Source organism: Chelon labrosus, assembly GCF_963514085.1.
Source record: "Chelon labrosus genome assembly, chromosome: 8".
Classification (NCBI taxonomy): Eukaryota; Metazoa; Chordata; class Actinopteri; order Mugiliformes; family Mugilidae; genus Chelon; species Chelon labrosus.
The window spans coordinates 20,342,936-20,412,567 of NC_140358.1; the positions used below are offsets into that span (position 1 = coordinate 20,342,936).

The 69,632-nt window shown below is 43.4% G+C and overlaps 7 protein-coding genes across 12 annotated transcripts; 2 read left to right on the plus strand and 5 right to left on the minus strand.

The window, feature by feature from the left end:
- Positions 1 to 8,112: 8,112 nt before the first annotated feature.
- Positions 8,113 to 16,567, plus strand: LOC311492012 (integral membrane protein 2A-like). The gene is made up of 6 exons (XM_084550132.1): positions 8,113 to 8,853; positions 9,255 to 9,392; positions 11,757 to 11,936; positions 12,038 to 12,148; positions 13,223 to 13,367; positions 15,162 to 16,567. The coding sequence occupies exons 1-6, from the start codon at positions 8,782 to 8,784 to the stop codon at positions 15,254 to 15,256; spliced, it is 741 nt and encodes a 246-aa protein (XP_084406258.1). The 5' UTR covers positions 8,113 to 8,781; the 3' UTR covers positions 15,257 to 16,567.
- Positions 16,568 to 16,865: 298 nt separating this feature from the next.
- On the minus strand, positions 16,866 to 23,339 carry gpr174 (G protein-coupled receptor 174). 3 transcript variants are annotated; one of them, XM_084550197.1, is made up of 4 exons: positions 22,660 to 23,339; positions 22,203 to 22,390; positions 18,999 to 19,457; positions 16,866 to 17,713 (listed from the first exon to the last, which is right to left on the minus strand). In XM_084550197.1, exons 3-4 carry the CDS (start codon positions 19,191 to 19,193, stop codon positions 16,931 to 16,933), a joined length of 978 nt encoding a protein of 325 aa, XP_084406323.1. In that variant the 5' UTR covers positions 19,194 to 19,457; positions 22,203 to 22,390; positions 22,660 to 23,339; the 3' UTR covers positions 16,866 to 16,930. The 3 variants fall into 3 exon arrangements, with proteins under 3 accessions (XP_084406323.1, XP_084406322.1, XP_084406324.1); XM_084550196.1 differs by having other exon boundaries at positions 18,999 to 19,460; XM_084550198.1 differs by lacking the exon at positions 22,660 to 23,339 and having other exon boundaries at positions 18,999 to 19,460; positions 22,203 to 22,509.
- A 247-nt stretch (positions 23,340 to 23,586) lies between these two features.
- On the minus strand, positions 23,587 to 28,775 carry p2ry10 (P2Y receptor family member 10). 3 transcript variants are annotated; one of them, XM_084550194.1, is made up of 5 exons: positions 27,806 to 28,775; positions 27,316 to 27,489; positions 25,256 to 25,525; positions 24,987 to 25,167; positions 23,587 to 24,740 (listed from the first exon to the last, which is right to left on the minus strand). In XM_084550194.1, exons 3-5 carry the CDS (start codon positions 25,441 to 25,443, stop codon positions 23,874 to 23,876), a joined length of 1,236 nt encoding a protein of 411 aa, XP_084406320.1. In that variant the 5' UTR covers positions 25,444 to 25,525; positions 27,316 to 27,489; positions 27,806 to 28,775; the 3' UTR covers positions 23,587 to 23,873. The 3 variants fall into 3 exon arrangements, with proteins under 3 accessions (XP_084406320.1, XP_084406319.1, XP_084406321.1); XM_084550193.1 differs by having other exon boundaries at positions 27,316 to 28,775; XM_084550195.1 differs by lacking the exons at positions 27,316 to 27,489; positions 27,806 to 28,775 and having other exon boundaries at positions 25,256 to 26,923.
- Positions 28,776 to 30,251: 1,476 nt separating this feature from the next.
- lpar4 (lysophosphatidic acid receptor 4) lies at positions 30,252 to 35,575 on the minus strand. The gene is made up of 3 exons (XM_084550374.1): positions 35,470 to 35,575; positions 31,456 to 32,244; positions 30,252 to 31,321 (listed from the first exon to the last, which is right to left on the minus strand). The coding sequence occupies exons 2-3, from the start codon at positions 32,029 to 32,031 to the stop codon at positions 30,833 to 30,835; spliced, it is 1,065 nt and encodes a 354-aa protein (XP_084406500.1). The 5' UTR covers positions 32,032 to 32,244; positions 35,470 to 35,575; the 3' UTR covers positions 30,252 to 30,832.
- Positions 35,576 to 37,017: 1,442 nt separating this feature from the next.
- On the minus strand, positions 37,018 to 40,851 carry LOC311491843 (C-C chemokine receptor type 8-like; the record flags this gene model as incomplete). The annotated part of the gene is made up of 4 exons (XM_084549882.1): positions 37,018 to 38,416; positions 38,632 to 38,804; positions 38,877 to 39,022; positions 40,811 to 40,851. 4 exons carry the CDS (start codon positions 40,849 to 40,851, stop codon positions 37,721 to 37,723), a joined length of 1,056 nt encoding a protein of 351 aa, XP_084406008.1. The 3' UTR covers positions 37,018 to 37,720.
- Positions 40,852 to 47,546: 6,695 nt separating this feature from the next.
- Positions 47,547 to 52,087, minus strand: LOC311492230 (uncharacterized protein). Its single transcript, XM_084550450.1, has 3 exons — positions 51,636 to 52,087; positions 50,072 to 50,771; positions 47,547 to 47,632 (listed from the first exon to the last, which is right to left on the minus strand). The coding sequence occupies exons 1-3, from the start codon at positions 51,668 to 51,670 to the stop codon at positions 47,621 to 47,623; spliced, it is 747 nt and encodes a 248-aa protein (XP_084406576.1). The 5' UTR covers positions 51,671 to 52,087; the 3' UTR covers positions 47,547 to 47,620.
- A 6,785-nt stretch (positions 52,088 to 58,872) lies between these two features.
- On the plus strand, positions 58,873 to 63,005 carry cysltr1 (cysteinyl leukotriene receptor 1). Of its 2 annotated transcripts, XM_084549664.1 has the most exons (3): positions 58,873 to 59,503; positions 60,120 to 60,183; positions 60,315 to 63,005. In XM_084549664.1, the coding sequence occupies exon 3, from the start codon at positions 60,336 to 60,338 to the stop codon at positions 61,356 to 61,358; it is 1,023 nt and encodes a 340-aa protein (XP_084405790.1). In that variant the 5' UTR covers positions 58,873 to 59,503; positions 60,120 to 60,183; positions 60,315 to 60,335; the 3' UTR covers positions 61,359 to 63,005. The 2 variants fall into 2 exon arrangements, with proteins under 2 accessions (XP_084405790.1, XP_084405789.1); XM_084549663.1 differs by lacking the exon at positions 60,120 to 60,183.
- The last annotated feature ends 6,627 nt before the right edge of the window (positions 63,006 to 69,632 follow it).

Consider the following 69,632-nt stretch of genomic DNA (forward strand, 5'->3'; position numbering starts at 1 on the left):
GCCTGAACCAAATCTTATCTTCCTGAATATTATGGTATTCAGCATTTGTTTCAAATAACCGAGGGAACTGTTTATCCAACTTTGTTTTCATTTTGGAGGTTGGGGTTTGTAGGACCATTGTATTGTAGTGTGTTGTACTGAAACATGTTTTTATTATTTTGACAACCCCATCTTAGTCAGTGGGCGAGGCTAAATAACAGAAAGACTTTAATTCAGTCCAGGTTGACAGCACCGCAACCTACATCCTCCAGAAAGATCGCACAGTTGAATTACCACCTCCAAACTGAACATTAGAACAATCGTGAAGGGAGATTCAGTGCAGGACTGTTGTGTTTGTTGTGTTCTACGGCACAGAGGACCAAAATCTATCAGACTATGGGCACATCGTCAGTACTTGTCAGGATTATTTTGGTCTTTTCATGGGCTTTGCTCATTTCATTCTACTTTGTGGTGCTACAATGACCCATAGTGTTACTGTGCTATATTTGTTTTGTGCTTTAAATAAGCTACAAACACAACATGGGCTACATTCACATGGATACCAGTATTATTATGCTACTAATCTGGCCTAGCCAGAATAAAGAGGCCTCATGTAATCAGCTCAATCAGAACCGAGTGGCCTGATCTGACCCACTCAAAGGAATCTTTCTGCTGGATTGGGAGGGTTGATGTAAACCCCTGTTAATCGGTTCAGTAGGAAAATATTAATACCTTCATATCATCGTTTCTCTCTGGTTGGATTTAAATCCATTTTTTTTTCTGTAGATGTTTACCCACATGTGGTATAGCATCAAGTGCAGGTGTTTGAAAATATGAACTAAGCTGGAGTCCATGTGAATGAATTCAGTGTTGCCGGTGAAGTTGGGGATAAACTTCTTCTGGTATACACTGATCAGCCACAACGTTAAAACCACTGACAGGAGAAGTAAATAACATTGACCATCTTGTGACAATACAATGTTCTGCTGGGAAACTTTTGGATCTGGCATTCATTGGCCGACATGTACCACCCACCTAGACCAGACCAGACACTCCCACCCCATAGCAATGACACTTGTTGATGGCAGCCAGGCACACACACAAAAAAACAAAAAAAAAACCATGAAGGTGCTGACCTGGCCTCCAAATTCACTAGATCCCAAACTGATCAAGTATCTGTGGGATGATCCACAGAGGCCCCTCCCCTCATAGGACCCAAAAGCTTCCAATAACAACATTCTGTTGCCAGACACCACAGGACACCCTCAGAAAGTCCATGTCCATTCTCTGATGAACAACTGTTTTGGAGGCACAAGGGAGACGTACACAATATTAGGCAGGTGGTCATAATGAAGAAAGAACCACATGACAAAAAGTTAAATTCTGGTGAATATTTTTGAGCACATAAACACATGCTTATCTTATTAGATTGTTTTATTTTGTGTTAACAGTTAAGTCGGATTCTCTTATCAGAATCATCCTGTGGATAAATTGTCTAATTACAGTAATTACAACCAATGACCTATCTCATTTTAAGCCAACATGGCACATTGGTTTGAATCCCAAGTTTGAAACTGCCAAGGCACATTAACTTATCAACAAGTGAGACGTAAACCTGTTGGAGACTAAGCTAGGCCCCTTGTAATTCCACTGAGTGCCTTCACCAGTGATACTGTGTGACACAACACCTGCGGGCATGAAAAGTCACGTACAAGGTTTTGACACCGATGTGTGGAAGCTGGAGAGACTAATTAATCCTGTTGCTGCAGCACTGAAGCCAAAACTCACTAGAAAATCCCTTCAGTCATATCCAGAATGTCCTCACATTTATAGAAAACCTTTTTTTTTTTTTTTCTTTTCTGACTTTATTCCCACCCCAGGAGACTTTCTGCGGGCCTGTAGAGAAACTATAATTTAAGCTCTGCCAAAAGGGGGAACTCAAAAGACAACATGCTATTTCAATCAAAAGCCCAGTTCTTGCCCCATCATCCCTCCTGCCAAAGCACAGTGTACTGTAACTCACACACACTCTCACTCTCACTCTCTCACACACACACACACACACACACACACACACACACACACACACACACACACACACACATAAAGAGCCCGCCTGCCAACGTGTGGTTTGCATTCACGATGCCTTAATGCCTTGTGGTTAGGGCTCTATCAGGGCCATGAGAAATGATTTATTAGTGGCTCCCGCCTGTATTTATAGATAATGAGCCTCAGTCAGTGTTAATAAAGAGATCCATTCTCAGCCTGGAAACACAGCACCTCTTTAAGGGATTACTGTCACTGCTAAACAATAGCTCTTCCTCCAAAGATAGCCGTGTCGTGTGTGTGTTGTGTGTGTACACTTTTGTGCTTTATGTTGTGTGAGGGGGTAGAAACAGCGACAGGCTGGGGCAGGACAAACAATCCCTCCATCCTTCTTCACGCGGGCTCATTCATTATAAACACGCATTCGTCTTCACACAGAATTCCTTTCCCATTATTGTTGCAGTCGGAGCTTTTCAATCATGTCTCCAGGCTCGCCACTGATCCGTTTTTTTATAGAAGCCGATTTGCTGCGGCTCAGACGTTGGAGAAGAGCGAGGCAGCCCCAGTAAGTGCTCCCCTTGTAGGCCTGCTTTTGCACTTTCATCTGTCTATGTGTCAGTCACATGTAAGAAGCTGTGTCTGGGTGTGTGTGGTGATGATGAGGATGAAAGGGAGACGTGGAGACACACGAGAGCTCTGGCGGTGAAATGTGTTTGTGTGACATCATTCTGTCTCCCTCTGGTTCCAATCAGCCCATCCTCCACCGTTAATGACACCTGATAGATTAATGACTGATAAAGAGTGTGTGTGTGTGTCTGTGTGTGTGTGTGTGTGTGTTTGGTAGGGGCCCACAGAAAGCCCGCAATCAGACAGCTCTCAAATTAGCGCTCCATAACTACATCCTGACCAGGGCTTAGACTTCTGAAACGCAGGAAAGTCCTTCCAGACAATCAGACACACACACACACACATGGGCTATCAGTTTCATCCACAGTGTATCACATCACATTTGTCTTCTTTCTAGCATGGTGAACTTTGACATGATGAGAAACTGGGGTGGTGCCAGGGAGGTCATCAGCTGTGGCAGCTTACTCTTATATCCCACACACACACACACAGACCAACACACACACACATAAACCCACAAACATATCATCACTACACTCGTACACAATGATGCCTTTAGTTATCATGGGTCATATGAAACCATCCCTCCTGCAGAAGCAGATGCATTCATGATGTTTAAAACTTTAACCCGTAATAACACCAATAGTCACCATCAAATGATAAGTCTTAAGATAAGTGTTTGGCAAAGAGGCAAAACGTAAAAACCTGTAAAATGAAAAGAAGATTTTGAACAACATTTGTATGGAGACTAGGTTACAAACACTGGCAATGTGTGTGTGGTCAATAAATTAGTCATTAAGGCTTTATGGTTTGGTGATTGGCAAAGGGCCTATCCATGAGTTTATTATTCAGTTATTATTCAATTTATTTATATAGCCTCAATAACGGTACACATTATCTCAAGACACTTTACAACATCCGGTCTGAAACCCCCAGAGCAAGCCTGAAGGCGACGGTGGCCAGGAAAAACTCCCTTTTAACAGGAAGAAACCTTGAGCAGAACCCAACTCATATGGAGGGATCAATCTGCCTAAGGCCGGCCGGAGTTTACTGGCTATTTACTGCTATTATTGGAGTTTACTGGCTATTTACTGCTATTATTGGAGTTTACTGGCTATTTACTGCTATTATCGGAGTTTGCCGGCTGGGTGCTTACTCAGCACTTCTGACCGACTCATTGACACTAAGCATACTGACACCTGGGAGCTTCACAGTCCGTCCACCGTTTACTTTCAACCACAAATTGGTCTGTTGAAATGGTCGGTGGTGGCTGGCACACGAGGGAAACCAGTGTCACTCCTCCCTCTACATTTTCCCTGTCATCTTAGGATATAAAGCAACGGCCTTGCAGCGGCCTCTTTCCTAACCTCCGCAGACTACTAAAACCTTATTAGGGGCATTTTAGAGTCCAGCGGGGACTATAGCCTTGTGGCATTCAGCCACAAGAGTTTAAGTCTGTCATTCCTCTGGTGTAACCACAGCGTGATGTGAGGACGGTTTGTCTCCGAGTTCAGTAAAGGCGCTGGAATAAAAAGCCTCGAAACGACCTCTGTGTCATAATTGAAGAAAAAATACAGAGCGGTTTGTTTGCCCTTCGATGGAAAGGTGCTCTAGGTGTGTGTGTGTGTGTATGTGCATGTGTCTTTCTTTCTGCTTCTCCTGTGAACCTGACCAAAGGTGACGTCACAGAATCTGGAAATGATTCGGCCAGGCCATGATGCTATTGGCTACCATTCAGCGAAGGGTGTGTATGTGTGTGTGTGTGTGTGTGTGTGTGTGTGTGCTCTACCAATGAAAAGTCAACATGGCTGAGGTGCTCTGGAGCAGCCTCATGATGAGGTAATTTCCCCAGAGTTTAAGCCCCGGGAACATAACAGACAATCGTTCGTTTCCATCCCTCCATTCTTCTGTCTGATTCTTCCACTTTCCTCTTCTTACCTGTGCCAGTTGTTTACCTTTAGTTGCACGTCTGACCCACATTTTCCTTATCCCTTATCCCATCATCTCGTCATTGTTTTTTCTCTTAGGTGCAGGCAGACAAGATGGATAAATGGGTACAAAACAGCCATTCATCATGCGTATTACCAGCTTCTTGTACATTTCTAGCCATAACTTAAAGAGTACGTGGAAGTTTATCTACCACTAAATTGAAACTGGTTGCACTACACAAATTTCCCACAAAATTGTTATAAATGCTGCCTTCAAATAGAGACATTGAGCTCCTAGCTGCTAGTTACTAAGGCTAACAGTTGGCAAGCTAACAAGTGACTAACTTAATGTAGGAAATGAAGACGTAATGAAAGAAGGAGGCAACTGATAATATCGACATTTCCATCAGACATTTTGTAAAAAAGTGAAGAAAACACCTTAATTTATTAGAAAAATATTAATCTAACATTCACTTCCATCATTTCTGAAAACATCAGTAAACACATCACACCTCGTGAACTCTGACCTCTCTGAAAATCTCCAGTTAAGAGTCTGTGAATACCACAAGAGGGGGCTGTCGATATGGAGTTAACTTGCGAACATGTCAAACGCAACATCATTTGATGGTAGCTTGTGCCTAGTGTAACTGTTATATGGCGAAGCTAACAGAAAAAGCTATCATTAGCTTGCATTAGCTTTTAGGAATAAAGAGGTAGCCTGGTAGACTTGGTTCTTATCAGAACATGAGACAGGTCACATCCCATATGGATTTAGAATAGACAAAAAATACATCTGAATGCAACTGGATAGTCCTACAACCAATCAAGTCCCTTTTTTTTGTCAACAAAACTGACACCAAGGTGCTCAGATGATGTGGAGACTCTTCAGCCCATCGTCACATAAAGCCCACCCAAATAATTTGATTGGCCTGGCAGATCTTTGCCGAAGCATAATCGGCTCCCAACGGTGTAACTCCAGATTCCAGAAAACAACTTTCCTCATGCATGCATATATAAATGAAAACAAATCATAGTCTAAAATGTAATTATGCTAATGCTAGGCTAATGCTACGGGTTGCGACTATAGACCTTATGGTTGTTATTTTATATTTAGCTAGGACACTCCTTAAAAGGTTTAAGCTAACTCTAGCTAGCTAGTAACTAGCTAGGTCTGATTAATGCTGCCTCACACTGGACCTCGTGGAGCTTGTGGTTAGGACGTGGGAAGTCCTGTAGACAAAGCTGTAACTGCTGATGTCTAGAAACCACAGAGGTTAGCAACAGTTAGTTAGAAATTTGTGGTTGTCTAAATTTAGACAAATGCGAAGGCACAATGGCTGTGTGGAAATGAACAGTTCACTCAGATGTTTTCCATAATAGGGAAGAAAACTCAGTTACAGTACAATAAAAATTCCAAACATGTAATGACCTTACTGAAAAGTTCCACTTACAGTATGAGATTGAGAGTATCACAAGAGAATGCTGTTCATATAGGATTAGAGCTACAGACTTTTTGATGGCCACGGTAAATACAACCCCATTTTTAATTCAGCATAAGAATCTAAAAAGTTCACTTATGAATAGCTGGTGCAACCTGATCCTGATCTTTACTGTGATGTTACCCCCCAAAAAAACTAACCCAGCAGACCTCCTTCACCATGAAATCATTACATTTCCCTGAGGTGAGCCAAGCTGAGCGGATGAAGAGCGCAAGACAGGCCGTGCTACGAGAGAGCGAAGGTAGCTTTAGAAGCTGATACTCGCAGGAAAGAATCATTTGTCACCCTTGTCTCGAAGCCATGTGCGATTGCCAGAAGTGTGTGTGTGGCGGGGCAAGGATCACGAGAGTGTGATGCACGCTGATTTTGAGAGGAGGGGGAGGATCTGAAAGGGCCTTTGAAGCATCATCACAGGTCTGCCCAAGAGATCTACTCCTCCGTTCCTCCGTGTCCCTCTGCTCTCGCTCTCTGTTTGACCACTAAATGTTCTCTCACTTGAGGCACATGGTGATTATGGTGGATCCACTTGAAGACATGTCAGTGACGTTATGAAGCACTGAGCAGTGTCTAAATTTTTGGTTCAACGCAACGCTGTGGCCAGCTGTTACCATAGCAGTTTGGAGCTCTCTCTCTCTTTCCCTTTGTGTGTGTGTGTGTGTGTGTGTGTGTGTGCGCGCTATATGTAGGATTTGGGAGCAGCGAAAAGGGACAAAGTCATTTGTCACTTGCGGTTTCACATGTCTGGTATTGAAATTGATGACAAATCTACGAGGTGTGGGCCTGTACGTGTGTTCATATTTGTTGGCCGGGGAGCGGGTGATGTCATGCACAAGAGCTCCTCTTTTCTCACACTTTATGAAGCCAGCTATGCCCCTGCAGACTTTTCACAGTTTGCTGACGCTGCAGGCAACGAGTGCGTGCATGTGCGCACACACGTGCACGAGTGTGTCGCCTGTGTATTTTTATTGCTTTTATTGGACTTTCGCTGCAGACCACAGGAAAACATTGGCATTCAGACGCCGTCATACAGGCCTGCCATTTACCATTACGACGCACCCTGCCTCCGTGTGCCTGCGCGCAGCAAACATGGGTGTCCGTTCGTGTGTGTTTTCGCTCTTTCCAGTCTGAGAGGCACAGAAATCCTAGCAAGCGTGTTAGAAAGTTTGAGATGTAAACTGGATGGACGGCGGGTTTAATCTGCCGTTAATCAGCTCCTCGGAAAACTCACTCAAGCATCAGAAGCTGCAGATTGCTCTGCCTCTCCCAGTAACTCTCTCTCTGTATTGTTCCCAGTCATCACTTCACTCTCTCCCTGAATCACTCTATTTCACCCCCCACCTGCTTCCAAGCGTCTCCCCCCCAATCATCCCTTGTTTCCTCCTGGAACAAGAGTACAGCCGCTCCCTCCCTCGCTCTCTCCTCTGCTTTTTTTCCTGTCTCTCTCTCTGTTGTGTGTGATGCTGAGAAGCCCTCAGGATTAAATCTAAGTCTTTTGTTTATCATCTCAGCTATTACTGCTAATGCTGGCTCGCCCTCTCTCTTGCAGCGTGTGTCCACGCACTCATGTGTGGGCAAGCTTTCAGATCAAACACAGCGTAAGACGAGCCCATAAACAAGCCTTCAGGACCACTTAGGATTTTCAGGCTGAGTCGGTGTTGAGGGGGCACGGGGAGGGGGGGCTAGGTACAGAAATCAGCTGCTCTGTTTATGTACCTTTCAGTGGTGATTACCGGTCCAATCTGTCTGTTTAACAGAGGAAATATCATAGCCCTGCAGAGTGCGTGCGTGCTTAAATGTGTGTGTTTGTGCGAGTGGGAGATGCATATGGTACAGTTGCAGTGCAGAGGGCTGGAGAGATGCCACCGAGCTGCGTGGAATTACAGCGCTGGTGCAGCACTTAAGTGTTTATTTACTCATACGTACAAGTCTAACTGGAGGAGAGTGAAAGCAGAGGAAGCACAAGACCACCACAGGCCAGAGACAGAGAGAGGACTGAGGGTATGTGTCAGACGCACTGTAGAGACTTGGCACTGGCCTCGGTTTCCACATGGTGCAGTGAACGCTGTGCACTGTGTGTCAGTGTGAGTGGGCAGACACACTGGCTGGTAGTAGCCTGCGTCCTGGAGGGTATATATTTACAGAGTCTGTGTACTGAGGGGAATATTCATGGAGATGAATAAGCTACATTATACACTCCAGATATAATTTTCATTACATTACAGTGCAGCATGTGCAGGGTTGAGTCGTTTTATGTTATGTACTGGTATTAAAGTACATCCGGTTATGTCTTGTGGGGTTTGCTTCAGTATAATGAATGGATGCTGATGTTTCCTGGTGGATGTTAGTTCCCACCTGCCGCCACTAGATGGTGCCAACACTGCACAAACTCTCAAGAGAAGAAACTGGAAGCTGTAAAAGATTTCAGTGGTCAGAAACCGGTACTAGCAGCCGTCTAAATTAGGACAGGCGTCTGCTGTCTGTTTATAGTACATAACCTGAGTTTCAGTTTAGATTTTCGAGCTTCTCCTTTGGTCGTCATCTTAATCCCCGCCGGCCACCGGAAGCGCTAGATAAAAGCCGAGGTTGCAAAGTGCGTCACAGAGCTTGAGCTGCGGAGAATAAGCCGAGCCTGCAGTCCGGCGCCGACTCTCTACCATTTTCTGCCTGCACAACAAACCCGGAGCAGACGTTCCCTCTCCAGCATGGTGAAGATCGCTTTTAACTCCGCTCTGGCGCAGAAGGCGCTGGGCAAAGAGGTGCCAGCTGCGGTGAAGGTGAGTTAACGGACTCGAGATGCGCGGTTTTGGTGTCCATCCGGTTTCAGCCTGGTAGCAGGCCTGCACCGGCCGCAAGCGGTCAAACCGACACCCCGGAGCTCTCGGATGTGGAGATTTCTATTCGTTACAGATTATTCTGCGCGTTGCAAATTGATATGTATATGTATGCAGTGATTTTTTGCAAAACGCGTGGATTCATGCTGCACCTCATGCAGGACGCGGCGGGACCGCCCATCTTCTGCACAGCTGTTCTGCAGAGGACATAAACTGAGTGGGATTACAAGGATTGCAGCATCAACAGCTTAATATACGTTGATATTCATAGACAGTGCATGATTAAATATTATTATTAATATTATTATAAGTGCTGACTTTATTGTGTGCGTCTATGTGTTCAGGATCCTGAGCTGGCCTCTGCTCCAGCGGGCTCCGAGGGCTCCACAGGTCGCTGTCTGCTCACGCTGCTCGGCATCGCCTTCATCCTCAGTGGGCTCATCGTGGGGGGAGCATGTCTCTATCGGTATTTCACCCCGAAGGTGCGTGTTTGTGCATACAAGTAATCAAATTGGTATTACATATCATTTCAGAATACTATACCTTTCAGACAATATCAGAATACACAGAGGTCATAGGATACACACATAGATCAGCAAGTCAATTAAACACTGGTTTTGTGGTTGTCATGGTGTCAGTGGGTGGCATATTTTAGGCAGCAAAGGGAACATTTTGTCCTCAAAGTTTTTGTGGGGTGTTCCCTGGTCTGCAGTGGTACACATATCAAAGGTGGTCCAAAGAATGAAAAGCAGCGAACCAGGGTCAGGGTCGCAGCCTAAACATTGTTGCAGACCGAGCACAGCCCCACGGCAACGGCAAGGGCTGCTCCCTGCATCCTGGTGTCATGTGTTCCCCTGATAAGTGATGCACATGCACCCGGCCGGCCGTATGATGCAAAAGAAAACGTGATGCATCGTTGGTCCAGTTCCGATGCTCACATGCCTGCGCTTTTGGCTTTTGGCCGCGGCCAAGGCTCATCGATGCATCTGCAGGCTGAAGGCCGGCCCGTGTGGTCTGATCCGGCAGACGAAACACTGTAGCCGACATTTGCTCTTATAGAAAGGTGTCATATCACCTTTTGTATGGGGCTGCATAGCCACAGACCAGTCATGCTAAGGCCTGAAGCCGCCTAAAGCACAGGCATGTGAGCGTCAGAACTGGACCACGGCCCTGTGGTTGGTGGTTTTAATGTAAAGGCTAATTGAAATTTTAACACCGCGGTACTTGAAAGTAGGTCAAAAAAACTGGGTGCTCTGGTGGTTAAGTTACGCTGCAATAATCAGTGGCCTTTGATACGTGACATCATCTGCGTCTATAGAGTAGTAAACACAGAGACGGATTTACAATCAGTCTGCACCTGACAGCACTTTCATTAAACAGACTATCTTCACCACCAAATATAAAACATATAATAGAAATGTTGAGATGATAAGACAGTTGATTTACAACCAGCAGCAATCATAATATATTCAACTGCAATTTCTAGTCAAATAATAGTTTCAGGTTTGTATCCTTCCAGATAAACCATTTCCTTCCGCGTTTTCCTCCGACACATTTTTCATGACTCAAGTGAAACGAGATAAAATGCCGCCCTTTAATTACTTTAACAAGTAGGAGAGGAGGGGGAGTGCTATTTGAGTTTGGGTAGAATTATGAAGGCTGTTTGCGCCTGCTGATGGCACACTCTCGACTTGGCTGGGAACAATAGTGCTGACTCTTCAGAGAAAGTGCAGACTTCACCTTTTTTTTTTTTTGCATTTTGCTGTGTTGTCAGCGGGACGGTCTCGCGTTCGCCGCACTGTGGGACCCGCTGGGAATGAAGCGAAACCCAAAATGCCTTTTTGAACTGGTGATACAGTGCATAAAACTGCTTCGTTCATCTGAGTTTCAACTTTGAAGAGGAGATTTCATCAGAGGAAGCTGCTGCTTTGAGCAACAGTTAGAGTGAGGACAGTTGTTTACCTTAAAGTGTCTTGTCTCCATTCAACATAGCTTCTTTTATATAATGTCAGTAACAATCAAAATTGACTTTGAAAACTTTACTGAATTCCCACAGCAAGCACTAAGGTGACGTTTTCTTGGAAAAGCTTTATTTTAACAGGAAAAAAATCTTTAGCGGGGCCCAGCTCAGACAGAGAGGACATCTGCTCGAGGCCGGAGAGAGTCTTGGGACGGAAGATAGAGAGAGACAAAGAATTAATGACATGCCATAAAACAATACATACAATGCATACTTTAAAAGATCCACAGAGTACACATTGCTAAGAATTTACATCAAAACACAAAGCAACAAAATTGTATTTGTATTTTGGAAGACGGTTCTCTGCCCTCTGGTTTTTAATACAACGTTAGGATCAATTAATTTTTCCTTTTATAGAGTAATTCTTGCATTTATGTGTCATGACTGAAAATCTGTCCTGTATCCAAGTCCTGAACATGCGCTTTGGCTCCCCCTGGCAGACTCAGGCTCCACAGCTGCTGCAGAGTTTCTTAAACGGGTTGAACATCAGAGCAGATGCAGCTGCAGCATTTCGGTGCCTCTCAACTTACACAAATGGGCACCTGCGTTTTTTTTTTTTTTGCCCACGCATACAGAGAAACCCCTGGCTGTATCTCTCGAAGCACACGTGTGCTGAGAGACACGTGTCTTTTCTTGATTTTGCTCATGTGTGTGACCAAATGTTGCAGTATGACTCCTCTTGCAGTTGAAAGCAGATGTGAAAAAAGTGGCAAACCACCATGCAATTGTCATAACTAGCTCCAAGATATTTTTATTTTTTTTTGTCAACTGACCCAACGTCTTGAAAAGTCGCTCATTTGCTCTCTCTTGTGTGATCCCTCACCAGAGGCTGTACCACGGCGCCATGCAGTTCAGCGACGTGTCCGCCGGAGGAGAGAGCCAGCCCTACTACCTGCCTCGGGTGGAGGAGGAGGTGGAGATCTCCGACAACATGGCCGTCATCAGCGTCCCCCCTCCCCGCTTCAGACCCGGAGACCCCGCTTACATCCTCCATGACTTCAGCAGGGTGAGCACGGAGAGCTGTGGATCGCCACGTTCAGACTTGTGTCATGGCTGCTCCTGGTTAACGTGGTTTCAACCGTTTCCCATTGATCTGTCTGTGAGTAGAAGCTAACGGCGTATCTGGACCTGACTCTGAGGACCTGCTTTGTGATTCCTCTGAACACCTCGGTGGTGCTGCCCCCTCAGGACCTCGTTGACCTCTTCTCACAGCTGATGGTGAGTAGCGTCCAGTTAAGTGTCACCAGAGTGCTAAAAGGATCTCATGAGACCCGGCGTGACAGACGGAAAACTACACAGAGCACTCTCGCTTGAGCTCAGGCATGTTACCTGGGGAAATTCAGAGATTTATAATAATCCCAGAGACTCTCTGATCTTTAATCCTGTGCAAATCTGTCATGCCTCTCATTTAAGTAAATAATTCCAGCACCTGGAAATGTTTTCCTTTTCCTGTTTTTACATGTGTGGCATGAAAAGTTATGTTTTCCTCACAGTCTTAAAATAAACAAGACTAAAGCTGTGCTCCAAAGCCACTGGTCCATTTCACACTAACAGGAAACGATACAATGATGGGTTTGAATCAACCTGCAGTGAAGCTGCCGTCATTTAAGATGTCACAAAGAGACACCAGAATGGTTTCCATTGTTTGTGGTTTTCAGTTGTCAGTGGGTCTCCTTTCTCTTTCCTTCATTGCATTGTAGATAATGTGTGCATCGTCAGCACACTCATAAATAGCCAGCGAGTGTTTGTACCGCACACGTCTTTCAGTCTGACTCGCTTCACTAGCAGCTCTGTGCGGCTCACTTGCGCACAGAGCTGCTTTGAATTAAATGGAAATTTGGTTATAAACAGATGACTGTAAACATGGCCACATGCCACAGGTTAGTTCAACGTTAAGGTACTTCTTCCAAGAATTATTTACGAGTGAAAATTAGTTTTTTAATGTATGTAGACAGTTGCACGTAAGCACTGAGGGTTTAGTTAGTTTACAAAACTATTAATTTCTCCTTTTTTATGAAGTTATATACTGTGGTATGTGGTTCAGTATTTCGTGTTGTTGGTGGGAGGTGGTGCAATGAGCAAATTTCATTATCAGCATTATCAGGCGCAAAAGTGTTTTCAAATGCAGAAGTCTGGTAATGATTCATTACCAAACTTCACAAACTCCGTCCCACATTTCCACGCTCAACTGATGTCGTGTCTCCTGAACTGCTTCTCTCTAGAGGGAGAGACTCGGTGTAGTGTAAAAGAAGATGGCTGTGCAATATCCTTCCCTTTTTCTGTTTCCTCCAGTCCGGCTCGTACCGCAGCTACCTGGTGCACGAGGACCTGGTGGTGACGGAGCGCATTGATGACGTCAAGCCTCTGGGCTTCTATATCCGCCGCCTGTGTGATGGGAAGGACACCTACAGAATGCAACGTCGTGCCAGCCTGCCAGGTTTGCATGTGCCAAACGCATAAAAGTTCGTTTAAAGTAGTGGTAGTGTTTGTTTTTTTAAAATAGGCTCTCCAACAGTTTCGGAGTGCAGCTCACTTTTTACCTGCAAATGGTCTGACTTTGGCTTATGATCAGAAACTTGTAAACACAGCCAGACATCAGGACCTACGTCTGTGAGGGTTCTCAGTCACCCATGTCATGGTATATCTAAAGACAAAGCTAAAATAAAGGCAACAGGACCTAACGCAGGACCTAGCAGGACAGCTAAGCCTCTTCCTGCCATCTCTTGTCCAGCTTCTCGCTGGGCTCTTTTCGTTTGTTTCTTTGTTCTGACGTCTTTTGCCTCTGCCATGATTTCTGTACTCAGAGCTCACTTCTTCTCATAGATAGCTGAAGACACAATGTCCGTAAAGCACTATAAACACCTCTCAAACACCTCAAGTTACACACTGCTAGTAGAGGCATGTGCCATTATCCCTATCACAAGTCAGTGTACCACAAAAAATTATTTTGATTGTTATTACAAGGTGAAATAGTTATGTATTGCTGCTCTAAGTTTCATGCATGTCTTAACCGTAGGTCCTCACTGGTGTATGTCACCTTCTAAATAATAATAATAATAATAATAATAATAGTAATAATAGTACTTTTTTAACAAAACTGTTCTCGTGTCTCTTCACTCTTATCAGCTGAAATAATAACTCTACAAATCGGAGAGCGGAAGCTAGTTAGCGTAGCTTGCTAATGTTAGCACAGAGATCAACCGACCATTGAGGAACTTGACGCGCTACAGCTTCAGAAAAAGTGTATAAATAGACAAAACACAAGAAAATGAAGAGAAGCTTCTCATAAATTTGACGACACGTGCGCTGCAAATACAACGGCAAACACGTAAACGCGCTGAAAGTAGCGCAAACAACCGATATGTTTCCAGGGGCCTCCAAAATCTAATGAACACGACTGGGACACACTTGTTGTTCAAAGCTTTATGACTTTTGGTGAAGTTTGCTATTTTCTCGCTTATTAATGTTGGAATTGAGCTGAAATGTAAGTTTTCCATTTTATTTTTTACTGTTATCATTATCAGCCTGTTCCTATTTTATCATCCTGCTCACGTTTCCTGGAAAGAGGAAACAGATTCCTTCCTGTCATCACCGGGAAACATTTCGGATTGTGGTTTGAGCTGCTTTGGTTGTGTCGCGAGTATTTGCAGAGCATGAATTGGCGTGTGTTTTATGACGTTTCAAGTTTCAAGCTTTCTCCGATTCCGTGGCATTTTAGTAAAAAACTGTACAGCCGGCTACGCCACTTTATCAGTCTATCTATCCGAATGCCCGGACTGTTAAGACTCTCACGGCATGGGATAGTCACCCTGTGATATGATTCATACTTCAACTTCCGGAGTTATCAAGTGACGTTCAGACTGTTAAATCACAGGTGTGAGATTAGCTAACGACCAAGAAATAGGAACACAAGTCGAAGAAAACTTCCGTCGTTATAAGTCGTATCCGTGTACTTTTAAATCTGATTTATTCTTATGATATTTTAGGTATTGCTGTTTTAAGTAAATAAAATGTATAATTATTATTTATTATTAGCAAGTTCCAATTTAAATGTGCCCTGTGATAGACTGGCAGCCTGTCCAAGGTGTGCCCCGCCTCTCGCACAATGACAGCTGAGATAGGCAACCCACCAGAGGACAAGCGGTTACAGAATATGGATGAATGAATGAATAATTTAAATGTCACTGTATTGCACATTTAAACGGGACTGCTGTTTCTGTGTCTTCGCCAGGTGGAGGCGTCCAGAAGCGCTCCGTGGATGAATGTTTCACCATCCACCACTTTGAGAACAAGTTTGTGACTGAGACCCGGATCTGCAAGGCCTAATGGAGAGAGAGAGTGATAGAGAGTCTGAGAAAGAGAGAGAGAGAGAGAGTCGGTGGGAGTGGGCGAAGGAGGGAGCAACTTTCAGCAGAAAGTTTCTTTTGTATAAAACTCCAGTTTTTGCCTCCCCCCCCTGCTTTGAATCTAGTGTTGAGTGAATTTGAGTTGCAGCGTTAAAGTCTAACCCCACCCTCCTCCTCCCCCTCATTCGCTGTATTCCCCCTGAACCCGTATTGCTCTCTTGCTCAAGTATTCACTAGCTAGGCTCGTGCTGATAACCCGCTAACTTAAGATCTACTAAGTTTCATTTTGTTTTGTCAGTTACCGTTATGTTGCTGTAGCTTCCTGCAGTCTGATCTTATTGATGTTGCTGTGTTACGACACCCAGTCATCTCTAGGCGAGAGTTGTTAGTCATTCTACTAAATATTCTAGTGGTGCTGAGAAGTCATTCATATCGGACTCGTCTTGTGTCAGCCTGAAGTCACCACTCTTTTACAGGGTTTGTAGAGCCGCTTCAACGAGATATACTATATGTTATAGTGTGATATAGCACAAGTCAGCATGGAAATGTCTGCTACAGGTACAGTGCACATGTAACATGCTTGTCATTGACTCTTACGGACGCTAACAGAGGTGTGCAAGCCATCTCAGACACCACTTTTGTAGATATCTCCCCCAGAGTGGCCTGCCACTCCCCGGGGGAATCTGTTGTCCTGCTGTGTGATGAATTTGTGTAACTGGTGGTAAACAGTCCAGCACCCTATATGACCAGTTTATGTGTTTTGTGTGGAAACCTCGTTCGTGACTCGGAACTTGAAGGATGAGCTAAAGGAGAGAAATAAGCTAAAGGGAATTTTCACCAAATTTGACTTGAAAGCGCTTGATTGTCAGGAGTTTATGAGTTTTAGTCTGGCAACATGAGTTTAGCTTTAGACAGCTGGGATAATGTTACTATAAGTTTAGAAGGAAATTATGTATCTTGATTTGTCACCTTAATTTGTTGGCTCGAAACAGCTGTCCTTGATTTTTAAGTCCCTTCAAATAAAAGTTTAAAATTTGTACAAAAAAGATCGGCCTTATGCCAAATAAAAAAAAAAAACATTTTCATTTTCAGTGGTTTCCCACTTGATGCCTGTACAGAAAGACAATCAACAGGAAGTATGCTTGTAAAAAAAAAAAAGAAAAAAATGGGTTTCTGTCTCAGCTTTTTAACCGAATACTTGCAGATTAGAAAAAAAAACATTGTTGTGTGCAACTACTGAACTGAACTTCACTTTGTCGTTGAATAAAGTTGCGTTTCTTTACCTACCGAACGCTTTGGCCGCTTGGTTGTTCTTGCAGCGAACACAAAGGTAACACTGACTGCTTTTAACCCCCCCTGCAAGCCATTAGCTTATTGTGAAAATGGAAATAGTGGAAGAGTGAGGCGGGTTTAGGGGTTTTCCTGTGTTCTATATTTCCTGGTAATTGCCCGGCGCGTATGACCGTTTCATTCTTTAAAGCAGACACGGCTCACTCTTCAGCGGGAGAATGCAAATTTAGAAAAACAAATTACATGTTTTATTGAATAATAAATAGAAGACAAAAACTATACATTTTATACTTTCCCAGGTTTGTCTGTATTTTGTAGTCGGACTTCGTTTCAGAGTTTAGTGGTTGAGAGTTAAAAGTTTGGTCTAATCATCCTCTAAGTCCGCTCCTCCGCTCATGCAGGACAGGCGCCTGTTAAAAGTCATGCTCTCTGGTATCTCTGGCTTGCTCAGTCGCCTCCAGAATTCATTAGTTGTGAAATAGTACATGAGAGGGTCCAGGCTGCAGTTCAGGCTGGCTAGGCAGAGTGTGACCGGGTGACACTGCAGAATAAGTTTCCTGAAATTGCAGTTTTTCAGGACATTGGCTTTAACCATAAAGTCCAGGGGCATAGTGACATGGTAAGGTACAAAACACAATAAAAAGACAATAGCACAGCTTAGCACCATCCTCAGTGCCCTCCGCTTCTCCCCTCTGTCAGGAATCGCCCCCACTGTCGGCTCCCGGAGGCTCGCGGCTGTCATGCACGCGCTGATCATCACCAAGACGAGAGGGGTGATGAAGCCGAACAGCTCTGCTAAGATGAGGAGGGCCCAGGCTGCCGGGGCGCTCAAAGCCGTCATGGGCAGCTCTGAGAAACAGTTTTGTTGAGGTTCAGAGGGGTTCCTCAGCAGAGGGAACGGCAGGCAACAGAGACAGACCAAAAGCCAGCCGACCCCACATATGAACAAGTCTCCTTTGCGCTTAGGTGAGCTGTAATTCAGCGGACGCACGATGAGTTCACAGCGGCGCACACTGACGCACACCAGGAAGTAGATGGAGGCATACATGTTGACATACTTCAGGTAGAAGCAGATCATGCAGAGAAAATGACCGAAAGGCCAGGTCTCGTTCAGGTAGTAGTAGATCCGCAGGGGCAGAGAGAGAACCTGAAAGAAAGAAAGAGTCAAGGCTGTTAGGATGGTTGTAGGAGATGAACCACGTACAAATAGTAGCAACAACAGCAACACAACACAATTGTTTTTTTTTTTGTTATTTTAAGTTATTTGGTCATAAAAATATTAAATGAATCAGCAACATTAGTTTCGGTTAAATCTGTCTTGATCCAATCTTGTGGTAGATGGTCACCGTGAAGCCTCATTTTGGCTTCAGCTAAATTCATTTTTGTATTTCTGCTTCTACTTGTGATCTGAATTGCGGGTGAACTGTCATCTGCAACACTGACGACAATGAAGTGGCATTTGTTTGGCTAAAAACTCCCTTTTCACTTCCCAGTTGATAGTAAGTGGCAATAGTTCATAACATACCAGAATACCTTTAATCAGGGAACGATGGAAAATATATTAGAGAATATTTTAGATGCATTCATGAAGTACTTAATTTATTGTGTGTATATATATATATATATATATATATATATATATGTCTATATCTATCTATATATATCTATATCTATGTATGTGTATATATATATGAAACCAGCTTATATACCCGTTAAATTCAGGTTCTTGACAGACGAATTCGCACAGTTTAAGCTGATTAAGCGGCAGCTAAATCTTTATCGTGCAACACACCAGGATTCCCTGATGTGGTGGTATTCAGTAGCCACTAGCGGTGTGTTTTAAAACCAACCGTGATTGTTATCGCTTGCTGATAATGTACTAAAGAGGTGAGCAACCTACGGCAACTGGGAGCAAGGTGGATGGGGAAACAAGAGTGCTGGATATAACTCAGGTTCTATGAATTCACCATCTCTGGCGGTCAGGCCAAGAAAAGTTTCAGATTCTCCACAGTTCACTGAAAATCTGTGTCCAAATCATGGATTAGAGTGTAACACAGAGATCAATATCTGTGAAGACACATACAGATGATTCACGCATTGACAGTGTTTGCATAATTGCATAACAGTAACACTAGGTATTTCTCCTTCAACTTCATCAGGACGCACCGAACCGGCATAAACGGAGGTCGACTGTGCCACGTCACCTGTGACTGGACTGAAAAGTTGAAAAGACTTCTGCTAACAGCCGATCAGCACGTCAAAAATGCTTTCCTGTCTCAGCTTTTTTAACCCCTTTCAAATGACAAGTACAGACTACTGCCACCTTCTTATTTCCTCTCAAGCAGGTCTGCTGATAGATTCTCAGTGGGTTAGTGGGCTTTAAGTGTTAAATGCTAAATATAAAACCATATAGATAAAAGATTTTTTTTTACCTGCAGCAGGTCGGCCACAGCCAGGTTCATCATGAACACCACAGCCTTCTTGGTTTCCCTGATATAGATCCTGAACACCCAGATAGCCAGCACATTACACAGCAGGCCAGGTGCTAAGATCACACTGTACACCACTGCGTACATACGGTGTTGGTACTGCTTTATTTGGTCCTCATGGTCACAGCTATCGTTCATCTTAAGCCAAGGGACGTCCGTGTCAGCTGTTAGGACCAACAGTTTCACGCACACAGAAAGCTTGTATTAGGAACGCTGCTGGCAGCCTGGTGACGGGTGGGTTTGAGGATCCATGCTGTCTGTTACGGCGAGAGGGAGCACATGCTGTGGCCTGCTCATCTGCAGACAGAGGAATATTGTCTCCTGGTGAAGTTTAAGTTTGCGTCCAGCTCTTGTAAACTGTCAGTGTTTCGGGGCTGCTGTCAGTCCTGAGGATGTAGTATTCTGCTGGAAGAGAGAAACGCGGTTCAGTTCAAAGACACTCAGTCGGACAAATGGGTCAAGAAAGACGAACGAAAGATGTCTGTTTGACTGCTAGCTGCGCTGTCACCTCCTAGCGAGAAGTCCTCTCTCTGCCTGGACTTCCTCCCATGGTCTAAAGGCATGTCGGTCAAACGAAGAGGAAACTCTAAACTGCTCATGTGACAGATATGTGGTTGTCTGCTGGAGCCTTAATGATGCTGCTGAGATAAACTAGCCAGACTTATCTGCCTCTGTCTCGCTGCAAGCATGATAGAATTACATTCGTGTACCTGTTTTGCATGTTGCACAGAGAGCCACCGGGTTCTGAGAAATAACAACCAAATCAATCAAACAGATATCGCATTGTGCAGTCGGCTCGGTCGCACACACACACACACACACTCACACTCACACATGCAAACACACACACACACACACCTGCGAGCCATGCCCTCGGGTTGTTATACGAGTCGCTTGAACAGTACTTGGTGTAATAAATGTGCACGATCGAAACCTTTTGCAGCGGCCTTTACAGTAAATATGCAAAACCCACTGCTTCACTCTCCCACGTAACGTACACCTTCGCCAGCTTCAGGGGAGCCTGTAATAAGGCAGCGTGAAATGCCTCGGCGCCAAGAATCACTGAAACTGAAGCGGTTAACAAGTCAGACTGCCACAAACCTGCCTTCAGTACCCTTAGAGATGAGAACTTGCTCATCTGGTGTGTTTCTTTCTAACTAAGTTTACCACATTTTCTTTTCTGAAACATGCGGACGAACAAAATGACGGTAGATCACAGCAACATTGGAATGACATCTGACACTGATTTCTAGATGGAAACAAACACTCATCGAGCTGGTGGGTGTAACACCCACCAGTGTACACATTAGTAGGTGGGTTTTTATCAACAGTGTGAGCTGTGGATCATTTTTCATCCAGTCTGGGTCTGTTTCACTGTCAGATTTTCCCGGGACCGAACAGATCCCAGCTAATAATGGAACATAGTTTCACGGATGAGACTTTTAGACGGATGATTTCATTGATTTCGTAGTTTAAACTGGAAAGTCAGGCTTACTGCTCATGACCTGCTGCTTCTTGAGGGCATTTTGGAAATCCTTCCATGCCATTTTATCCTCAGTAGTGGAGATTATACATCAGCCAACATCACCTTTATTACTGTAGCACTTAACTATTAGTGTGAGAACAGCTGTAAAGACAACCATTCACCTCCTGAGGATGTATTCATTCATAATGTACTCAATATGTGACTTCTTTTAGTACTGGGGAAGAAGGACCTCACATCTTGGTGACAGTGATAATTACTTATGCCTTTAGCCTTAATGTTTGCCTACATACCGCCTCAGCTCTCATGGCGGAACTAACAGTCAGATCATTTACTTAACAAATGTCTTGCAGTGTAAGAAATACTTAATCACAGTTCAATTTCTGACGTTTTAGCAGCAAAGTGGGTCAAACTAAAAGTAGGTTTAAACTTACGCGCATATGAGTAAGTTTAATACTACTTTAGCTTCTATAAACTCTAAGTTAAGAAGTCTGTCAACCCCAGGGTTTCCATACAAGGGTTTGCCTCCTCCAAAATGTCACGAGATAAATTTGAGGGGGCTTGAGATGATTAACGGTGTAGAACACCAGAAACGGGAAACCACCAGCTTGACAAGTGGCCCCAGACTAGACACGGTTATTTAAAGGGATTAGGAGCCACAAAAGCCACAGTCTTTTAGCAACACGCCGTTTAGCAATTCTGAAAGCAAAAGTAAGAGCTTCAGAAGAAGTTATGTCAAACAAAATGGAAAGGCTCAAGTAAAGTACTGTGTATCAGGGTTGTACTGAACGGTTTCCCATCACAGATGCGGCGAGTCGGTGGAATTTTGGACGTAAAGAGGGGATTTTGTCGAGCCTGGGCTCCTCCTCATATCTCTGATCTGCCCTTTATCCTCCACAGCACTCACAAGCATCTCCCAGAGGACTCTCAGTCCCCGGGTTTCCTTTTAGCCTCGCTGACCTCTGACCTATGTCTTGATGTTTTAATGTGATTCTCCCCATTGCTCTCACTTTTGCACTTGTTATGTACCTCCTTTAGTAGACGCCATTATGATCCCAGAGGACTCCTTGGTGACGACCAATCAGTCACTCTCATTTCCTCCTTGTGGCTTGATGACAGCTGTACTGTGTATGTACTGGTGTATTATATGTACAGCAATGACCTATCAAAACCAGCCTGTGGCAGAAACACGTCTATATGTACTTGGAGCTAGTTAAGATTTGGAAGTAATAAGTATCTCTTCATGGCTTCGCCCCTTGGCTGTATCACTGATCTTTTAACATCGTACTTGTCCGTATACATATCTTGAGATCCTCAGGCGGTGGTCTACTGTTTGTTCTCGAAAACTAAAGGGGACAGGGCAGTCACAGTCAGGGCCCCACAGCTGTGGAATGATCTGCGTGAGGAAATCAGGTCAGCTGACTCTGTGATCTCCTTTAAATCTCACCTTTCCTGCATTTATTTGAGTTTTTTTTAAAAAAAGGTTTCAATTCTGTTTTATGGTTTGAGGTGGTTTTATTATCTGGTCGTTTTAAATCTACACATTATCACGTTTTGACTAAGCACTTTGTTGATTTCAAGAAAGATAGCTGAGTAGTTCATGCTAGGGTTAGGGTTACGGTTACGGTTAGGGTTGTGTAAAAATTAATCAGCAGCACTCTTACCTTAGGAACCGGTGGTTTTAGTCCTCCGATCTCACCAGTGGAAACTCATCATTTTGTCTGCCGTGATGAATCTCTCTGTGGGCCGGCGGCACGCTACAGCTTTTCCATTCAGACGTGACACCTGGCCTCATGTTTGAGCAACCAAAACGCTGGCTGTGAGCGCCGGGGGTCCCGCCACCATGTGTGAGCTGTTCCAACGCACAAAACATGTCGTGAGCCCCGTAAAGTCCATGTAGACGTAAAGAAACACACAGACACCCTGACACTCGCTTACACACACACACACACACACACACACACACACACACACACAGCCTCAACATAACAGACATTCCTCACACTGGAGAAACATACGAGATCTCCCCCTGAGAGGCATGACTCCACACTGAAGGCATCCAGCTGTTACAGAATCACACACAAAGGCTTACTCTTATTAACGTTGATGGTTCCTTCTTACCTCTGTCTTCAAAGCGGACACTGCCTCGGCATCAAAAAGCAGAAGGATGAAGCATCAGCCAACACACTTCTTTCTCCCTCTTCTGCCCCCTCCAACAGTCCACTTCGTCTGTCCCGCCTCTCTTGCTCTCTTTTGCCTCACTAGTACTGGTTCCCTCTGACACTTTTTTCCCCTCTGCTGTTATTTCCTGTTTTGATATCGCAACGTTTTTTTCTCTCTCCCCCCTCAAATATATCTGTTGCCTGTCTCTCTCTCTCACTGTCTCTCTGCTGTTCTGAGGATTTTAATGCACACGGGGCTTCCTGTGAATGTAGGGGTGTGGTTTACAAGAATTTTTGACACCATGACTTCTGCTATTTTACTAACGGCCACTTTCTTTCCGCGTGTATGATGGGTGGCCACTACACGTGTCCTTTCGATGACATAAGAATTAATTCGATATGAGAATCCATACTAGTAGTAACCAAACTCGATTGGCTTCAGATACGTCACTCGCACGTACGTGAAATTTTCAGGACCTGCAAATAAAAGCAGAAATTTGTACGGTTAAGTTTAGCGGCAGAAAGATACACTTTGGCGGATGAAGCTGACACTAGGAAGTTTTCTTTAGGTGGGCTGTGTTTATTGGGTGAGGGGGCGGCGGGTGCAGTTGCGCAGTTGGGTTTCGCACATGCACGACGGGGTGGAAAGGAGGTGGGGGCTGAATTTCAGTGTCAAAGCCAACCTCAGAGTCTGGCAGTTACAGGTTTTCAGAACTGCTGCAACTGCTGCCAACTGTCTTCACCGCTTTGCATCGGGAGAGGAAGTACTGCACAAAATGAGATGGCACCTGTTTTCATTCGCAGCCCCAGTTAACCTCATCTGGAAGGAACCTTAGATACACACACACACACAAAAAACAACAAAAAAACAAAACAGAAACACACCCAAAGAGAGCATAGCTTTTATTTACAGAGAAGAAACTAGCATTCGCACACAGCTTTATCATGTAGCTTATTTAAAGTTGTCACGTGTCATTGAGAGTTACAAGTTAAACACAACTTCCAGCTTTAGGCAACCTGTTATAATAATGCATGCACAAAAGGGAACATGACTTTTTGAGGTCAAATCCTTTTGGCTCAGGGTATAATCAAACAGATGTAACATGAACTAATACTTGAACCATATCAGTTTCAAGTTCAACACAGTCCATGATGTCTGTTTGTCATGTTTAATTAGAGAGAAAACTCCCTGTCCGAGCAGCTACTCTCCATGCTCATCAGTCTGCTCTCTTTAGGGCAGTGGGTCGGGGAGGTGACCGGGGAGGAGAGGAGCGAGGAGGAGAAGGAGGAGGTGCGCCTTTTGAGGTGCATTCTGAATTCAGCCGTCAGAAAGTAGTAAAGGAGAGGATTGAGGCAGCAGCTCAGGCTCGCCATGCACAGAGACACCGGGTGGAACTGTTTCACGACCAGCCTGGTCGGGCAGTGGGTCACGATGTCCTGCGATACCATGAGGTAGAACAGAAAGTTGATGTGGTACGGGGCAAAGCAGAACAAAAAGAGGGCGCAGCAGGCCAGCACCATCTGCAGAGCGCGGCGCTTATCGCCGTGAGTCTGCTTTTCTTGGTATTTATCCGACCCGCAGTTGGAGGTGACTGACTGGAGCCGGCTGCGCGCTGAGGAGTTGAGCGAGTTCTGCTGATCCTGGGTCTGTTTCTGGGTGAGGGACCGAGCGATGCGGATGGAGCTGTAGCAGATGCAGACTATAGGAATCAAGAAGCCAAACAGCTCAGCGAGAACCATCATGGTGACTGACAGAGAGAGAGGCAGATGACGCATGGGCAAGTCTTTGAAACAGGCCGTTGCGTTAGAAGATGAATGGACGTCTGATTTCACTTTGCTGACACTCGTATTGGACATGTTTTTGGCCGCCTGTACATCGCTGTCGCTGCCGCTGCTGCTCCGCATCAGAATGAAAGGGGAGCAGGCCAGACCTACCACCACCCACACTATAAAACTGATCAGCAGGTCATAGCGACGCCTCCACCGACGGGCAGAGAACGGGTCCAGCAGGAAGACACACCTCTGCACGCTGATACACACCTGAAAAAACAGTGACAGGAACATTATCTGCTATTCTGAGGCACAGGATGTAAAACTTTTTTTTCAGGGTTCGACTCAAAGGAACTTCCTGTTATGCCAAACGTGACTTTTCAGAAAAGTAATGCAGTGGCATTTAATATTAAATAGTGGGGAAACTGGCAAGTTCTCGTTCGTATGTCCCTGTTTCTAATTGTGCGCATTGCTCGGACAAGACAGGATTTTATTTTTATTTTTTTTCCCACTTACCAGGAACACTATAGCAGCGTACATGTTGAGGTATTTCAGGTAGAAGCAGAACAAGCACAAGCTTCTTCCAAAAGGCCAGGTGTGAGTGAAGTAATAATAAATCCTGAGAGGCAGAGAGAGGATATGGGCCAGGTCTGCTAAAGCCAGATTTATCATGAAGATCACCGCCTTAGTCTTCTTACTGTTCATGACAACAAAAAGATGAGTTAGCCAGGACAAGAAGGTATTTGATGGTCTTTATGTGTCGGGCTTTGTGTGTGTGTGTGTACCTGATGTGTCTGCAGAGGACCCAGAGAGCAATGGTGTTGAGCAGCAGCCCAGGGATGAAGAGCAGCAGGTAGAAGCCGGTGTACATCTTGTCCATAGTCTCTTGCCAGCTGGTAAGATTGTCATCACATACTGACTTGGCCAGAAAGCCATTTGACAATTCAGACGTATTCACGGTCACGTTGGTCATGTTTTTTTGTTTTGTTTTTTCCACCCTCACACTTTCACTAACGATGATCACATCATATTTTTACTCATACACCTGTTTACACCTGAAAGTGAAAAGACAGAGAGGAACTGGTGAAGCAGTCAGTGTTTGTGATAGATTATCTTCAACAAAGGCGCTGCTTTTCATAAAGAAATCTGGCAGTTTGATGGCTTAGCAATACGTTGCGTTGTTATGCTTTATCTTCATAAGCACACAACGTCTGGCTGCTTTAGACTCTTCCTCTACAAGTGACGACAGCTCACTCGCGACTGAGCTGTTTACATTTTTGCGCACTTCTCTTCTCTTTAGGGAATTAAACTTGATAATAAAACTGAAAGTTCACGTATAAAATCAGAATCGGACGCCGGCATAGCAGAAGGGTGAACTTTCAGTCCCATCGCTGGCAGGTGTTTTTCCACCTAGTTTGATGCACAACAGGTGTCACAATAAAGAGTTATCTCGGGGCATGTCGATCAAAAAGCAGACAGCACTGACTGTTTGTGAGAACCCTTTAAGCCTGCACTTTCAGATGTTAGAGCGTAGCAGATCTGTGGTCATGAGTCTTACTATCTAATACGCCGATCGATTTCACAATTAAAGTGTAAGTGCTGCAGACTCTGTGCGTCATGAGTATTATTTTTGCTCTACAACAAAGTACAGCAGTTAAATCATTAAAGGCTCATTCCATCAACTTTACACCTCAGTTAATTCATCCCTTCTCAGCGTTTGGAAATAGTAGTAGCTGTTTCTCTGGAGGACACTATAAGTTTGAGAATAAACTTAACGGCATTAGAGCTTAGCTTCTACTACAAGAAGAGATAAATGCACCACTCTGCTGGAAGATAAGTGGTCCGCTGATAACGGCTGGCTGTTTGTGGAAGGTAAACGGCAGCCGATAAAAATGTTCTCACTGATGAATGATTAATAAAGACATTAGTTTCGCTGCCTCATTAGGAATGTGTTATTAGTACCTCTTTTCTAAACATTACATTAGGCACATAAAAGAACAGCTAAAACAAACTTTTTTGAAAGGATAAAAATGTGTTCTTGCATGTGCAAGGTCTGAGGCAGGGGCCAAAATAAACAGGGAGTTGGAAAAAAAAAAACTAATAGAAAGTAATAAATCAGGTGCTGCTAAAGATTACAGCAGGAAACGTGTGGATGAAGGCCAAAGTGTTAACTCTGCTTATCGCTGAGGCATCACCCTTCCTTCTCCCATCAAGAAAAAGCCCACACCCTTCCAGTGCCGGAGTCGCAAGGGGGAAGAAAGAAACGGTGACAGCGGCGACGGTTATTTGCAGCGTCAGTAGAAGTATGAACCGCTTCGGGACAACTGAGTCTCTCGGCCCATCACAGACAGGTTACATGTGCAGACACAAGAATAGCACAAGTCTGCTCTCAGGCTTGAAGTTGAGGAAGTTGTACACGGGGTTGAGATTAGAAGATACACGGCAGAGTTTTGTTTTACGTGTCACTATCAAACAGATGTCTTAAAATCTAATCACTGAGTCAAAGCAATTATTTCAAAGCAGCTGAATCAAATTTTACTACAATTCGTACAGTGACAAGTGACAAACGCCCTCATGTCAACAGAAACAAATAATAATGATGATAATAATATAAAAAGCTATTTTTTTCCCCGAGCCATATTCGACTTTATTAAATCCTAGCATAAATGTGTGGACTTTGTGGATTTTCTGATAAACGTCTAATACAAAATTGTCATCATCAGCAAAATACATAGTCACACAAATAGAAGTATGACCCTGACCGCAGCATAACACAGCATAGCACAGCACAGCAGCGTGATAGACTTGCAGACATTACTACCATAGAGAGAAAGTTTGCCATTACCTTGTCTTTCTGCGTCCTGTCCCTAATCGTTCAGCACGAACACAGGGGGGACATCGAAGCCACGGGTGACCACCAGCGACCGCATGCTTCGGCAACTTTCACACTGCTCTACAAACACACACCCTCTTCCTTGGGCTCTAGAGCGGCAAACAAGGTCACCACCAACTCTTCTTCCTGACGTGCACAGAGAGAACAACAAAAAAAAAAAAAAAAACACTCAAGTGCGTACATGTGAAGTCAGCATTAACCCGCCCGTGAAGTGGTTTGCATTGGTAATTATGAGAGGTGGTAACATCTAGAGACATGACTGGCTCTCAGGTTGTGAGGTTTGACAGAAAGGGGAAGCTGCTGTCACGCGTGCGAGCGTTCTGTCGCTTACTACGTCACTAAGACCATCACTAAACCAAAATAACACCACTGATTGTAAATGTCTTTTGTAAAAAACAAATAAATAAAAACAAAAACAGAAGCAGACGTTAGTTCTCCTTACCTGAAACTTTGATGGTTTCCGAAGCAGGTGAACTGGACACAGTGGACGCAGCAGGCCTGGAGGAAATCCGGTTGCTGGCTTTGCCCGCGTGTTTTATGCACACATGTACCTTGCTGCACCGCCAAACACTGTAAACGTTTTCTCAATTTCTGTCCTGCAATGCTCTTGTCTGCTTCCCCTATCAGATTCTGCACTTCCTTTTTCTAAATGTGGTGTTCAGGAAAGCATTCATTTTGCAAGGTGTAGCTGTAAGGCTTTGACTTAAAAAGGCTGAACTGTATTTCGTTTGAGTTGGTTTACAGTGGATGCTAACAATGAGCTGAACCTCCCCGCCCACACACACACTTAAAAAAAAAAAAAGATGCACGTGCATATCAAACATGTAAGACCACAGTTTAGCATAATGAAAGAGGTTGTGCCCATCCTGTTGGTTTCACACATGTAAATGCAAGGTCACACTCAGAGAAAATGACTGACTGCAGGTTCCCATGCTGCGCCAGGCACCTGTGTGGTGTATTTATGTTGCACAGACTTCCTATTCTGCACCAGACTGGTTTCACCTCAAATCATTTGGGACAATGAAGAGTGGGGAACAGGCAACCATCATGTAATATATGCTGAGGTTTTACATCTGATAGTGAAAGGTCAGTTGTGTTTCGCCTGGTGTTTTAAAAAAAACAAAACAAACAAAAAAAAAACATAAAGCTCTTTGTTTCAACGTGTGACCACTAGATGTCAGAACAGGCCTACCGTTAGAGTCTCATGTTGCTTCTTTAATACATTTACAAGAGCAGACTGCTCCTTGACATTTCATTTGTCAGACACTGAGTGCATTCTGTTGCAAAACTGAAGCCACATTCTTGACCTAAAACCACTGAAAGGGGTAAAGGCACACTCTTGCATACTTCTGTACTCCCACTCTTCTTATTTCCTGCCCTTCTTCCATCCACACCAGATGTTGGTCATCCTCCTCTTGCTTCCCTTGACCCCAAATCCCTGTCTCTTTTGCTAAATGCACACGGTCGCTACATGTTCTTTCTCCCTTCTTCATTCTCTAGTACATACCGCTGCAGCAGGTATAGGGGTCTGGTACTTTCCCAACTAAGGACAAGAATCTCCAAGAAACTCTGCGTTGCTTCAACGAAAGAATGAATAAACAACTTGCACTAACATTGTGTAAAATGACCCAGACAGAAATCCTTTCCCTTACCCCGGCAGAAGCCCATAGTATGCATACAGAAGCACAGATGACGGATGTACTGTTTCTGGTCTATACAGCTACTGTTGGACGCTACTGTCTGTTCATGTTAGGAGTTTGATGACATGGATACTATTCACTTGAAGCGAACAACTAACATGCTAGCCAGGCAGGAATAGGGTAGAGTTAGTCACAATAGCTCTCTAAGCTTCTTTCAGCTTTCTTTGTACTGCACAGTTTACTCCACCATGGACTGTTAATCATTCCATTCAGGAAAGTCTTGAAAAGGGAACAGAAGCCCTCTGAGCTAGCAGGGCTACAAACTCACTTATCCAGATTGTTAGCATGGTTGCTAACAGGAAAGTTTGATGTATTCAAGACCTATATCGGAGCTGTTGAAGGTGCAAGAATGAGCGCAGACCACATGTTTTGTAGAGCAGTTAAATGGTAGTGGATAGTCCTCCATGTCTAGCTAAAGTTACACAAAAGATTCACAACAAAACCTGCTGCAAAACTGATTTATTTTGCCATATCAGGTATATTCTGTGGTGTTACATCCCCCTGGGACTGCATGTTGGCACCCTGAGGGCGAACTTGGATAAGTAAGTATAAGTATTCACACACCAGTGCCATGCAATGGGAGCAGCTGGGGGTTCAGTGTCTTACTCAAGGACACTTCGGCATGTGGCACATTCAGCGATCAAACCACTAACCCTCTGGTTCGTGGACAACCCGCTCTACCTACTGAGCCACAGCCGCCCAATGTCCGACAAATTCCTGCATGCAAATTCAGCTGCACTCAAACTCCTGGATCTGCTGACTCATGACTGTTTTGTGCTCCATGCAGTATAAGACGATGTTTTTGGGGATTCAGCAGCGTTCATCTGTACTTTGGATTGTGCTGCGCGTAAGAGACTTTGAGCAGATCTGCAGTCTAAGGCCAGATTAAGACAGAGAGACCTCATTCAGAAGCGAACAATGGCCCATTGCTCCAGTCATAATAAGCATTTGGCCTGTGACACAGCACACAGGCCAAGGTCCCCGACTAAATCAGAGCTGCCCTCCGCTCCGACAACAAGCTCACACAGGCTGCGTGGTGAAAACGAACAGTGGGGGCAGAAAAACGCCTCTGTGAGGTCGAATTTACAGTCGTGATGACAAAGGACGGTTCAGAGAAGGTTTGACTGAGGGAACAAGCACGAGACTGTGGAATAGAAATAATAAATGCCGCCACAAAAGCAGTTCAAAACAGACTTTTAGTGGTCTCAGACTTTAACATAAGACAATTAACTCAGCAGGTCAACAAACTGCTGGTATACAGTGGTAACAATAGTTCTCACACACCTTTGACTCAACATCGATATCTAACCTGATATTATGCACGTTGAACTTTATAGCAATTAAACAGAATGATTCATTGTCTTAGAAAGGTATTTAACAGCATGTTTCGACATTGCGGATGGAAATCTCTACCGTATCCACAATCCAGTGCATTTTAAAGTGTGTTCGTGTGTAAGCTGTAGTGATGATGCGTTGGAGTCTCTTCTATAAGCTTTGCATGTCTCTGGACTATCACAGTAGTCCCGATGTGTCTCTGGTTCCTGTTATGTCCTCTCATAACAAACACAGATACATTCCTCTGCTCTCCAGTGGTGGATTAATCCATAAAGCCCAGGCCATACCTCAGGACTTACCTCAGGACTAAACTAATCTGGTGAGTTATGCGTTTGCCGATTCCCGGACCAAAAAGCTGATAGCTTTATTTTTCAAGTTCAGGGTTCCTGCCAAGCCCTCCTTGTCCTTCTTTGACTTCTTCCTTCCCCATTGGGTCAGAATTGACTCTCGGACATCTTTGTCTCTTTCCCATTGCTGGCCATAGTGTGCGTGTCTTTGGGGAGAGTGCCTGCTGTGTCCTGGGTCTCAGTGTCGCTGCGGGGGATACTCTCAGGCCGGGAGCCAGACCCTTTCCCTCCCATGGTCAGGCTCTTCTGGAAGCTCTCTGAGGTGAAGTAGTAAACTACGGGATCCAGGCAGCAGTTGAGACAGGCCAGGCACAAAGTGATGGGGTAAAGTGTTCGGGCAAAGCGCTCCACAGCGCAGTTAGCCAGAGCCTGGGTCCGCACCAGGGCATACACGAAAAGGATAGAGTTATAAGGGACAAAACAAATTATGAAGATCGCTAGATGGACCAGAATCATCCGCAGGACGCGTTTCTTGCTGTCACAGCCGTGACCGGCTGTCACCGGGCGACGCAGAGTCCGTAGAACCAGCGAGGAACATACCAAGTTGACGAGGAGAGGGATGAGGAAACCCACAATCTAGGAAAAACAGAATGAGATGCATAACTTAAAAACTACACAACATCGTAAACTTTCACCCTAAAGACATGGCATATGCTATATATCAAAGAAAAATAAGTGCATAAGTGGTGTTGATGATTATCTCTCTTCACCTCGATGAAGATGGTGATTTTGGACAGGTAGGTCTTCCAGGTGCTCTTGGAAAAGCCCTCGAAGCACGTGGTGGCTCTGTTTGTGCTGTTGATGGTGGAGAAGAAAGTCACTGATATTCCTCCACCCACGATAGTCAGCCACACGGCAGCACACACCAGCGCCGCGTTCCTACGCGTGCGGATGGAGCGCGAACGGAAAGGGTAGACTATCGCCAGGAAGCGGTCTACGCTGATGCACGTAAGAAAGAGCATGCTCCCATAGATGTTGGTGATGAAGGCTGTTCCTGATACTTTACACAATCCGTCTCCAAAGGGCCAGTGGCGGTTAACGTTGTAGAAGACCTTGAAGGGCAGCGTGAAAACAAACACTAAATCGGATAACGCTAAGTTAGTCATAAACATTGTGGTCTCGTTGCGCATCTTCATCCGGAAGCAGAACACAAAGAGGGCAGCACAGTTGGTTATGAGCCCCAGGACAAAGACCACACTGTAAACCACAGAGTACAAGTTGTACTTGAAGGAGTCGTCGATCCCACAGTCCTCCATTCCGGTCTCGTTGAGCACCAGGCTTGCCATGGTGACAGCTCAGACAGACAGGCGGTCTCCACAAACAGAAAAAAAAAAGGGTACACAAAAGGTGTCAGGAAAAGGGGAAGTCGGAGCGGATATCTGGGGATCGGAGGTGTCAGCAGGGGACCCACAAGTCAAACCTCCTCCAAGTCATCGTGGACACTCACAGATGGAGGCAGAGACAGTCAGGATGCACGGCTGCAGGGCTGGTCAGTCCTCCTGTGGAGAGAAAAGGAAAAAGCACTCAGTCACTTCCTCACTGTAAAAGTTAAAGACCGAGAAGCAAACCATTCCAGTTCTTCATAAAATGAAAAGATCACTTGTATATATCATCAAACAAAGCACAAATTGAACAAAACTGTAGGATAAGACATGAGATACAAATACAACCTCTGAAAGGTTTTTGTTTAGGTAAACAAGTATTCACTGACTATCCAATGTCCATACATCCGTCTGTAAGAAAAGGTGGTCATTCAACTGTATGATCATTTTGGAGCGTGTGGTTAAACTGGATCGAATTAAACACTAAAGTTCTGTGGGGTTGAATAAACGTGGTTGTCAAGATAATAGAAACATGTGTCGCTACAACGCAACACAACTGAATAGTACTATAAACCACAGGCTCCAAAATGAAAACACAGTTGAATCAACAGCTCTCTCGGTTGTGTGAAACAAAGGCTGAATGAAGCATGCGCCGCATTACCCAGATGTTTGAAAAGTAACTTAAACACACAGATTTTTATTTCTCATACAACTGCAAACACGCACACACACAAACAGATGATAATCTACTGGATTGTCATCAGGACTACAGATTAACTGGGGAGGAATTCAACTTTCCTCAGATTCCGCCTTCATTCATTCATTCATTCATGAACCAGCGCTAAAGAGTTCAGTAATGAAAGAAAATCCACTTCCACCCATAAAAGTAGAGAGAAGAGTTCATGGCTGAGCTCCAGCTGGAGGAAGTAAATAACTCAGCATGCCAGCTTAGTGGAAAAGCTTTGCAGAGCTGCTCCCACAACCACAGAGCCGCAGAAAACACAATAGTTTTGTAAAAGAAAATATTAACAGTTACAGTGATTTGACATTCTTTGTGAAAGACAATGTAATTTCTAGCTGTTTACTTGAAGCAATAATTGAACGCGAGATGTCCGAACAGGAAGCGGACTGGTGGGAATGGGCTAACTATCTTCATCTCTACGCGCTGTGCATTATGAACGCACTTAATATTCCCACATCCGCAAAAAACACAACATTTGTCCGGCGGAAGCGTTGCCCACATCATCATTATTGCTCCCATTATAAAAAAAAAAAATCCATACCATCCGTTGTATAATGACCAATACTTTGTGAGACCACTAATCCACTTACGTTTTGTAAATTTGTTTTCGCAGAGCTGAACTGACTCAGAAGAGAAAGTTCCACTTCCTCAGAGCACAGAGGTGAAGAAAACAAACTGCTGTTGTTAGTTTTCCCAAAAGAAAAACAAAAGCATGTGCCAAACATGAACTTAACATTTGAGGGTTTTTTTCTTTAAAATTCACCACTCTTTCAGGCTCAAAGGGGAAGCTAAGGGAAACTCCACCAATTGACCACATCTTGTCACTTTACTAGTCACAAGGAGAACTAGACAGCAAGTACAAACAGCTCTATAATGTATAGAATCTGAAAAAAACAAAACACGTGATGTCTTTGGGATTTCATCAATTTGCAACCAGAGACATAAACTCCAAAAACTGAAGGATGTGACAGCGTCAAGTTGCATCATAGAGGATTGTGTGATTCAGCATTTTTCTAGCTTGACCTACAACTATTGGCATAAAAACTTGCCTCACAGCCGTATTGATTTTGACCGTTCCCGTATCTTTCTTCACCCCCCACATTTAAGAAGCTAAATCTCGTGTCATACAGCAGAGCTAAACAGCAGCGAGGTGGTCTGCTTTACTGGCGTCGCGTTTAAAAAACCAGAGCGTCTCTGGATAAGATCCACTCTGTCTTTTCAACGCACACCGTAACACACACACACACACATACAGTACATACAAAGACAGGGCTGTGAGAGCATGCAGTCCATCAGCCCTGTCCTGTGCCAGCTGCAGTGTGACATCTTTACTGCGTTTTCACACGCCTCCTTAAACGCCTCCATCAGCCCTTACAATACCCTCACTGTACCAATCTCCACCGAACGCACACTTACATATGCAAAAGCCTCCGCACGTGAATACACAAGCAGGCAAACACTTACATGTGCCAGGCCTCACTCACACACAACACTTTAAGGTTCTGTGTACTGTGGCTCAGGCCCAGGACCCCCTGACAGTGCCGGCTTCATATTCATGTTGTTTCTGCAGGGAGCCAAGCCTATAGAACATTGTATTTGGCTGCTGCACGGTTTACATTTGAAAAGTAAGAAGAACCTACGCCTCTACTTCAAGATCAAGAGCCAAGGCACTTTCGAGCATGTTGTGGATTACTAGGAGTCTTGCCGAGGGATTCGTGTCCTCTCACTTTGTGTGTGTATGTATGTGTGTGTATGGATTTCATGTACAGGTCGCGGACAGCTGCACACTTCCAGGGTTTTTCCCCCCGCCGCCGGCCACAGCGGCGACAGAAACAGGCCTCTGGGACCCGCTGATACAGACAGATCGAGTTCAGGCTCAGCTCACATCCAGCTGTTCCTTTCTCTCACGTGCTTGGAGGAAGAAGAAGAAGAAGAAGAAAAAAAGGCAGGGAGGACTTGAAGGTGGAGGAAGAGCAGGGGGACGGTGTCGTGCGTAGAGGGACATCTTCATGTACTTTTTAAATGAATCCTCCATCTGAGCAGCCGATTAAGCAAATATAGGGATAGTTTTACTCTTCTGTGGTAATAACTGGAGCATTGCCCAAACAAAACAAGGAATTTAAAGATGATTTGAGAAAACATGAAAGAAATTTGTTACTGTTTCATGAGAATTTATAAACCGTTGAAACAGTCAACCAAGAAAACAAGTATATAGCCTTAATTTACACAAAGAAAACTTTAAATTAGGAGAAAACTGAGATGTTGACTCAATGTGCTCTCTGTTCTTGCTGCAGCCCTGTAATTTGTGGCGATGATGTGAATTTCCTCAGGGCTTTTACACCTCTAATGTCCTTCAATTAGATGCCTTGTACATCTATAATACCCCAAGTTGCTACCTAGTGAGGCTTACAACGCCCAGTTGTTATTAACAAACAGACTATTCACTATGTTAAAGCTCTATATAGTTTTGCAATGAAAGGTTGGAGACACAACTCTTAAGTGTTTTCTTAAACGACAGCTGCTTACAGCCGGTGTGGATATTGTGCTGTCAAAAGTTGTGGCTAACCCAGCTTTAAGCCTCATATACGTAAAACATTTTTTGTTGTTATTGATGTAAAGAAAACTGTTATTCGTGTAAAGCCAAGGCAGAGCAAACTTACTGGCAGCTTGAATGGATGGTGACAGCTCACCTCCTGCTCGCTGATGTTTGTCAGTCTGGCAGCGGAGCAGCGGCGCAGCTGTCAAAAGAAAAAGAAGTAGAAGAAAAGAAGAAACTTTGTCACTGTTCTGCTGCAGGGAACAAACTCAGCTCACTGGGAAAGTTTCTCGAATCAAAACGAGGCTGGACGCGTGAATGAGCGCCTGTGAAGTTGGTTTTCAAATCCCTTCCAGTTTATTCTGACGACTCGCTCCGTCCGCGCGACAGAAATGAGACCACATCGCAGCCCACCGCGCGACTCACCCCGGGCTGGTCGTGCTCGTGCATGCGTTTGTATATGAGTGTGTGTGTGGAGAGAGCTGCGTGCGCGGTCACAGGAAACGAGACAATAGCACCTCGGCTGGGGAGAGGGGAGAGGGGAGGGAGAGAGGGAGGAGAGGGGGGGGGGGGGGGGGGGGGGGAGTGTGAAAACAGGACTGTGGGGAAGGAGGGAAGGGTCAGGGAGAAAGGGGGACACGCCACATAGAAGTGTAATCTATCTATCTCTATCTATCTACCAGAAATGCTTGCGCACAGTTTTCCAAGATACTCGTCTCTTTATGTAATTCCTGACTGATGTCCACACCTCCTGCTGCAGGACTCCTTGTTCTTATTCTCACTGCAGATAGTACCTAACCTTAAAATAAATTAAGCCGATCAGGAGAAGTAAATAACATTGACCATCTTGGGAGAATTCAATGTTCTGCTGGAAAACTTTTGGACCTGACATTCAAGTGGATGCTATTTAGACATGTACCACCCACCTAGACCAGACCAGGCACCCCCACCCCATAGCAATGACAGCCATCCCCAGCAGGATGCAGTCTGACACAGGCACGCACACAAAAACACTTTAGGAACAACTCAAAAAAACATGAAGAACAGCACAAGGTGTTGACCTGGCCTCCAGATTCACTAGATCCCAAACTGATCAAGTATCTGTGGGATGCACTGGAACAAGCCTGATCCCCAAAGCTGCTTTTCTAACCAGTAGATCACAGACCACTAACCCCCCTCGACCGGTTGCGTGAAATTGCCGCTTATGCATCGAATAATAAAAGTTATTCAGCAACAAATTATATAAGTACATTTGGTGATTATGTCTTTTTAGTCCAATGGGCGTGTTAAAGCCCAACACCTCAAAATAAAAGTTGGTTTTATCTGTCTCTAACACAAAAAAAATACACAAAAAAGTTACATAAAACACTGTAAAGTGCGGAAATAAAAGATTTGTATTATTATTATTATTTTATTAAAGAAATACTAATAATAAAGAAATAAACCAACTCCTAGCTGTTTACTGACTAACTTTCATATCTTGAATGAAGTTACTGAGTAAAACGTACTAAAGAAAAATGATATAGACTAAAAAGGTTATGGGTTTACGCCTATTAGCGGTTTAATTTTAATTTATAGCATGAAAGCAGAGACAAACTGAACAATTAAAACTATACATTTTACAGTAATATGCTCACACATTATTACTCGTGTTGTTTAACTGTCACATTAAATATTGTACAAGAAGATAAAACATAGCTAAAAATAGTCTGGAAAAGGTATTGTGTTGAGCAGTGGCTATGGATATGAATAATAAGGTGATAGGAAATGGAGACAATCAAAGTTCCAGTGGCAGTGACATCTTCTGACTGTCAGCCAGTTTCACGCATGGGTTGCATGTGTACACCGTTAACTGTGATATCTCAGAATAACAGCATAGCGCTATTTTGGCTGATCAAAGTCGTGCCACACCATTGTTACAACACAATCCTAATGTCTGAGGAGTTATTTTTAACCAGGTGACAGGGCGGGTTCCCATTGTATTCAGGCTGGCATGGGGCTGTGTGTGTGTATCTATATGTGTGTGTGTGTGTGTGTGTGTGTGACAGAGAAAGAGAGAGGCACTTGACAGAAGGGAAGTGCTCTTTGGGGGTAGCGTCTGGCAGGCTGACCCCACCACAATAGCAGCAGGGAGGACAGGACATCCTGCTTACTGCATAAGCTGAACTCAGACACGCATATGCACACAAGACACACACACCAGGACACTTTAAAGATCAAGTTTTATTAGTTTTTGTTCTATTATTACTTCACTTTGCAAAAACAATGCCATTTTCCAAGAGTCAGAAATATAGTTTGAATAAATGTTTCATACATTTGTTTTATTCCTCTGAGTAACATTATTCACCTCTCAAAAGCATGAACGACACACGTGTTCACCCGCTGTCTCTGCACAGGTGACACATTTTTAATCTGTCTCTGCTATCTCTGCTGTGACAACTCCAGGGGAAGTATCTGGACAACACATCACCCACCGACCTTCTAAACTTCTCCCCAACAAATGCGTAGATGACCGGGTTTGCGCAGCAGTGAGACAGCGCAATGATCTCGGCAAAGCCCATGGCAGAGCTGATGGCCCTCGAGGCGTTACAGGTGTTCAGGATCTCAAGCAGCTCAAGCGTCTGGAGGAAAACCGTGACATTGTAAGGCACCCAGCACACCACAAACACACACACTATGGTGAAAATCAGCTTGACAGCTTTGTCCTTTTTATAGTTCCTGCACTTGTACAACACAGCGAGGATTTTGACATAGCAGAAAATCATGATGGGGAGACACAGAAAAAGGCCCACAGTGTTCTCGCTGAAGTTTCGCAGGATCTTCCAAAACAGCTGCCTGTCCTCTGGATAGAGGGGCTGGCACTGGGAGCTGTTGTCATCTGCATCCACCTCCAAGGTGGCAAATATGACCTGCGGGACTGCCATGATGACAGATATCACCCAGATAGTGATGCTGGCCGTGATTCCATAGCGAATTGTCCGGGCCTGCATGGCTGCCACCGTGTGGACGATGGCCAGGTAGCGGTCCACGCTCATCAGGGTCACAAACAAAGTCCCACTGTAGAAACCTAACTGCTCCGAGCCGCAGAGGTGGAAAAAGAAAACAGGACGTGACATGACAAGAGGTGATTTGTTAGGCTTTAAGTTCTTACACAGCATCTGTTTCACACATCAGCTGTTGTTACAATAGAAAACATATCTTTGTGATTTTACTTTCTCGATCATAAGCAGACGAACTCATGTATCAGAACCAAATGTCAGAACATGAGTGATTTGCAGGGCCCCACCTGATAGACTCCTGTTATCAGTTTGCATAATACAACGTTCTGGGAACTGTGGGCCCAGAAGGGCAGCGACACGACCAGTAAAAGGTCAGACAGCGCCAGGTTGAGAAGACAGACATCCGGTATGGTTTTCAACTTTATGTACGAAAGGAGAACCCATAGAACTGTGCTGTTACCTGTGAAATGAAATGGTAAAATTATCTATAGATGTTATGATTCTTGCTTATTAATGTCCTTTTTGAACATACCTGCTAGACCTAGACAAAACAGCACGTAGTAAAAAACCTCCAAAACCATGGACGCGTCAGGAAACTCCTGGCCGGTTTCCTGATAACAGGTCGAACTTTTATCATAGTCGTACATCAATGTCGAGCCCTCTGATATGTGCGTTCGGCTGCGTAAGATAGAACAGAGCATTTAGTCAGTGGAGCAATGCAACGGTCGCATAAAATAACAAGAGCGACACCGTGACGTATAGAATCGACACAATCGACTAAATTGTGAGCTTTGATGTAAAGAAAGAAGATAGGCAGCGTGCACAACATAATATCTACAAAAGATGTTACAATCCCTTGAGCCAAGATTCAATTCAGTTCAATTCAATTTTATTTATATGGCGTCAATAACAATACAAATTGTCTCAAGACGCTTTACAAAACCCGGCCTGAAACCCCCCAGAGTAAGCCTGAAGGAGACAGTGCCAAAGGGGAGGAGGAGGGGAAGGGATGAGGAGGGGAGGGGGGAGAGGGACACACAGCAGTTAACACAGTATACAGTAATAGCACAGAATCGCATGACTAGCAGTAGATAAGAAGTCAGAGGACAAGAGCTCGGTGCCAGAGAAAAGAAAAAGGAGGATGCGAGAGAGAAGAGAGAGCAGGACATGTGCTTAGTGTATCGTCCCCCAGCTGCCTAGGCCTATTGCAGCATAACTAGGGGACGGTTCAGTCCAGCCCTAATTATAAGCTTGATCAAAAGGGAAAGTCTTAAGCCTGACCTTAAAAGTAGAGAAAGTGTCTGCCTCCCGAACCCAAACTGGGAGCTGGATCCACAGGAGAGGAGCCCGATAGCTGAAAGCTTTACTTCCCATTCTACTTTTTGCAATTCTAGGAACCACAAGTAGGCCTGCACTTTGAGATTGAAGTGATCTGTTGAGATAATCTGGTACAACGAGGTTTTTCAGATACGATGGAGCTAGGCCTTTAAGGGCCTTGTATGCAAGGAGGAGGATTTTAAATTCTATTCTAGATTTTAAAGGGAGCCAATGAAGAGAAGCTAAACCTGGAGTAATATGATCTCTCTGGTTAATTCCTGTCAATACTCTTGCTGCGATATTTTGAATCAAGTGAAGGCTTTTTAAAGAGCTATTTGGACAGCCAGAGAGTAATTAATTACAGTAATACAGCCTGGACGACACAAATGCATGAACTCTGAGACAGGATATTGCGCAGGTGAAAGAAGGCAGTCCTGGTTGCTTTATGTGCGATTTAAAAGACATATCCTCATTGAGGTGATTAGATAATGAATCTCTGAGATGTTTAGGGGCCGAATACAATGACTTCTGTTTGGTCTGAGTTTAAGAGTAAAAAATTACAGGTCATCCAAGACTTTATGTCTTTAAGGCATGCTTGGATTTTAACCAGCTGATTTGTTTCATCTGGTTTCATGGATAAATATAGCTGGGTGTCATCTGGGTGTCAAGATCCCAGGCGAAACACATTTAGAGGCACAGTTAAAAAAATAAATAAATAAAAACGACCAGCAGGGCAGCAGCCAGCTGGCCAGCTACCAACCAACGGCAGTATGCAGCGTGTCACTGGAGCTTTCAAGTGGGCACAACCCCATTTATCCCCACCCAGCAAAAGAATTACCTGAATTATTCTTAGTGAAAATTTGACATGCTTCAATTTGACCTTTTTTAATTGTTGTGGCGTTCTTTGACAACTTATTCCAATTCACCGAATATCTACACGAACAAGTTATTTATTTAATGACAGTCACATACAGTACACTCCATAAAGTGCTAGTATCCTGGCTGTGTCTGAACAAATATAATAGGGTGTGCTAGTCTTTTCTTCCACCTCAGTGGAATAGATGTGTGTGCAGAAATTCTGTTGTCATGTCTTTGTTCCACATAAAGTCACATGCGTGTAAAAACAAAAAAGAAAAGAAAACAACTTACCTTCCATTGCTGCCAGTGAGATAGTTTACAGAGGTATTCATTATAGATGGCCAATTGTTGTGTGAAAGCAAGCAGTGGGAAATGTTTTTTGGAAAATACTCTAAACCTCAGACCAGGGTCTTGCTTTTATTTGAGTGATTTGGTTAGTCACTTCCTGACAATGCACTGGCAAGCAAAGGTGAAGCTCTCTGCGGATACGCAACCCCAACCCACATATGCAAGCTTTGAAACATGCGAGGTGGCTCGGACCAGAGCTGGAGGTGCACGCAGGTGGGTGCTTGCAGAGAACTGCGTGACGGATCTAAAAATAGTGACGCAGTCATCACAGCAGTCTGCGCTTCAGGCCATGCTTCAATCTGACCTTAGGAAAATTCGTCTTTAGCTCAAACAGAGATGTGACTATTGCATTTGACAGTTCCTAATATTTTTTATGTGTATTCTTGATTCAGTCGGTAGATGAGCTGCGGTCCCAGATGGTCAAACGTTGATCAGTCAGTCTGGTGAGGTGTTGGCATGTGACACAGAGACTCTGCTTTTCACACGTCTCGACTAATAATAAGCCTACCAGAACGACAGCGGTTTGTCAGCACAAAGGCTGTATGCACCACTTTATGCATCTTTCACCTTTCGCCAACACAACAGCTGCCACACAAAAAAACATACGCACTAACTATACACACCAAAAGATGCCTCTTAGTATTCGGTGCAACAGGATTTATATGTTTTCTCCCATTTATTAGTCTTAAATATTGCTTCGTTAGCTGGCACCATCTTCAATAGAAGTAGTTTTCTGTTAATTTTGAAGCTGACCTGTAATTGTTAGTCATCTAATTGGTCTGCTGTACACCAGCCAGAGGACTCCTACGCTTTGTCAAGTCCTGACTTAGACAAAACATTGGAAACCTGTAACAATAGAACTAGCGGCACAGTGGCGAGGTGGTTAGCACTGATGCCTCACAGCAAGAAGGTCCCGGGTTCGAATCCATGGGCCTTTCTGTGTCTGTGTGGGTTCTCTCCAGGTACTCCGGCTTCCTCCCACTGTCCAAAGACATGCTTGTTAGGTTAATTGTGTTTCTGAATTGGCCATAGGCGTGAATGTTAGTGTGAATGGTTGTCTGTCTCTCTGTGTTAGCCCTGCGATAGACTGGCGACCTCTACCCCTCTGCTCGACTGGCGACCTGTACTCCACCTCTCGCCCAATGACAGCTGGGATAGGCTCCAGCCCCCCCCCCCCCCCCGCCCCCCCCGCGACCCTTCACAGGACAAGCGGTTATAGAAGATGAATGAATAAACAATAGAACTAGCATTAGCGACTGAGCTAAGATTGGCAGACACTGGAAAAATGATGAGTCTATTCAACAGTTTTCAGTTCATTTTTTATTTCCTCCAATGTACCCACACTCTGTGCATTTTTAATGGTTTTAAAGAATCTCTGTTACAAGTTTGAACAGTTTCTAAGTGCAGCGTTGTTGTTTTTTAAATAATTTCCTATGGTAATGGACCCTCACGTTGCTATAGTGTGTCTAGAAACATTAACACAGAAAGTCAGGATTTCTCCTAGGCCCAACAGTTTCTGCAGCAATGGGTTCAGATTAACGCTGAATCGTAAAGCTTCAGATGACTCGCATGCTTTCACAGCTGTTTCCTGTAATGTCTCGGGATGTTTCGGTATCGGTCATCTTGTGTGATCAATAGTGAGGCTGTAGTTCAAAGAGATGTTTCAGTAAGCCAGATGAGGAGTATGCTACCATACGGTAACACACTTGCTAACACGTCAATGGGAGTGTTATAAATTTTTCGGGTACAAACTGACAAAAAAATTGCTGTAGACTGTGAAATAGAAATAAGAGGCAATCAGAGTTGTTACTGTTTATCCTAAGAGGATGACGAATGTCGACATCAAGTCTCAATCCGTCTAATCCTTTTCAAGATATTTTAATCTGGATGAAAACCGAGGTCTAATCAACCACGCAACCGACACTGCAATCGCTGCTGCTGGCATATCTAACACATTCTCATGTCTCTTACATATTTTACTTACAATATACAGTAGAATATATAATATTTTACTGCATTTTGTATATGAAAAGTAAATGGAGTTTAAATTTTTTTTAGATGTGCATTTCCTTCTTGAACTAATTATAGTTTGTGAGTTATTGTGCAGCAAAGGTTTTGCTTAGTTACATATTCAAAAACACCATAAAAAACTTGCCTGGCAACATGTCATTTGGATTTTATTATGCGGCATGTTTCAACCGGTAATCTGCACGCTACTGAATAAACACATCAATTCCATGGCGTCCAGATGGCGTGCATGACTGTTACTGGTGTTAATGTTGTTCCTCTTCCGTCCATGATCTTTGCCGCGACATGATCAGTTCTCCAGACCAGCTCTGATGATTTGCAGGTTTTCTGACATTACTGTACAAAAAGCAAATGTTTCATTCAAACTATTATAAATAATGCCAAACACTTAGATTAGAGTAAGTCAAACATTTAGTCTGACATTGTGATTCTACATGATGTCCTGTAAAGATGGTTATCTGTGATGTACTGAAAGAAACTGCCAAGAGACAAATCTAAACAGACTCCTTGGCAGACAATTAAAAACAGCACTGAAATGTTATGATTGAATGAATTGAAAGACGTGTAAGTTTTGACTGGAGTGCAGAAACACCCCCCCCCCCCACGCCTCCCTCCTCTTTCTCTGTGTTTGGTAACTAAGCTGTGCTGGCCAGGCCAAGGCTTTGTGAGTCACACCAACCAGAACAAAGACCCTATTACTGCAACCCCGCTCCTCCTCCTCCCTGCCCCTTCCTCCATCTCCTCGCTCCTCCGACCCTTCTGTCCTGCTCTCCTTTAATGCGATGATGAGTGTATTTCTTTTGCTTTCCTCCCCTTGCCTCCGTCCATCCTCTCATTCATTGGCTCCAGGAGGTTTTCAGGGGCAGCCCCGTCATGCCATACATACCTCTGCCCTGACAACAGAGCTGGACAAAGGCGGCGAGTCAGTACAACACAGGAGTCCTGAGCTTTATCGGCTTTATGGACTGATATTAACATGACTGCAGCGGGGCGTCCCAAGAGTGCATGTGTGTACGCTTGCAGCTGACCTTAGGCCCTGCGTGTGAGACAGCGTTCATCTCCTGACCTGATTAGACACCGGTTCATCCACAGTGGAGCAGAGCCTGGATCAATGCTGCCGAGGCCACAGAGGGAGGCCACAGGCTCCACAGCTACAGCCCGAGATTGAGCAGTGGCTGTTTACCCCACAGCACCGATAGGTGCAGCATGAGCAGCCATGGGTGAGCGCTCATTCTCCAGACAGGGAGGCGAGGCAGACAGGCTGACCAGACTGACCCTGGCCTGTGCAGACAGAGCTGTTTGTCCTTGTGATATAATGAGCTAATGTACCTTGTCTCATGGTACACATACTAAAAAGCTGTCAACTGTCAAAGATTTCATCACTGCTTTTCCAAACATGGTCTTCTTGAGGGGAAAATTGGCGTAAGGGGATAATGGAATTTAGTTCAATTGTAACCTGCTTTATTGGTTGATACAGCAGATAAAGGACTGTACTGGGGCTGTAGCCAAGAGTTTAGAAATACTGAGATCATGAGGTTAAAATCCCCTCAATGTCCCCGAATGACACAAAGAACACAGTCTCTGCTTCTGATTGTTATCATTATGACTCGATTTTTGTATTTATTGACCAGTCAAGTTACATTTTCTTCAAGTTTTTCCAGCAGAACGGCTTTTCAGGCATTCCCCTGGAAATTATCCTAACATCCACTTATAAACTAAACTATGAGCTGATCTAATAAAATAGCTCACACTATTAAGTTACAACCTTTAGCAACATTTTTAAAGTGACTTCCTGGAAAATTATTGGGAAATTAAAGCCCCTAAAATTAAGCCATGTTAATTTATTTTGTAATAAGCCCTATGCTATTTCTAAATGTTCGTGCTGCAAGGATACTATCATTTTATTTATTTGCACATCTCTGTTGGCACGGTGGTGTAGTGGTTCTCCAGAAGGCTCTGGGCTTGGTCTAGCTGTGACCTTTCTGTGAGGAGTTTACATGGTGTCCCTGTGTGGGAGTGGCTGAGTGTGTTTTTTCCGGGTGCTTCGCTTTCCTACCACCCTCCAAATGACATGCTTGTTATGTTAATTTGTGATTCTAAATTGGCCGTAGGTGTGCATGGTTGTTTGTGTCTTTGTGCTAGGTCTGTGACAGACTGGTGACCTGTCCAGGGTGTACCCCGCCTCTCGCCCTATGACAGCTAGGATAGGCTCCGCCCCCTCAACCTTCTAGGACAGGGGCATCAAATTCATTGTAGTTCAGGGGCCAGATACAACGCAATTTGGTCTCAATGGGGCCAGACCAGTAACACAACAGTATATTAACCTATAAATAATGACAACTCCAAACGTTTCGCTTTGTTTTAGTGCAAAGAAGAACAAGTACGTTATAAAATGTTTACATTTAATGAACTGTACTATTACAAAACATGTAATGAGCAACTGCCGGACATTTCTTGAGAATAAGAAGTACAATTTCTGTTTGCGCCCTGCGATGGATTGGCGACCTGTCCAGGGTGTACCCCCGCCTCTCGCCCAATGACAGCTGGGACCCTTAACAGGACTAAATGGGTATAGAAGATGAATGAATGAATGATTGAATTTCTGTTTGCTTCTAGGTCTTAGTGTTGTGTTATGTTCACAACTCTTACTAAAACGGTGTAAACTCTAGAAATAACAGTTACTTTTATTGAAAAATTGCAGTTAATATCTTCAATGTAATTTTTTGCACTTTACAGAATTCATTCTGTGGGCCAGATTGGGCCATTTGGCGAGCCAGTTTTGGCCCCTGGGCCGTATGTTTGACACCTCTGCTCTAGGACAAGCAGTTACAGATTTTTCTTTGCACGTAATGTGAAAAAATGCACAAGCCATAACGTCACTGTCTTAAATGAGGCCCTGTATGTTGCCAATGCATTTGCAAAAACTTGAGTCAAACGTGTTTTGCCATGCCAGTCTATGCAGACTAAAATATGTTACACAGAATCCAAATGACTTTCGCTATAACTCTGACCCTTAAGCTTCCATCTCAAATCAGCACTTCAGTTTGTCCAGTAGTTCAGTTTATGGTCAAGTGTCTGAAAAGCAGATTACGTTCTCATCTGTCTTAGATGTACTTTGTAGTTTCGTGCTGAATACCAAATTATCTAACAGGCTAAGCTGAGAATATGAACACAGCCAACCTTATACCGACTTGAGGTCATTAGATTAAAATAGAACTACAGAGAGTGTGTACACTAAGAGTTACCATCAGCCGAAAGCCATGAGAACACCGCTGATGGTAATTGTTGGCGTGCAGGAGCAACCGAGACCACAACAGCTAGCACGCTGACAACCAGGTAACTCTATGTAGGAAATGCAAAAGTATGACAAAAGAAGACTATTTGGAATATCAACATTTTCTTCAAACATGATTTAAAATTACAAAGAAAACAACATACAACTAAAGGTATTAACTTCCTAAATGCCTCCACCATTTCAGAAAACATCAACAAACATGTCACAACTAGTGAACTCTGACCTGCCATGACTACCACAGGGGGGGGGGCTGGTTATTTATTTTATTTTATTTTTTTAACATAGAAATAAACAAGCCCCCATTAGAAAGCAGCGCTTGTTTATTGTGCTTGTGCTGACATTAGCATTTCTCTTAAAGAACAGTTTTAGATAGCCTGTCTGTAGTTTGGAAGCCAGGTCAAATTTCCTCGCCCACAAAATGTAGGGGTGGAAAGTTTGATCTGGAGGGAACTGATTATGCTCAGGTAGAGATTTGCCAGGTCAATCGGATTGTTTGGGCAGACTTTGCGCTGTGATGGACGCTGGTAATGGTAATCTGAGCCCTGTAGAGTTGAATTTGTTTACAAAGAAAAATTGCTCAGATTGCTGTGCAAAGGCTTTCATATGTTTTCTTTCATATTATGGTGTTATTTATAAAGAAACGAAGTGGGAACATTGACAATTGACATACTGTGTGTTTGTACTGTAGAAAAAAAACACACATGTGTAAATAATTTTAAAGCTGTTTCATTTTCTGGGTCTTTGTATTTTTAATGCCACCTGTTAATGTGGCACCTGTGTTATAAAGGATGGAGTGTGTGTATATGAAACTGACCAGAAGAAAACTCGCGTTAAACCCACAGACTATATAATAGAAGAGGTTTTACCACGACTTTACAGTTAACCTTCAACTGATGTGGATGGTGTTCCCTGACAGTCCAATAGGGGGTGCTGTTGCACCGCACGCTAAAGCAAGGGGACATTTGTGGAACAAAACCTGGATTGTGTTTCATTCAGTGACAATTTTTTTTTTTTTCAATAAAATGTTTTGCTGCCGTCATATATTTTTAATTCATTAGTTTCTGACACATATTTCTAAATTCAAGCCTCTCCTCTTCTTGTATTTTCCAGTCTGCAACGACACATGTGAACCCTGACCTGTTGAAGAGCACAAACAGGGCTTGTTGTTATTTATAAAAGTTTGACCTCCTCCCGTATTGTTTGCCTCTGAGTGACAGTCGAGGTGCTTGAGTACGAGGGCCAACTGTGCCAAATGGAGAGAATCATGGGAAGGAAGCGACCACCAAGTGTTACCTCACCCCTCTTCAGTCTGTTGTTCTCCGCTTTTCAGCTTTAACTGATTAGTTCCAGGAACACTTGAAGTTGCAGCTACAGGAGTCCTTTTAATTAGCTCACTTCATCCAGATCTTGAGCCATTTATCAAGAGCTCCTTACGGCAGGACCTGTAAAATAAAATAAATAAATCAGCTGCTCAGTGCTTCCGTCTGCTGGCTACAACTCGCACTGCAAGAATAAAATGACCTGACCCTTAAAACTATACCATGCGTCAGCAACGTGTCTGTGCGTGGAGGTATTCTCCTCTGTGATCTTATCTTTTAACTCAATGTCAGAGCAGATGTTTCTCAGCAGTGACTGTGGCATCTGTGTCAACTCTTCCACGTCTCTGCAGAGAAACTTGTGTAATGGAAGGACGACTGTAGACGACTGATATCTACGTAAGGCCGCAGCGCGTTTCTGGCATTTCCCTTATCACTTTGATCCATGTTTGACTGGCATAAACACAAAATCATTTCCCACCCACAGAGTAGTACCAAGATGAGTGACTGGGCGGTTCGAGGAGATTAAACTAATTACATGAGGCCACTTCCACTCAGAAAACAAGCCATAAGCCATATCAGTTTGAATTTCGTGCTATCAGTTTTGCTGTACAACTTATGTGCTGCAGGAAAATGTAAACAGGGGCATCTGCAAGCTGTTGGTCAAATAGACTTTAGACACTGTGGGGAGAGGCATTATAAATTATTAGTCTTAACGTGCTACTGGGTGTTATTCAACATGACACCTTTCATCCATCATAGGTGTGTTTTCTTAACACCATTTCCTGGGCTGCCTGCCACATTAAATATTGCAGGGACAGCCGGGTGAGAGCATGTTTACAAACTGAAGCAGATGGCCAGTCCTCGATATTAAAATGTGAGATCAGCCTATTTTATAAGCCTCTCAAAAAGGAGAGAAGGCGTCTCTAGAAAATTTAACTGGTTTACAGTGGAAAGGTGTAGGGTTAGTGTTCCAGTGAAACATCACGGATACAGATGTCCTGGTTATTTGGCTGTGGTGTTATGGGGTTTTTACACAGATATAAACCAGGAAGGTACAGGTGAATGTTGGGAAAAGGAAATTACAATCTGTCCGCCGATATTTCGGGAGAAAATTAACACTGTAAAACATTCATTTAACTAATGCTTAATCTTACATCATTTTAAGATGAGGACACCTTTCCTGGGATGTTCCCTTCAATCTGCACATGTATGCATAATCTTACTTTTACAAATGAGAAGTTGATGAAGAACAAAAAGCGGCCTTTCTTCATTCAGTTCATTCATTCAGAGGTTTTTTCCTGCTCGATGTGATGTGACCAGTAGCTCTTGATGTCAGCTACTTGTAGCACACTTTATTATATAAAGTGTCTTATTTGTATGTATGCTGCTGTTACACTAAAGTGCCATTACTGCGGGATGGGACTAGACGGCGTAACCTTTGCACATAGTCAACACCGGTGCGAGCCATTTACTGTATACTTGTGCGCTCGTCGGTCTGGCTCGCTCTTTAACAACACCACCCAACCGTTTGTCGGGGCTGTGTCTTTTTTGTCATCCAGGTTCATTTTTGTTTCTACTTCCTGCTTCACTTTCAACATTGGCCACTGAAACTTTGGCTGAAATTTCGTAGAAGACGACATGTACCTTTGAACTTCCTCAGTCTGTCTTTCCTCATTGTGTTCCATCTTTTTTGAACCAAAACATTGATTCATCTTCTGTGACCGCTAGTCCTGTGAAGGGTCATGGGGGGCCTATCCCAGCTGTCATCGGGCGAGAGGTGGAGGAGACCCTGGACAGGTCGCCAGTCTATCACAGGACTAACACAGAGAGACAGACAACCATTCACACTCACATGCACACCTATGGCCAATTTAGAATCACCAGTTAACCTAATGAGCATGTCTTTGGACGGTGGGAGGAAGTTGGAGTACCTGGAGAGAATTCACACAGACACAGGGAGAACATGCAAACTTCACACAGCAAGGCCCCAGTCGGCCTGGGTTAGAACCCGGAAACCTTCTTGCTGTGAGGCGTCAGTGCTAACCACTGTGCCGCCTGATCAAACAATCAATTTGAAAATTGCGGAGATGGAGAAGCAGCTGGAAATACTCAAGTGGAAACAGGCTACTACCAAGCGGACCAATCACAGCTCTTGCGCTCTGCATCGACATGACGCATAGTTATATTTCTGGGGAAGTGCACATCAGGCTATGACATTAGGTTCTGTTTATTGTATGGGCTGTCACCATAGCTACAGCATCAAACTGACGCACAAACATAAACCGCACATAACCTCAGTGTCAACTCAGTATTAGATGGTCAGTTTGTGTGATGTATTTGCTGTTTAGCTGAAGTTATTGTCTCTGTATTTAAAGCCAACACAAATACATCTTATCCTGATAGAGCATCAACATATAATTTATTATTTAATAAATAAAAATATTATAAAATATAGAATATATACAGTATAGTTGCATGTTCTTTTACAGACTTTTAATGAAATAAGGTATTCTTCCTGTGTGGTTTACTATTGAAAACAGCATAATGCAGCCATGAATTCACCAGCCATAATGTTCTCCTCAGGAAGACTGAGAGAGCAGGCAGGGAGGGAGGAAGCACCAAGCCCAGAGAGGAAGTCTGAGCATTTTGCAGCGTTGGAGGGTGAGTTTGAGGTCTGAAATCCTGCAGGAGTCTTGAGTGCAGCAAAGACACGAGTTCTAGCAGCACAAGTATCCAGATCAGACCGCAGCTGAGCTGTGTCCAGTGTGAAGTCCTGAATCTCCGAGTCTGCTGAGGCCAGCGTGACACCAGCGTGGCCTCCAGTCCCAGCAGACCAAGCAGGAGCAGAGAGGCCAGGTGGTGAGCGTCAAGCAGCTGCTGGCAGAGCATGCTCACAGCTTCCCTGCGCCAAAGTGATCGTCCCTCCTCGTAGCCCGCCTCCTCCATCCACCGGGCCAGTGTTGCTCCCAGCCGAAGCGCCCATTGCAGGAGGACAAGAATATCTGTCAGAGCCAGCTGTCCCAGGAGAACAGTGGAGGGCTTGGTGGAGATGTGAGGGGAGTGCAGCAGCAGCAGAGCCCGCAGGCTGAACACACAGCCTACAAGCAGGGGGAAGCCCGCCCCATGGGGAAACAGCAGCACTGTCACCAGCTTCAGCAGCAAGAACCGGCGCAGCCATCCTCTGGAAAGCACTCCTTCCGTGACCGAACCTGGCCAGCACTGAGAGCTGCTCTCCCAGACTGACTTTAAAACTTGATGCAATCTGCAGAGAGTTAACACTTGGCGGTTAGCTCAGTTTATTATCTGCCCGTCCCTTCACACTTGCGGTTTATCTCTTCCATAAATCTTCACACCCTTTACCTCTAAGACGCTCTTCGGTTTTACGACCAACATTTATGGCTGAGGTTCAACCGAACTAATCGACTGAAAATAGAAGTAACTTTGCAAAATAAAGGATATCATCATCAGCGTACTGCACACTATGACAACAAATTCTCATCTCAATCAGAATATACAATTTTAAGTGAGATGATATATGTGTAACATTTAATGGATGTAGAATCAGAATACTTTATTAACCCTTCAAGAAAATTGTTTAAAAGGACATCACTTTACTTATATGGCACCTTTCAAAAATAACGAGACCTCAACAAATTGGTGTAATCAATTAAAAGTAGGCCTTATGATAAAATAAAGTCATCAGTACAGTTTTAAAAGATACTGACTAGCCTTAGATCCTCTGCCAGGACACTTCATGGGCTCAGACGGAAACGGCTCAGTGACCACTGATCACAAGACCCGACTAAGAAACAGTCAGGAAGTTCCTGCCTGAGGATCTCAAAAAAGCAATAGGTGCTTGTAAAGCGTAAGGCGATTAAAAGCGTAAGTGGATGGCAGGATGTGTATTACTTTAAAAACAAGCAATAAAATCTTAAAATATATTCTAAGAACAATTGGTAAGCGGCGAAGGCCGGCAAGAGTTTGAGTAAAGTGGTCTCTTGGCGGGAAGATGTTGTCTGAAACAATTTAGATATTACACATAATTTAACACCTTTTGTTCTTATGAATTTGTTCTTATCTGAAGGAATCCTAATGGAGCATTGAATCTGGTCTGTGTGGCACTCACCTGTGTAAAGGCAGAAAGTTCAGGCTGGAGGTCATCGTCTCGTTTCACCTGAATTTGGCCCGAACTTTTTTATTTTTTACCATGTTATCCCCTCATCCTTGCCTGGCTGTAACGCGAAAGTTTGTGAGGAGTCCCTTCTTCTCACCCGGCTTTATCACTGCTACCGTTGCTTAAGCTCAACTGCCTCAGTTAACAAATGCCATCACGTCTCTGAAGGAACTACAGACTGCTGCTGACTCACGGTGCCGGAGAATCTGTGCCCGAGGGTTTTTTCGTTTGCAACACCGACATCAGTTTAGACGTGTACGTGCAACACCGTGCCAAAGAAGGATCTTACTGTGGAAGAATTTACGGCAGGGATGGGTTGTAAAAGTGCCTTGCGCACATTCAGTTACTGATCAAGAAACTCCTTTGGAAGAACTTCTAATTTCAACTGATATCAAATCAATAAGTAATTGGCTTTTCACAGCCTATTGCCTCTGATTCAGATTATGTAGCAACCCACATGTGCTGACGTTATTTTGGTTGTTGTTTTAGGGCAGCCGTTTCCACAATAACTAGGGTGTGATCACCATAACACACCTTAGTAATTTCTTCCAAACAATGTGACATCTGACTAACCAACTAAACACTGGAGTCACTATGAAATCTCTCTGACATTGCTTAATTCAAGCCTTTATAAAAGAAACAGCCCACGACTTTTTGTCTGCATGACTAAGAACAATAAGGATGTCAACACACTTCACTTTTATTCATGGAAAATATGTATGAACTATATATATATATACACACATATATGTATATACTTTCATCTAAAGCTGATTCATACCACAGAATGACACCGTCAGTCTGTATTATAAAGTGTTAGTCACTCTATGATGGTTGACTGAGAACAGGTGGTTTTACCTTTAGTGCGCACACACTGTGACAAAGTGGCTGAGAATCAAAACATTGGTCCCCATTCACCATTTAATCTTAATCATGCTTGTTTTGAATTATATTTGGTTTTGATTCATACACCAACATAGACTCAGCCAAGTGTCATTCAGTTAAAACTAGTTTATTGATTTATTCATCAATGAGGTCACCAGACTAAACCATCTATGGTGTGTCATATTATATGTTATATGTTATATGTGATGTGTGATTTTTTGTATGAGACTGTGATGTTAACATCAAATGCTGCTGTCTTTCTTTTATGGAATGAATTGATGTGTGAAGAAGAATATCCTTTATAGGACAATAAAGACTCTATCTATCTATCTGCTGTATGGGGGTGTTTGGGAAATATGTTGTGGATTAGGTATTGGTGATTTGAGATTTGGTAGAGATGGTAAAAGGAAACAGAAGTTAAAGGCCAAGTGGAAGGTCTATTGTGTGTAAAGAGTAAATTTACAACCTTTTCACTTACCTTTTCCAGAGGAGATAGTGAATGTACCTGCTCCATGGTACTCATCAATTGTGTGCCAGTCAAGTGCTGATGGACAGCACTGTATAGCAGGTGCTTATCGGAGGAACCATCTCTGTGTAGCTAGTGCATGTTACGTTATGTTAAAGGGGAAGTACTGTTTTTTTTTGTTTGTTTTTTTACAACCTGGACCTTATTTCTGGCATAAAATACAATCGTTTACTCACCCATATAACTTTGTTGTCATTTTAAGTCATTTGGTGCGAGGTGTATATCCATATAGTGGGAGTGACTGGGGCACCGGAACACAGCCTCTAAATAACACATTATCTGCCGCAAAACTCATTCATTTCACCAATATTTTGTTATGATAAACTAGTGTTATTCCCCGTTGAGTCCGGAGTTACCTGTTATCATCATTCGGGGTCTGTAGATTGACCTACTAACTTCTGACCTGGATGATGTCATCTCTGAGCGCCACTCGCACCCGTGACGGTTGGCTTCTTTACTTGTAATTTGCTACTGCTAGTTTTTCGCAACATGGCTGAATATTTTTCTGATTCTGAGGTTGTGGACGACGACTTTGTTTATGATGGACGTCCTTACCATTTTTAGCCAGAGTATACGGATGAGGAGCTTGTTCAAAGGAAGATGCGGAGGCAGACAGAGGAACAGCTGGCCAAAGAACAACTAAGCGCTGCACGTCCGCGAATAGACGACCCTTTTTTCTTTGTAAATAAACACTTCTTTTGGACTGGAACAACTTTCTTTTTTGAGTCTGCCTCCTACTAAATCCTATGGTTCTGGCCAGGCTTCCCGACACACACAATAGTGTTTATTAGGAAATGTGCGTGAGTGAGCTTGCGTCACACTAGACATGAGTATGTGGGATCTGATGTGGAAATCCCTGCCAAATTTAACCAGAGATATGTTAAATACGTTTAGGGTCAGAGAAAAGGCACGGGGAGGGGGAGGGGGCAGGAAATGAATACATTGTGAGGTGGTAAAGTAAGTGTACCTCCAGGATTACAAGTTAATGAGGCCAAATTGGAGCCCATTTGTTCAGAAGTGTTTGCAATCAGTGTAATAAGACGCAGGTGTCATTCAGTGCTCCGTTTGGATTCAGAAAATCTGGGATATGTCCCAGTCTGAGCTTCACAACACATGTTTGTGGAAGTCTGTGATGGCACGGACAAAGGAGCTTTTTGAGGATCTCAGAAAAAGAGTTGTTGTTGCTTATCAGGATGGAAAAGTTTAACCACCTCTAAAGAGTTTGGAATTCAGAAATACACACTCAGACAGATTGGGAACAAATGGAAGAGATTACAGGAGACTGGTAAACCCTCCACGAGAGTGATCGATCAACAAAGATCACTCCAAAGGAAAGAAGTATAATAGTCTCAGAGGTCACAAAGGAACCCAGGGGTAACGTCTAAGCAGCTACAGGCCTCTCGCACACTGGCTTGTGTTTATATTCATATTCATGACAAAGTGGCAAGGACAAAGACAAAGACACTGCTTTCTAAAAGGAAGATTTCGGACTGTGCAGCTTTCTCAAGCCAGAACAGTATTGGGAAAAAGCTTTGTGGACAGATGAGACCAAAGTAGAAAGTAGAACCTCATTCCGTCCGTAATAATTGGCCTGCTTCGCTGCATCTGCACCAATGAATTCTGAATTATGCCAGCAGATTCGTGGGGGCTACTGGAGCCTATCCAGTAACCTTCTTGCTGTGAGGCATCAGTGCAAACCACCTCGCCACTGTGCCGCCCTATGGCAGCAGATTCTAAAAGAAAATGTCAGCAGAATCTTAAGAGAACATCTCAGAACTATGTTTAATCTGTTGGTGTTTATGCAGAAGTGTAGAAAATTTGAGGGGTGTAAGAATGTTTAAGCGGCTGGAAAAATATGGAAGATGGTGTGAAATATAAACATTTGATATTACATGAATCTATGTTAGGGCAGCACAGTGGTGTGGTGGTAATCACTGATGCCTCACTGCAAGAAGGTTCTAGGTTCGAATCCATCGACCTTTCTGTGTGGAGTTTGCATGTTCTCCCTCCCTCTCCGGCTTCCTCCCACCGTCCAATGCTCGGTAGGTTTATTGGTGATTCTAAATTGGCTGTAGGTGTGACTGTGAATGGCTGTCTGTCTCTCTGTGTTAGCCCTGTGATAGACTGGCGACCTGTCCAGGGTGTACTCTGCCTCTCGCCCAATGACAGCTGGGATAGGCTCCAACCCCCCGTGACCCCGTGACAGAGGACAAGCGGATACAGAAAATGAGTGAGGTTTATCTTGAGCTACATCTTACCCTGCTCATACTGCAGTCTTATATCCCCACAAGGATTGTATCTTCTCCTTCAAAATTGCGCTTTGAAGGCATCTTGAGTAATGTTGCAGGAAATCTGTTTGGAAATTACGTCAATGAGCTTAATAAAAAGGCACAATCGAATTAACCCTGTGTGTGTGTGTGGGTGTGTGTGAGTGTGTGTGAGTGCGGCAGAAACTCATAAAAACATACATAGAGTAAGTGATAAATGTGTGTGCAGGACCTGAATCAATGTTCCAGATGATTTCAGGGAGTACGCCCATGATGCGTCAACTTATCATGGACTTGCAGCCGTGACGGATGACCTCATGCATGGGATATCTACCAGATAGGATTGATTCAGAATCTGACTACAGTACAGTGTAGACAACTTCACTACACAATTCATAAACTGGTGCATAATAAGCATTCATAAACTGGTGTGTGCGTCAGTCTGGGCATATCACTAGATAAACAGTGACGTACTCTCTGGACAGTATGTCTCACTTTTCTTTTTAAGAAACTGGAAAATCTCAGTCATCCGGGTCATTGTATATCCAAAAAAGGTTTTAAAAAGGCTTTTGTAAACCTTTATTGTATAAATGGAAAATAGATTTATGTGTGGGTGTGTGTCTGTTAGCATCAGCTATTTGGTTTCCTCCAGGCGGAATATCCAAACAAGGCGCGATGCGACGTACGCAGTGCAATTACTGTAAACTATTAAACGCTGCAGCATACAAATACATGAAGGGGTAGTTTGAAGATACTGGATCGTATCATTTGCAACAATACTGAGAAACAAAGTCGTTCTATGAATAAAATGTGCTTTCCACGCATATTGCATGCATATGCTCTGATGTATAAAAGTGTCTTTACATCCGCTAGCAGGCTGCCTGCACGTACAATGTTAGCGTATAGGAAACCACAATCTTTATATTGTGCATTTGTTTCTACTTTGTGAAACCCTCCACTAAACTGCTGAGACAAACGGTACATTTCAGAGATAAAGTGACCTACATAAACATCCCATTCAGCGGGGTGCTCTTTCGGAGTCACAAAACAGATGATTTGAATTACAAATTGTGCCTTTATTGCATTATAATTTACGACAGCTCTCAGTGTCAGCCAACCACCCAGGTGCGGAAGCTGTCTGACTTTTAAAGAACTACAGAAACATGTCTGTTTAACCACATGGTGTCAACTGCATTTTAAAATTATTTTAGGCAAACAGCGGCGGAGAGGTTGACAACTTCCCAGCAAGTCATGTGTGAAAACACGTAAACTAGGGCCGTGATCAGGTGTCGGTGACTGATGTGTGTTGTGTCAATACAAAGGGAAGCAGCTGCTCTCTCTTCCATGAAAGGGCCGAGGCTGCTGCAGCTGGACCCAGATCAAATATGAAAGTCGTCTCTGTACAGTAAACTAAACAAGTGCTCATACCTAAACGAGAAGCATAAGCGGTTTGTCATCACCTCCCAAAACAAGTGTGAGTGTTTCCTGTTATTTTATAGTTTTTAAAATTCTTATTAAAGCTATTTTTAAAGTTCGCATGAAAACATCATCATAAATGAGTAAGTGTAGCATGAAAAACAGCTGCTCAAACCCTCATGTCACTGGACTCTGGGGCTCTACTGACTGTTTTAGTGCCTTTCTGCTTATTATTCTGTTTTCTAAAAGGCTGCTTTATGCCACCCAAGGTATGCTACCAGCGCAGTACCAAACAGCAGACAAAGACACTTGCTAGTGAATTTAGCAGAGCGTCTAAAAGCTAAATAGACTGAAACTTCACTCTTACGTTGGTAAACACCGAGCTATAATGAGAGCCAATAAATAACTCGTGTGCACCTGACATGGCAAAAGTACCTCAAAGTCAAGCACGTGCTCGCAAGATGCTAATTTAAATCAAGCTGAGGGTGCAAAACTTGCGTGTTCTGAGAAAAAGGACATTTATGAGAAATCACTATCAGTACATCAAAACCACAGTCCCTCCAGTCTTTACTGAGTTGCTGTCTCCTTCCGTCTCTCAGGAGTCCCGAAAGGCAAATTAACCAATACACTCTGCTTCGAGCTGGCATGTTAATGGCTCTGACTGTCCGCTCAGTTTGTTTCATGATGTAACCCTCTTGTCCTCAGCTGACAAACCGACCATTTAGACATTCTCACTGCAAGGACATGACCCCGCTCCCTCTGGCCTTTCGCCCACCCTCCGTACTGCTGACAGCTGTTTTTTTGTTTTTGTTTTTGATCTCACAGCACAACCGTGCCTTGTAAAACACCTAAATGATGAAACATCAGCAATGACTATATTAAATACAGGTGTGCCACAGAGTCGTTATTTTAATAGACTGCATAACCATCTTGACCTGCACCTAAATTACAAACAAATTACTTGCACATTTTTTTACGATAAGTAAACAACTAATTTTTGTCAGTTACTGTAAATACCTGGGTACATAGATTAAATCCATGCAAATGGGGAAAAAACAAGACATTGCCAGAGGGATGCATTTAGTTCGTTAAGCTCCTCAGCCTCCCGCCCACATGATTGGATTTTGTGCTGCAATTGCGATCCACGAAGAAAGCTTATGAAAGACAGCTCAACTCGACCGCGGCTTGTTGTGCACCACGTATAGATGTGGACAGGTGATATTATTAGTGCTAATGTGTTTACGTGCGTTGGAATCCACTGCCTCTTATGTGGGGTTTGTTTATGTACTGATTGACCTTGTAGAGTTTCTTTGTTTGATATATGAGCACCCCGATCGAGGAAGTTGTTATTTTGTCTAATCAACATCACTGCAGTCAGTAAACAATTAAGTCACACAAGGAAAAACTTTATACAGTAAATGGACTATGTGAGTGTGGAGAGGTGAACGCGGCTCAGCTGGCTTCTTCAGGAAGCTCAAGATGGCCTTACTCAGAAACTACAAATGCACTTTCGACGGCTCGCAAACACGTCTATTTACTTCTCAGAGCCGGCTCCCCGCCTGCAATCATTCTCTGCGCTGCCCTTAATGCACTATCAAGCTAATAGAATAACAATTCAAAGATCATGTCGTATCCTGAGTGCACATGTGGTTGAATGTTTATCTTTTCTGCAGCCAAACCGCAAAATGAGTTACGGATGAATTATCTACTGAAAAGCCACACAGGCTTCTCAGCTGTGAAAATGAGTTTACCCATTTCCACTGTAGTATCCGCACTCCATTATCTAACAACAGGCCACGGTCATTAGCAACATACTAAGGAAATTCAGCAGGAAAGAGAGACTGCTTTAGTTGATTTAATTATTTTTACATCTTTTTTTTTCTTTACCAACTCGTCCTTATCATCACCATCAGATCTCAAGTCACGCACACGGTTCTTGACATGTTCGTACATGACAGCTGCACTAAACTCACGTCTTTAACGAGGCACTCAACAAAAGGTATCAACAGTGCAGGAAAAGCAGGTCTGTCTGCAGTTCTCTGTGTACACCACTGTCTTTCTGTGTAAAAAAGGTGGAGCATTATATGTGGTTATTGATGTACACAATGTCATTTTGCAAGTTCAACACATGGTTTGACCAGAACAGGTCAGACAAGGAAGCAACGCCGGAGTCAGAAACTTAATATGTTGAAGAGAGCAGAAGGTGTTTGTGTTGCAACTCAAGGTTCCAACACGAATAACTTCCCCTATCTCTGCAGTCTGACAAAAATGCAAATGGAGTATGTTGTGGACATAGCAAGGCTTGTTGGTGCAGGAAAATTAGGAGTAGCACTTTGCTGAATTCAGGCAAATGGGATAATGCACTACAATTAACATCGTCCAGAGTAGACAAATAACAGAAGGCACTTACTACTCAAAGTATTGGTGGACCTTACTTTTTTTCTACATTCTTTGATTTGCCGTTAATGTGTGGCTGCATGGTGTGTGATGTCACTGAAGTTGATGCCGTGGAACTGCACTGTTGAAGAGTTAGACCAGTCCTACTTTGAAGAGCCTGCTAACAGCTGAGGGTCTGAGGAGGCAGCGCCATCCTACTACTGCTGTGACATCTGGCGAATGAGGCAGAGAGCCAGAGAAGACTCACACTGAAGCAGCGCTGCCGTTGCGCACATAGACAAAATCAACACACGGACTGCTCTGTTTTCACATCAAACAGGAATCCAGAGGTAAGAAATTTAAAGAATGCACATTTGAATTAAGTGAAAGTAATGCTTTAATTATGTTTTCAACTCGTGTTAAGGGTAGTGACTCACAAAGAAGTCAAGGGATAACATACATATATGTTTTTGAGTTTCAGTTTATTTCTTTAATGCATGCTTCATGTATCTCGGAAGAGAAAGTCTGTGAGTCGGATGAAAGAATGAATGAATGCATGACTCGTTTGTTAACTTTAGTTTATACCACTTGATACACACACTGTTAGAGCTGCACAGACAAACACGTTTACAGTAAAGTGCATGAGTTTCTGTTTTACTTGATGCGTTTTATATTATCAGAGGCAGTAAGAAAAAAGTTTCCACAATTAACCTTTGTGTTTTTAGTTGAGGCTGCCAGACAGGGCAGCTATCATGCTGGTCCTTTCATTATTTATCACCTGATCTAGAGATAAATAAACAATTTGGCATCCATGCCGTATCCTGTGGTTACCTAGCATTTCATCACAATGTAATCTATGTAGGACATGTACAGAGTTTGCCCGTAAAAACAACGGTATTACTCACAAACTGCCTCGTATGGCAGAAAAAGACATTTTCCAAACCAAAACCTTGTGTCATGTGACAGGATAAAGGTCTATCGTGGTTATCTACTTCCTGTGTTTTCTCCAGAGACGGCACAGCAGCAGAAAGTACGTTGTCTCGGAGACCATCTGCACTGTCACAGTCAACACAGTATATCTCTTTGTGGCTAACCTTCCAACAGCTTGTTATCATCTGCATGCTTTCGCACACATCGTCACATAATGTTTGTTTGTCTCAGCACCTGCAGGTGGGGGCACAGATGGAGTTAGGAAATTTGACAAACTCGACGGAGTGCCCCTCCATCGATGACTTCAGGAACCAGGTGTACTCCACCTCCTACTCGCTCATCACCGTGCTGGGCCTGGTTGGGAATGGGTTCGCCCTGGCAGTGCTGATCAGGACGAACCGCCAGAAGTCCCCCTTTCATGTCTACATGTTGAATTTGGCGGTGTCTGACCTGCTGTGTGTTATGACACTGCCACTGCGAGTTCTCTACTATGTCAGCAAGGGCAAGTGGAACCAAGGGGATTTCCTCTGCCGCATCAGCTCCTATGCCCTCTATGTAAACCTCTACTGCAGTATTTACTTCATGGCTGCCATGTCCGTCACTCGTTTCTTGGCCATTGTTTTCCCCGTGCAGAACCTGCGTCTGGTGACGGAGAACCGTGCACGCCTCGTGTGCCTTGGAATCTGGGTGTTTATCTGTCTTTCATCCTCACCCTTCCTGATGACTGGACAGCATTTTGACCCGTCCACGAATAAAACCAAATGCTTTGAGCCTCCGAGAAGTCAAAATGTCCAAAAACTGGTTGTACTGAACTATCTGTCTCTGGTGGTGGGCTTCATCGTGCCCTTTCTGGTCATCCTGATCTGCTATGCTGGCATAGTCCACACCCTGCTCTCCCGCACCAATGTGGCCCGCCGCCAGCGTGGAGCAGGAACCAAAGCCATCCGAATGATTGTCATTGTCCTGCTGACCTTTCTGGTCAGCTTCATGCCTTACCATGTGCAGCGCACCCTCCACCTGACTTTCCTGTCCCGGTCAGACAGTACCTGCTCTGAGAAGATCTCCATGCAGAAGTCTGTTGTGGTGACTCTGTGCCTGGCTGCTGCTAATTCATGCTTTGACCCGCTGCTTTATTTTTTCTCCGGGGAAGGTTTCCGCAGCCGCCTCTCCTCCCTCCGCCAGTCAATGAAGGCCAGCAGCATGCGGCGTACAGGAAGGCTTCACCCCATCGCGGCCTCTGATCCTGGAGAAAACCACCAGCTTAAGGCCAGTTAAGTCACGTCAGGCAGCGGGGGTTTTCAAACAAGCAGATTGGGATATTCGTAAGAGCTCGGGATGACTTGTCCCTTCACTGACAGTCACGAGGAAGATTAGAGGCAGAAAGTAGCGTCAACAAATGTCGCTGATTTACTCAAGAGTATTAAAATATTGGAGTTAAAAGTCTCAGGAGGGTGTTCTTCAATTAAATTGATATTTATTATTCTATAGAGTCCATATGTATTCGATATTTAATTGATATGAAATGCTGGTACAATATAAACTGTTCTAAAACTGTAGAGTAATTAAAATGATAAATATTATGTCAGTGTATGTATACGTCTTAATGAATGTTTTAGGCTATGCATTTTTTAAATGAAATGTCAAGAATGTAGCGTCGCACACCTTCTTTGTGAAGTAAAACGTTGTTAAATACTGTACGATAAATACTACAATGTGTTATTGTAGGTCTTTACTTTCTTTACTGATTTTCCTCTACTTCTATCTCTATTATTTGTAACAATTTGTGATAAATGTTAATGATGCAATGTGTTTTCCAACACTTTTTTTTTATTGTGAGATCATCAAGTTTCTCTCAAAAATCAAGATCTGTCTTCATGTGTTTGGTGTGACTTCTGTATCTGGGACACGGAGAGCACAAAGAGCATGGGTCTGTCTAAAGATAACAATATCTGCAGATAAAGTCTTCTTACTGTACCAGCTCCTCTAAAGCTTATTAATCAATCAATGTGCTGTAACTTATTTGTGCAAATCTACAGTCACTGCAAAAGCGGCCGTGGCTTCATCTTTACAAAAGAGACGCGAGAGTGGAATTGGTTTTATTTATAAAGCTCTTAGCAAGAAGACGCATTAAAAAAAAAGTCCGTGTTTTTATTTAAACACCTGACAATGTGGTGCTGTGTTCTTGTTGTATGCAAATTGGTTGTCCTTTTGTGTATGATAACTGCACTAATAAATGATCTGATGTGTGTTTACGTTACGGCTGCATGTAGGGACTCACTCTGACCACTAGGGGTCACGCTGGCACACGTTTTAGGTTAGCTCTCCTCCAAAGTGCTTCAGCACCGCTTATCATTTATCTCTGCTGCTGTTACAATGAGTTGCTGCTTTCTGTCAGTCCTATAGCAACTACGGAGCATTTTTACAAATTGAATTAGCCCTGCAGTATAAGTCATGAGACCATTTGTGTGGTTTATAAACATATTAAATAAAGCATAAAGCCACGGCACGGAGACGCACAGTGCATTCAGTTGGCATCAAACTGAGCAGCTTAATCTAATTAAATCCTGCTTTAAACCCAATTATCAGCAAGACTCCAATGTTCAGTTTTTGCTGAAACTGCTTGTCTTTACTATTTTGTCCACCTCATAAAGATCAGCGTGGTGGAATGACAGAAACACCTCTTTATCTAATACAGCTGCACCAAGTCTACAAAAACGACCAAAAATATGAATCAACACCCTCCTTGCCATCCCAAAGGTGAGATTTATTGCAAGTCCACTGCACAAGGTCGCATTATTTTTAGCTAGGTGTACCGGCAACTGAGTGTACATGAAACTTACAGGTTAATTGGAGACGCAAAACAACACCGAGAGGCAAGACTGCTGAGGCCGAGCCTGCTGCTTAGAACATAGAAGGCCACTGTATTACTACTTCATAAAGAGATAATCGCAAGCACATGATCGGCTTCCTCTCCCCCCCCCCCCCCCCCCCCCCGTTTGCACAAAAAGATGTTTGTTTCAGTCTGCGGAGCAAGGCTATCTTGGAGATGTGTCTCCCTGGAAGCAGTGCTAGTGCATCTTACAGGAAAGAGATCCACCATGCAGGAGTAAGGAAAGTCCCCGCAAAATTCCAACTCAGTTATTTCTAAAGAAGGTATGGACGACAGTGCACCTACCTTCAGTGTAGGAAGTCACTAATCGGGCTTTATCTTTTCACCAGTCTCCTAGCGCCGTAGCCCCTTAAGTGATTCGGCCTGAATACTGATAAGTGTTTGGGACAGGTTAAGAAGAAATCTCGTTTGCCTTGAGGGGGAACCAACTCTGTTTTGCAACATGTGGTAATGCTCACCATGTGAGATCAGACATAGAGGAGCGGTCCGGGAGAGTTGCTTTCTCTGGAGGAATTTATCCTTTCTGTAGACTATAAACCGACAGATTTTTCTAAATTATTATTATAGATTTTGATTTGATCCTTACAGAGAAATCACTCTGGAAAAAACAAAAAACATCTTGAAAGGAACTTCCCTTAAATATGTCTTTACCCAATTGTGCATTGTGGGTTAAACTATTGCAACAAAAGTCACAAAACGTTCGAGAAACGGAAACTGATGCAACACCGCAACTTACGCACAAACATTATCACACATTCACTGAATCATTTCTGACCAGATCCACTGATAAATGACAGAGCCATTGGTTCACACACGCCTTTTAGTTCCTGGCTTCTGGGTTTCATACCCGGTAAACAAGTTGACATCCGACAGCTTTCTAAAGCTCTGACGTAATGTCTTGAAACTGGCAACGTAGGAGAGCGTAAATAGAAGAAAGAGGAGCTCAGTATATCTCTCGACTTCCTAAAAGTTTGTGGTTGGCCTGTCAGCAGGCAACATGGTCTTCTTATTTCTCCAGTTTGATTGCGAGTACCTGCCAAAGACCCAGGGTTTCATTTGAAGTAATCAGCTCTGTGGTTAAATTCTGCCTAGCCAACATACTGAAGCACCTACTGAGATATGTGACCACTTCCTCTTGACATTTCTTGACATTAACATGGCTCTTTATCATGCAAATGAAGACAAATTTCTTCACGTGTACTGAACCGTCTGCCAGTACATCGTATTACAAGAAGATCGAGTCAATCCCTCTGTTTTCCCACTTGTCAACGAGACCTTTTTCCCACTAGAGTTCTGAATAAGGTATGTTAGCTGTTTGGACCATAAATCCTCGTTATTGTCTCCATTATCTATTAGTAAATCCGCTGTCTCTCAATTAATCTCTCAAATGAACAACGCTAATATTTTTAAGCAACATCAGTCAGGATTCCAGGCACAGTACAGAAACAGTTCTTATAAGGTTACACTTGATTTACTGCTCGCAGAAGATTCTTGAGCTTGCTCAATCTTAATTTTCGTTGATCTGAGTTCTGTTTTTAATATGGCCAACCACGATATCACCTCATAAATCACCTTGAATGCTGTGATAGTACTGAGGACTATGCTCTTTCACTCCCGTCTATCTGGCAACGCTGTCTTTGTTGTAAAGGGAATCTTCAACTCTTTCTCAGCCCCACTCTCATACGGTGTTCCCCAGGGATCAATACTTGATCCATGTAATTTCTTAGATGTTTATTTTCACTGTCAAGCCAACAGCTCTCAAGTTTCTATTTTGCTGACTGGTGGTGACAAATTTTGTCATGTTATGGCTTAGTATAAAACATTGGATGTCACAAACCTTCCTCCAGCTCAGTAAATCCAAAACAGGTCCTTTTATTTGGACCCGCAAATCTAATCTGTCTCGGGAATCTGTCCTTCAACACAATGCATTTCATCAGCAGTTTAGGTGTGATCTTTGCCTTTCACGTCTTCTCCAAATTTGGAGCACTGAAAATCTTTCTGCGTCAAGTGGAGTTAGGAAAAACCTATTGATTCATCTCTTTACATTTGGACTTTAGTAATTCCCTGTATCCACCACTCAGCCAAAAGGCTCTGTCGTCTCGTTCGAAACTCAGCTGCAAGAATTTTTATCAAATTACAACAGATAAGACCATATCATTCCCATTCTTGCTACACTTCACTGGCAGCACATTAGCAATATAACTGATTTAAAACCTTTATTCATCATTAAATAGCAATGCCTCCTTCCTACATCACAGATGTACCAATGCGCTATGAGCCTAGCTTGTGCTTGTGCTCCTTCCTGCACCTGTGATCCTCTTTAGCTGAGGAACTTACCTGGCCCCACCCCACTTTCCAGGATTTTATTGTAAATCTAAAGTTTATTTCTAGTTTTTGTCCTTTTCTTATCGGTTTTATTTTGTAGTTTTAACCTTGACTGATAGTGAGTGTGTGTGCGTGTGGGTGTCTGTGTGAATGCGTGAGGTGTGCGTGTGTGTGTTATCTTGTTCTTATTAAGTTGCGGGGCCCAAACTCTTGCAGAATTGTATCGTCATGGGGCCATTTTTCTGGGCTCCACAAATTTTCGAGGGTTCAAACCTGTTTGGTGTTTGGTGTCTGGAGCCTGCAGAGCCACTGGGTCCAAGCGATGTCAGACAACTGCTCAAGACATCTGTCAGTCAGTCCACTATTACACATTAAGAACAGACAATAATACTTCTTAGGCTGCCCATTCAGCCCCATAATGTGCCAATAAACACAACAACACCTCTTTGCTCTATCTTGAACTTAGTCACCTGGCAGATGTGACCCACTCGCCCCTGCTTACACTGTTTTAAACAGTGCAACAGTGTCAATGACGACAATTGTGTAGTCCATTGACAAAAGTTGCATAAAGCAGTCAGAAGTTGCTCAGGTCAATAACCCTAACCATGTGCTGTGCAGTTTACTGATGTCACATCATACCACTCCTACACACTCGTAGAGCTCATATGTTTCAGTTAGCGGTCTCGCCTTGCTATTTTAAACACACTCTCAAACATCTAAAGTTAGCAGCTCGTAAAGAAAATGAACGAGACGAATGGAGCACTGTTGTTCCTAATGAAATACCATCTGTATGTCTGTGTTTGTGTGTGCACATCTACAAGTGACACACACATTTTGGACGTGGTCATACATCTCATCAAAGGCCACAAGTTAAAGGCAGGGCAAAGGGTTTGCAGGAGTTCACACTGGACGACAGAGTGTTAACCTTTTCCAACCAGGGCAAAGTCGTATTCTTTTATTAAGACGCATTGTCACCATTAAGGGAAGCTATGATTAAAATGGAGGGTCCATCCGATATGACCGAAATATAACTTTGTTGCAAATCATTCATTTGTTGGAGTTGCAGTTCAAAATGCTTAGGGTTAGTAAAATTTAGGATAAGGTGTTCCCCAAGGCTTAGTCCTCGGTCCTGTTTCATTTTCTATGACATGCTTTCATATGGGTTACAAAATTTGTAGATATATAAGATACACACTTTTTTTTTGTCTGTAATGTAGATGACTTAAATTTTTACATTTTGCTGGCTTGTAGTGATAAATATTGTCATGTTACGTCTTCGCCAGCTCAAACTGAGGTAATTTTATTTGGATCCCAAAACATAATTTATGATTTGAAAAATAACCATGGGAACCTGGCCTCCAGTGTCAAGTATTTTCTCTTGGGTGTGATCTTTGAATCTGATGTTTTCATGTTTTCTCCAACTTAGTAACATTGCAAAACTTTTTATGTCAAGTAGATCTTGAAAAAGAAAAAAACACCCATGTATTCGTATCAGCACACCTAGACTATTGTTCAGCAAAAGGGTATTTCATCCTGGCTTTTGAAATTGTTGAGTAGCAACTGTTTGAGTTTGTGCATGTCTTTGTTTTTCAGGTTCTGCCCATTCTGCCACATCATATGCCACTAAACACAATAAGGTCCTGTTGCTTATCCTGAACTTGGTCACCCTACAGTGGGCCCATCCCTTTTGCTTGTAGAGCTTGTCGTTGCTCTAACAGGAAACTTGTGAACAGTGCAACAGTGTCCGCAACAGTGATTGTGCAGCCCACTGAAAGTATTTTGGGCCACCATTGTATTTTTGTCCACGCTCTGACGCACGCTAAGAGAAAGGCCCCTCAGTTTACGTGACTTTAAAAATGTTTAATCTAATTGTTTTTCTAAATCACACACAGCCTCCGTACAGCGTTTTGTTGATGTTCTTGTTCCATGGAACAAATGGTGAAAAGATGAGGCACTCTTTTAAAATGGATTTATAATCTTTGCATTTGTGTTTTTCTTTTTTTTCTGCAGAATGTTATTGATACCTCGGTACAAAAAGCATCAATATTTTAAAACTGCGTGGCCACCCTATAGTATATTTTTTGCATTTTGCATCTTCTACATTGCTCCATATCTGTTAATATTCTCTTTAATGTTTTTGTGCAATATTTCAGATTAATTAGAGCTGCTAACTAACTGTCTCCTGATCATGGTGCAGATGATCGCTGCAGAGTCATTCCTCTTACCGATGGTCTTGCCAGAGGCACAACTTATGAAAGCTTTTCCTCTACTCTCAACAAAAATTTGACCTTTCTGAAGGCTTCAATACGGACATCCTAGAAATTTGCTTGGAAAGCTAACTCAATTACTCTCATATTCAGTTCAGGCTGTTTGAAAACACTGGTTTGCAGCTGTTTCACAGAGAAAAAAAAAGTCCTTCTGCACATTTCACTCAATTCCCTTATCATTTAGCCATCCAAGTCCATGTGATATAAGACAGTTTTATCCCTGCAAGACTCCACCGCTGTCTTGTTTACCTCTCCAGATGCTGGATCAACCGTAGGGTGGGGGTTTTATGCCAAAACTGTAAATGAATGAATGTTTGGCAAAAAGAAAACCCAAAACTTGAATTTGGGAACGATAATTCATACAGAAAGCTCTTTGTCCGGGGTCAAAAGAAATGATCCCTTTGTGTCTTTCAGTCTGAGTGGGAAAATTCCTTTGCAAATCAACGAGGTGAAAAAAAGAGGATTTGTAGTTTTAGCAGTGAGCGTGGAAATTAAAGAGACGAGAGGAGGAGTAACACAGCATTCACTGAAGCACTGTAACACGTCCGGGGGTGTGCAGTGAAACTGGGTCATTCTAGTGATGCCCCAGTTGGACGTAACTCTGTTTGGCTGTCTTTATGCATTTTTCACCACCCTCTGTGAAATTTATTGTGATTTTTAAAGGCCAGTTTTGTCCCATGGTGAACTGGTTGGGAGTTGTGCATGGGCACAATATTAGAGCAAGCTGTCACAGTTTATTCAGACCAAGAAAGACCACTGCAGACAAATATTGACTCTTGGGGAAATTAAGTTGAGGTTTGGCCCTGAGCTCTCCTGCCGCAGTCAGTTCAGATGCTGGGAGAAAACAATTTTTTTTCTAGTGAAGAATTATCAGCTGATTCATTCTTTATAATATAAGCGTGTCAACACTGTACACTGAAACTGTGCATTTCTAAAATGTTATGGCAGGAAAAACAGTTTTGTGTTAAGCACGATGGCCTTAGTTGAACAGTTTAATGTCTAGTCATCTGAGAAATGGTGTCATTTAATTCTTCATTTTATCTCAAAACGTAACCAGCAATCAAATTTAGAGTGGCTGAGTGATAAAGATCAAACTAACTGTAATACCTGATCACCAGCAACTTAATTCATGCATGAAAACATTAACCAAGAATGAGAAATAGTTGCATAAATGTCACATGTTAGGGCTCATACCTCGTCTGGCCTCGAGCTAAGGTAGTTGAAAAAGAAAAGCAGAGTATGATCACGGCAAAATGTCTGGCAATAAACGTCAGGTCCTTCGTGATCCCACAGGGAGGCAGGGAGGTTAACTACAGCATAAATTTGCAGGACTGAGGACTGCTACGGCAAACTACCGCTGCATGCCTCCATTCAGTTTAAATCAACATGGTCTACTTGTTCATGATTGAGCAGCTCAAGGCAAAAACGATCGAGGCGATAAGAAACCACCACGTTGTCATTCACATAAAAACATGTTGAAGTTACATTAAGAGCATCCACTTTACTGGTTGCCAGAAAACACTTTGCCAAATTGGTATGAAACGACCACATGTTTACTGTTGCTGACAGCATTTACGGCATCTGGAGTATAAGCCGGCTATTTTCTGTTTATTTTGCATGAGGGGCATCTAAGGCCCCTTTCCTGAAGGCGTATCAGTAAAACCTGTCAAAGTGATGGACCGCAGCAACATGGAAAACTAACAGAATCATCATTCACGTTTTTCTGCATCTGATAGAGAAAAGAAAAATGTGAAACAATAGTACAAGTTGAACAATCTAAAAATTACTTAAACTAAAGTGATAAACAACAGAAATGATGATCCATTTTTATTTTTATCTTAGTGAATTAGGAATAAAAACTGCCCAGTTTCTGCCTCTCGAGCATTACATGCTCAGTCTTTAGTATGATTTCCCTGGTGATCGTACACTGACGGATGTTTGACAAAAAAATGTATAGCCGCTCTTATGAAATTTCCAGAATCCTCAAAAGACCATGTGGATGGAAACCTAAAAAAATAAATAAATAATAAATAATGTTTCCACCTGTTTCTCAAGTTAAGCCTCTTG

Excerpts from the sequence above, each read along its gene's own strand:
- LOC311492012 (XM_084550132.1), top strand. The coding sequence starts at position 8,782 with ATGGTGAAGATCGCTTTTAACTCCGCTCTGGCGCAGAAGGCGCTGGGC. Across the intron at positions 8,854-9,254 it reads AGGTGCCAGCTGCGGTGAAG|GATCCTGAGCTGGCCTCTGC; the intron begins GTGAGTTAACGG and ends CTATGTGTTCAG. Across the intron at positions 11,937-12,037 it reads TCCTCCATGACTTCAGCAGG|AAGCTAACGGCGTATCTGGA; the intron begins GTGAGCACGGAG and ends GTCTGTGAGTAG.
- gpr174 (XM_084550197.1), bottom strand. The coding sequence starts at position 19,193 with ATGAACGATAGCTGTGACCATGAGGACCAAATAAAGCAGTACCAACAC. Across the intron at positions 17,714-18,998 it reads CTGTGGCCGACCTGCTGCAG|GTTCTCTCTCTGCCCCTGCG; the intron begins GTAAAAAAAAAT and ends TCTTTCTTTCAG.
- p2ry10 (XM_084550194.1), bottom strand. The coding sequence starts at position 25,443 with ATGACCAACGTGACCGTGAATACGTCTGAATTGTCAAATGGCTTTCTG. Across the intron at positions 25,168-25,255 it reads GTCCTCTGCAGACACATCAG|TAAGAAGACTAAGGCGGTGA; the intron begins GTACACACACAC and ends TGTCATGAACAG. Across the intron at positions 24,741-24,986 it reads ACGCTGCTATAGTGTTCCTG|GTGTGTATCAGCGTGCAGAG; the intron begins GTAAGTGGGAAA and ends CTGTTTTTTCAG.
- lpar4 (XM_084550374.1), bottom strand. The coding sequence starts at position 32,031 with ATGGCAAGCCTGGTGCTCAACGAGACCGGAATGGAGGACTGTGGGATC. Across the intron at positions 31,322-31,455 it reads AAATCACCATCTTCATCGAG|ATTGTGGGTTTCCTCATCCC; the intron begins GTGAAGAGAGAT and ends TGTTTTTCCTAG.
- LOC311492230 (XM_084550450.1), bottom strand. The coding sequence starts at position 51,670 with ATGACCTCCAGCCTGAACTTTCTGCCTTTACACAG. Across the intron at positions 50,772-51,635 it reads AACTTTCTGCCTTTACACAG|ATTGCATCAAGTTTTAAAGT; the intron begins GTGAGTGCCACA and ends AACTCTCTGCAG.
- cysltr1 (XM_084549664.1), top strand. The coding sequence starts at position 60,336 with ATGGAGTTAGGAAATTTGACAAACTCGACGGAGTGCCCCTCCATCGAT.